The sequence below is a fragment of the Stegostoma tigrinum genome, chromosome 15 (genome assembly GCF_030684315.1).
Source record: "Stegostoma tigrinum isolate sSteTig4 chromosome 15, sSteTig4.hap1, whole genome shotgun sequence".
Classification (NCBI taxonomy): Eukaryota; Metazoa; Chordata; class Chondrichthyes; order Orectolobiformes; family Stegostomatidae; genus Stegostoma; species Stegostoma tigrinum.
In genome coordinates, this window is record NC_081368.1 from 23,175,581 (window position 1) to 23,236,528 (window position 60,948).

The 60,948-nt window shown below is 40.6% G+C and overlaps 1 protein-coding gene and 2 non-coding genes across 3 annotated transcripts; 1 reads left to right on the forward strand and 2 right to left on the reverse strand.

The window, feature by feature from the left end:
• Positions 1–22,047: 22,047 nt before the first annotated feature.
• LOC125458896 (protein Wnt-11b-like) lies at positions 22,048–34,825 on the reverse strand. Its single transcript, XM_048544710.2, has 6 exons — positions 34,542–34,825; positions 34,219–34,361; positions 33,665–33,897; positions 27,247–27,524; positions 24,092–24,384; positions 22,048–23,211 (listed from the first exon to the last, which is right to left on the reverse strand). Exons 2-6 carry the CDS (start codon positions 34,290–34,292, stop codon positions 23,037–23,039), a joined length of 1,053 nt encoding a protein of 350 aa, XP_048400667.1. The 5' UTR covers positions 34,293–34,361; positions 34,542–34,825; the 3' UTR covers positions 22,048–23,036.
• A 12,394-nt stretch (positions 34,826–47,219) lies between these two features.
• Positions 47,220–47,291, reverse strand: trnap-ugg (transfer RNA proline (anticodon UGG)). The gene has a single exon. It is a non-coding gene; the product is annotated as a tRNA-Pro (tRNA).
• Positions 47,292–48,095: 804 nt separating this feature from the next.
• On the forward strand, positions 48,096–48,167 carry trnap-agg (transfer RNA proline (anticodon AGG)). The gene has a single exon. It is a non-coding gene; the product is annotated as a tRNA-Pro (tRNA).
• Positions 48,168–60,948: the final 12,781 nt, after the last annotated feature.

Below are 60,948 nucleotides of genomic sequence, written 5' to 3' on the forward strand. Positions count from 1 at the left end.
AAATCCCCAGTCTGGATGGACTCTGCATCCACTCTTATTAAAATACATGATGAGAGTCAGAGCCCAGGCACCGTAATATGGTGAGAACAATTCAAATGAGCAATAGACCAGTTAGTACAATATTAGAAAAGGGAGAACAGAGGTATCATAATACATAATGTAAAAATAATTAGAAAAAGGGGAACAGCACAAGAGGTTTGGTGGGCAGTTGATGTGATTTCTATATTTAAAAAAGGGAACGAGAACAATTCAAATGAACACTAGACCAGTTAGATGAATATTAAGGACTGAAAAGATAATGGTTTTTTACACACATATGTAGTAGAAAAAAAATGTAGAAATTGAAAATATGAACGATAATCATCATAAATTTCAAAAGAAAAGTTCAGGCTTGTCCAACCTTATTGAGTTTTATGAAGAAATAACAGAAAGGTTAGGCAAGTACGATATAGTGAATGTACTGTGTTTGTCAGACATGGATGTTCAATTTGAAACTTTTGTGGTCACCCTAGTGAAAACATGCATATGAAATTCAGCTCAGTTCAAGGTTGAATATGATGCTGAGACTATGGTCAGTTTGAAGTGAGTGGCTAAGAAATGGAGTAACATCAGTAACAAGCAATAGCGGGGTTACTGGAAAACAATTAAAAGAGGAGTATTGAGCAATTATTTTTTCTTCTTCTCTGGCCGTATATTGTGATACCTGACTCATATCATCACAGATGCTTGAAGTCAACAACCCACTGTCCACATAAAGTTCTAAACTTTGACCTGGTTTTTTCTCTCTCTCTATAGGATTTTCAAAAGTTGCTCAATGGCAATCAATGACTTTGTGCGTCGATCCAAAGATTAATTAAACTCTATCGACTCAGAAGATCCTAAAAATGTTTTTTGCTAAATTATGGCTTCCTCTACAGTTTTCTAAACATATCAGAATCCTGTATATGGTTGTTGGATTGTACAAAAGAAGAGGATTAGGCCTAATGGCAATGTTCTGTGTGACTGAAACGTCTAGTAACACATAGTCATCAATCAGTGCACTTGAGGGAGTCACGTCAAATTTGAGGCAGAACCATCAGTAACAGGAGAGCAAAATTTGATAAAACAGCACAGCTTTGCCATATTTGACTATCAGGTTAGGATTCCTCACACCTTGATCACTGATTGTTTAAAATGTCTTGAGAGTATGTCAATGAGTTATCTACAACACTGACTAGGACTGATACTGAACTCTGTGTACCTGTATGCAGTAACTGAAAAATGTATGCTGCAGTATACAGGCTGCTTACTTGGAACTAACTGCCTGCACAATGTTAGAGAAACCATCTGTCAGAAGGACCACCCATGGACATTCCCAATGGTAATGTTAATAAGCATGTTTTACTCTATATCAGTTAAATTTGGTCTATGCTGATAAATAATCTAAATGCTTTTGACAAGTATTTAATTCCAATTTCTCAACGGTACAATTCTATATGGAATGCAAGTATTACAGGCTATGTGATTTAGTCAAAGCCTGATTTATTCATCATTCATCTGCCTCATTATTCCAACCAATGCTTCTTTTAGGTTTTTTTTGTATGCATAGCAACTTTAGATCTAAACAGTAACTTCAGGAAGAAAAAAAAACACTTTTATTTTCATTATATATGTAGGAAAATGCTAGATTCTGAATAATACTTTCTATAATCCTGGCTATTCAACTTTATGTTTCACAAACACTAAGAATGATTTTTCCTGAAAATGTTGATAGCTTGGATTCAAGCTGGAAATATTATTGACTTTCTACGTGTTTTTCTTAGGAGTTAGGGAAATCCTGGAACAATAACAGAAGGACAAATCCTCAGTGACTTGGCTTACACTGAACCATTGATTTCTGTTCCCACCTTAGGTATGACTTTGAGGAATGAATAACATTGAAAAATGTTAATGTCACAGTCAAAATAAACAAAATGTTATTGTTGTGTAAGTTAACGGTTCTGAAGGGGTTAATATTCATAATGCATTGGCTCCACTCATTCTACTGATGTCACATGGCAAGTGACTGGAAGCCAGGAGTTCTACTTTAGCTTTTGGATAGGGGAGATGTTTCAGTACTAGCCTCCTAAAATCCTAACAATACCTAATAAGATGTAATTATTTATTGCTATTATGCAATAAAATTTCTTGTTAACAAAGAACCGTGACTCTTCTGTCATTTCTCTATGGTGGTGTACCCTCTATTACTAATCATATGATAGGCCCTGGATGAAGCAAAGACAAAAGAGGATTTATTTTTATTCACTCATGGCCCATTGGTACTGTTGGCTGGGCCAGAATTTCTTGCTTGTCTGTGAACCACTGCAGTCAGCATGCTGCAGGTGGACCCACAATGCCCATAGGATGGGAATTCCAGGATTTTAACCTAGAGGTTGTAAAGGAATGGTGATATTTTTCCAGGTTGGGATGGTGAGTGGCTAGATGGAGAACCTGCAGATAGTGGTATTCCCATGAATCTACTGCCTTTGTTTTTCTGAATGGAAGTGGTCAAGGATTTTGAAGGTGCTTTCTAAGGACTTTTGGTGAATTTCTGCCATACAACTTGTTGATAGTACACACTGCTGCTACTGAATATTGAGTGAAGAGGGAATGGATTCTTGTGGAAGTGGTGCCAATCAAGCTATCTGCTTTGTTCTGAATGATGTCAAGCTTCTTAAGTGTTTTTGGAACTTCATTATTCTAGGCAAGTGAGGAATATTCCATCACATTCCTGATTTATGCCTTGGAGATGGTGGGCAGGCTTTTGGGAGTATTCCTAGTCTTTGACTGCTCTGGTAGCCACTGCATTTAAATAGTGATCCCAGTTGGGTTTCCGATATCCCAAAGCTTGTTGATAATGGGGTATTCATTGATGTTAACACCGTGGAGTGTCAAGGGGCAGTGGTTAGATTGTCTCTTGTTAGAGATGGTCATTGCCCAGCATTTGAGTTGAATGAATGTGACTTATTACTTTTCAGCCCTACTTTAGATATCAACCCAGTCTGATTCTTTTGAATATGGACTGCTTCAGTATCCGAGATATCATGATGTACAAATCATCAGTGAGCATCCCCACTTCTGACCTTATAATGGAGGGAAGGTGGTGACAGTGAATGAGCTAAAACTGGCATAAACTGGCAAAGGTGCCAAACATTGCCAGATATCAGGAATGGTCATCTGGGAAGGTACTGGCATTATACTGTGCACTGTGCCCCAAAACCGCTTCTTCTAACCTTCCTACGTGGAGAAAATATCACTTCAATACTATTGCAACATTTTCACCAGCATATTTATATTCCCATCTTTTCACTGTTAGTTTATTTTCAATCGTTTCTAAGATGTTTTTCCACACTGACTGTCGCTCATATTTCCCCAAATCTGGTTTCTTTAAATCACAACCTTTTCTACTGTGGACTGGCCGTGATGGAACAGGGAGATAAATCTGGAATGACTTGTCATCTGAAAGCCTCATCTCACTGTGGGGAAACTCAAGTAAATCTTGCCAAACCTAATGATTTTTAGTCACAGAGTCACACAGCACAGAAACAGGCCCTTAGTTCAACCAGACCATGCTGGAACATCATCCCAAACTAAACTAGTCCCAACTACCTGCTCCTGGCCCATATCCTTCCTTTCCTGTTCATGTAATTATCCAAGTGTCTTTTAAACATTGTAATTGTGTCCACATCCACCACTTCCTCAGAAAGTTCACTCCACATGCGAGCCACCCTCTGTGTAAAATATTTGTCTTTTGTAAATATATCTGTTCTCACATTAGAAATGTGTCCCCTAGTCTTAAAATCCCCTATCCTAAGGAAAAGAGACCTAATAGTAACCCTATATTTATTAAAATAAATGTTTTCCCAAACTTTGTGATCTGGATGCAAAGGAAGGTTCCCTCCATGTTGCGTTAACATCAACTTTCTTCTTCTCAGAAGAACGCATTTCCCATGCTATCATTCTTCTGTTATGGCCATTCCTCTGGTCTCACTATCGCACAGATCACAACGTAAAATAAAAATATTCCTTCCTATTACCAAGGTGACTAACTAACTATCTCATTAGTATCAGATTTTAAACAAGAAGATCAGTTATATTTCTTGATAAGTGCAGTTATCATTTTTTATCAAATTAAAAGTTAGGTCAGAATTTTACCAAATCAACAGAATTGGACAACAAGTGTAATGATGTCCATCTTTTATGCTTTTCTCAAGTAGCATGGTGGGATTCTCACTAGGCAGCAGTTAGCTGCCAATTGATGCTCAATTATGATTGTTAAGCCCCTTCTTAACACCACAACTCACATCATGAATATTTTGACTCCCAACATGCCAAACAAGGTGGACATCAGGAAAATCCAACAAGAAAATTCAAGCATGTACTTAGCAGATTCAGCTTGCTACTTGTTCCAAACTACCTCCAAACTGGCCACTGGTCAACAATATCTCAGGGCACAATCTAGGGACACCAGCCAAATGCACTACTCACCCATGAACATTTGCATTTGCCATCTGCCAACCCATCACAACCATCTTGGCATGTCTATTATGCACTGGCAGTGTGCTGTGCAAGCATAGACTTACCTCACAGAACGCACCAGCAACGAGCATTGAAAAGCCGCAGCAAGGTCATTTTGTGCACAGGGTCAGGCATCGAGCTCACAGATTTAACTAGGCTGTATCTCAGGGTTGTTCATTTACTCTTTAAATACTCACCAGCTTAACCGCTACCTGCTTGCTCACAGCCTCCTTGCCTTGCCTTGCTTTGCTATGCCAATTAGCATTAGTTGCGGAGCTATTGCTGTGAGGTCCTCAACAGACTGTGGGCCCACACTCTCTCTGATGATAAATCTCACCCTGCATGGAAGGAGAGAATGACTGTGAGGTAGCAGAGAGAAGATATTGGCATTTAGCCTCTCTAAGTGAGTAAAGCCATTTGTCTCCTTTCTGTGAGAAGGTGACCAAACAGGTAGAGGTTCTTTGAGAAGGTGGCCAAACAGGTAGATGAGAGTAAACCGGTTGATGTGGTGTATATGGATTTCAGCAAGGCATTTGATAAGGTTCCCCACAGTAGGCTATTGTACAAAATGCGGAGGAATGGAATTGTGGGAGATATAGCAGTTTGGATCGGAAATTGGCTTGCTGAAAGAAGACAGAGGGTGGTAGTTGATGGGAAATGTTCATCCTGGAGACCAGTTACTAGTGGTGTACCGCAAGGGTCGGTCTTGGGTCTGCTGCTGTTTGTCATTTTTATAAATGACCTGGATGAGGGCGTAGAAGGATGGGTTAGTAAATTTGCAGACGACACTAAGGTCGGTGGAGTTGTGGATAGTGATGAAGGATGCTGTAGGTTGCAGAGAGACATAGATAAGCTGCAGAGCTGGGCTGAGAAGTGGCAAATGGAGTTTAATGCAGACAAGTGTGAAGTGATGCACTTTGGCAGGAGTAACCGGAAGGCAAAGTACTGGGCTATTGGTAAGATTCTTAGTAGTGTAGATGAGCAGAGAGATCTTGGTGTCCATGTACACAGATCGTTGAAAGTTGCCACCCAGGTTGACAGGGCTGTTAAGAAGGTATACAGTGTTTTAGCTTTTATTAATAGAGGGATCGAGTTCCGGAACCAAGAGTTTATGGTGAAGCTGTACAAAACTCTGGTGCAGCCGCACTTGGAGTATTGTGTACAGTTCTGGTCACTGCATTATAAGAAGGATGTGGAAGCTTTGGAAAGGATGCAGAGGAGATTTACTAGGATGTTGCCTGGTATGGAGGGAAGGTCTTTTGAGGAAAGGCTGAGGGACTTGAGGCTGTTTTCATTAGAGAGAAGAAGGTTGAGAGGTGACTTATTGAAACATATAAAATAATCAGAGGGTTAGATAGGGTGGATAGGGAGAGCCTTTTTCGTAGGATGGTGACGGCGAGCACAAGGGGGCATAGCTTTAAATTGAGGGGTGAAAGATAGGACAGGCGTCAGAGGTAGTTTCTTTACTCAGAGAGTAGTAAGGGAATGGAACGCTTTGCCTGCAATGGTAGTAGATTCACCAACTTTAGGTACATTTAAGTCGTCATTGGATAAGCATATGGACGTACGTGGAATAGTGTAGGTTAGATGGGCTTGAGATCGGTGTGACAGGTCGGCACAACATCGAGGGCCGAAGGGCCTGTACTGTGCTGTAATGTTCTATGTTCTATGTTCTATGTCCTGTTGGTCATTCATCTGATCTGGGCAGTGACTGAGACCAGGCTGCTAGGTGCAGCCTCGTCTACTGGTGGCCTGGGAAGGGGTCTCCTCTGCTTTGCAGCTCTCCCCGACCAAGATGTCCAGTTTACAATCAGACAATCATATTTTTCTCTCCTTCGTCACATTTCAACTCTGACGGTGACCTACCAGGAGAAGTTCAGATTCCCAGTGTTTGTCTGGCTGTATTTTAAAGATGGTGTGACTGCAAGAAATCCCAATGGTTTGGCAGATATCCATTGAGCGGTGAGCTGGTCTGTGAAAGGTTGTAGCAAGATATCGTGAAAATTGGACATGAGAGATGCTATAGGGGCAGAGTAGGTAATTAATAACTCGCTCATCTTATGGTAAGTATCTTTCCAAAATCCCTTCCAACAAATACAGACTTAGCTAAAAACACATAAGATTCAATATTAATAAAGACGTCATAATTGGTAAACATACACAATCAGTAATGTGGTAGTATAAAAGCTTACCACCATAAATATCCCCAACATACTCACTGTTTTTGTGGAAAGACAAAAAGATTTACCTATGGAGATTAGCTTTCTGAGAATAAACAACACTTTAACCAATGGGTTATTCTTGAAAGCAAAAGGATAAAACATGCAAAGTTCCAGCGTCTGATGCTCTGCTGTTCTAGCACATGATTGAACACCCACTATACAATTGCTGATCGGAAGATTCTCACTTAATGAAAATTTCATGTGGTCAAGTCACTAATCACGCATGGTTGCTTCTACAGTCTTGCAGACACAGCTTGCTCAGAAAATACATTCTTGAGATGTTTTACCGACCACACTTTCGCCCTAAACTGATGTATAATGGTTTTAGAAGTGGGATAGATTAGTTGGGCAGAGATAATGGGAACTGCAGATGCTGGAGAATTCCAAGGTAATAAAATGTGAGGCTGGATGAACACAGCAGGCCAAGCAGCATCTCAGGAGCACAAAAGCTGACGTTTCGGGCCTAGACCCTTCATCAGAGAGGGGGATGGGGAGAGGGAACTGGAATAAATAGGGAGAGAGGGGGAGGCGGACCGAAGATGGAGAGTAAAGAAGATAGGTGGAGAGAGTATAGGTGGGGAGGTAGGGAGGGGATAAGTCAGCCCAGGGAAGACGGACAGGTCAAGGAGGTGGGATGAGGTTAGTAGGTAGATGGGGGTGCGGCTTGGGGTGGGAGGAAGGGATGGGTGAGAGGAAGAACCGGTTAGGGAGGCAGAGACAGGTTGGACTGGTTTTGGGATGCAGTGGGTGGGGGGGAAGAACTGGGCTGGCTGTGTGGTGCAGTGGGGGGAGGGGACGAACTGGGCTGGTTTAGGGATGCAGTAGGGGAAGGGGAGATTTTGAAACTGGTGAAGTCCACATTGATACCATATGGCTGCAGGGTTCCCAGGCGGAATATGAGTTGCTGTTCCTGCAACCTTCGGGTGGCATCATTGTGGCAGTGCAGGAGGCCCATGATGGACATGTCATCAAGAGAATGGGAGGGGGAGTGGAAATGGTTTGCGACTGGGAGGTGCAGTTGTTTGTTGCGAACTGAGCGGAGGTGTTCTGCAAAGCGGTCCGCAAGCCTCCGCTTGGTTTCCCCAATGTAGAGGAAGCCACACCGGGTACAGTGGATGCAGTGTACCACATTGGCAGATGTGCAGGTGAACCTCTGCTTAATGTGGAATGTCATCTTGGGGCCTGGGATAGGGGTGAGGGAGGAGGTGTGGGGGCAAGTGTAGCATTTCCTGCAGTTGCAGGGGAAGGTGCCGGGTGTGGTGGGGTTAGAGGGCAGTGTGTAGCGAACAAGGGAGTCACGGAAAGAGTGGTCTCTCCGGAAAGCAGACAGGGGTGGGGATGGAAAAATGACTTGGGTGGTGGGGTCGGATTGTAAATGGCGGAAGTGTCGGAGGATGATGCGTTGTATCCGGAGGTTGGTAGGGTGGTGTGTGAGAATGAGGGGGATCCTCTTAGGGCGGTTGTGGCGGGGGCGGGGTGTGAGGGATGTGTTGCGGGAAATACGGGAGACGCGGTCAAGGGCGTTCTCGATCACTGTGGGGGAAAGTTGCGGTCCTTAAAGAACTTGGACATCTGGGATGTGCGGGAGTGGAATGTCTTATCGTGGGAGCAGATGCGGCGGAGGCGGAGGAATTGGGAATAGGGGATGGAATTTTTGCAGGAGGGTGGGTGGGAGGAGGTGTATTCTAGGTAGCTGTGGGAGTCGGTGGGCTTGAAATGGACATCAGTTACAAGCTGGTTGCCTGAGATGGAGACTGAGAGGTCCAGGAAGGTGAGGGATGTGCTGGAGATGGCCCAGGTGAACTGAAGGTTGGGGTGGAAGGTGTTGGTGAAGTGGATGAACTGTTTGAGCTACTCTGGGGAGCAAGAGGCGGCGCCGATACAGTCATCAATGTACCGGAGGAAGAGGTGGGGTTTGGGGCCTGTGTAGGTGCGGAAGAGGGACTGTTCCACGTAACCTACAAAGAGGCAGGCATAGCTGGGGCCCATGCGGGTGCCCATGGCCACCCCCTTAGCCTGTAGGAAGTGGGAGGAGTCCAAAGAGAAGTTGTTGAGTGTGAGGACGAGTTCAGCTAGGCGGATGAGAGTGTCGGTGGAGGGGGACTGGTCGGGCCTGCGGGACAGGAAGAAGCGGAGGGCCTTGAGGCCATCTCCATGCGGAATGCAGGTGTACAGGGACTGGACGTCCATGGTGAATATGAGGTGTTGGGGGCCAGGGAATTGGAAGTCCTGGAGGAGGTGGAGGGCGTGGGTGGTGTCACGGACGTAGGTGGGGAGTTCCTGGACCAAAGGGGAGAAAATGGAGTCCAGATAGGTGGAGATGAGTTCGGTGGGGCAGGAGCAGGCGGAGACGATGGGTCGACCAGGGCAGGCAGGTTTGTGGATTTTGGGAAGGAGATAGAAACGGGCCGTGCGGGGTTGGGGAACAATGAGGTTGGAGGCTGTGGGTGGGAGGTCCCCTGAGGTGATGAGGTCGTTAATGGTGTTGGAGATGATGGTTTGGTGCTCGGGTGTGGGGTCATGATCGAGGGGGCGGTAGGAGGTGGTGTCGGAGGTGTCGACACCTCCGCTCAGTTCGCAACAAACAACTGCACCTCCCAGTCGCAAACCATTTCCACTCCCCCTCCCATTCTCTTGATGACATGTCCATCATGGGCCTCCTGCACTGCCACAATGATGCCACCCGAAGGTTGCAGGAACAGCAACTCATATTCCGCCTGGGAACCCTGCAGCCACATGGTATCAATGTGGACTTCACCAGTTTCAAAATCTCCCCTTCCCCTACTGCATCCCTAAACCAGCCCAGTTCGTCCCCTCCCCCCACTGCACCACACAGCCAGCCCAGCTCTTCCCCCCCACCCACTGCATCCCAAAACCAGTCCAACCTGTCTCTGCCTCCCTAACCGGTTCTTCCTCTCACCCATCCCTTCCTCCCACCACAAGCCGCACCCCCATCTACCTACTAACCTCATCCCACCTCCTTGACCTGTCCATCTTCCCTGGACTGACCTATCCCCTCCCTACCTCCCCACCTATACTCTCTCCACCTATCTTCTTTACTCTCCATCTTCGGTCCGCCTCCCCCTCTCTCCCTATTTATTCCAGTTCCCTCTCCCCATCCCCCTCTCTGATGAAGGGTCTAGGCCCGAAACGTCAGCTTTTGTGCTCCTGAGATGCTGCTTGGCCTGCTGTGTTCATCCAGCCTCACATTTTATTATCTTAGATTAGTTGGGCAGCTTGTTCAAAGCAAACTTTCCTTTAACTCCATCTGAACCAGGTAAAACAAGACCCTCTCCTCGTCAGTCACTTTTCAAAATAGGGTCTATAGCAAACCAGACAATGTTTTGTAGCAAGTCTCGTTAAACAAAATCTCCAATGTTTCCTGTAATCATTGAATTACCTCATTTAAGGAAATAACTCCAGTTTTGTCAACAAAACTTAAAATAAATTCTTTTTTCCATCATCCTTCAAATTTCAAGTTGTCAAAGCAAAATTAAATGTAAACCATTTTCATAACACTTCAACCTTACTGGATGAACTGCAAGTAATGCAGTGTAACCAGTGCTGACTCATGAGAAATTCCATTAAGTGAAAATCTTCCTATCAGCAATTGTATTGTGGGTGTTCAATCATTTAACTGAATGCCCTTGCAATTGTAATCTAATCTATGTTCTTGTGGTAATAGTGTTGTTCTGACCCACTGTGTTATCCCTTTGTGTCCCTTGACACTATACATAATACTGTTCTTTACAACTACTTCACTTCAGTTTTAACCAATTTGATTGCTACAAAGTGCAATTTTCTCATCCACAAATGATTGGCCAGATTTGACCTTGGGTTTTTAATGTTTTCTACAGCGTAAGTGCCTATTGAAACTATGACGGGGCATATTTCTAACACCTCTGTGGCTGGTAGATTTCAGTTCCAGCATTAGTCCTCCAACATACCTGCTGTGCATTGACCTTGTTGATTGAGAGCCCCATTTAAGGAATATTAGTATTTTGGCAGCTGGCCAGGGTTAAGGAGGTTAGCATACTTGTGTTTTCCCCAGGGATTCATTTACTATTGCAGTAGTATTGTCAGAAATGTGGAGGCATCAGCAGTCCACATGCTCTGCTGCCAATGCTGCAAGTTCCTTTTGATGGTTTACACTTAATTATTCATTCATACTTAATTATTTTTGTTTTAGGAATATATTGTAAAGGTGTGGGAAAAACAATATTAATTTTAAGGGATTTCAAACCCTGTTTTTGGACCACTAAGTCTGGACAATTTTAGTCATTTTCATTCTGGTCTATTAAATGGGTAATGATATTATCAAATACTTGCGTCAGTTCTATAGGCACTTCATTCTGCTGAAGGAGTTAAAGATTCATCATGCAACTGGTGATACTTCAACTGTAGATATTTTTAATCAATCTATTATAGACACATCTAAAAGTCAGAGGTAGGACATTACCATTTCAGCACAAGAACTATCTAGGCTATTTGATGATGAAGGAACTCAAAGACAAAATCCCAATTCTTTTTGCAGGCAATGTCTACAGGGAATATTTTCCAAAAGGGATCACTAGTTGTTGATCAGTGATAAACACCACAACATGTTTTTATCCCCCTTCCATCGCCAAGAAAGCAGAGGGCAATTGTAAAACTTTCAATACACTCTGTCATCAACAGGCTCAAAATAGACCAGAAATCAAAGCTAGTCAATAAAGCTCAGAAGCACACTGAACAGTGTATTTATGAATTGAGACACCAGGAGAGTTCATTGTTGTCTCTATTGAAAGCCAGTCACACTTCAGCTCAAATGCAAAGAGCATTTCAGGAGTATTAAATATACAAACTGAATATCTAAAATTCTGCAACTTGCTTCAAAAGCCTTTTAAACAGATTGTAAAATTATGAGCTTATGATAGTTCACAAAATATTTCTTGTTAAATTTGGTAAAGAAGATGTCCTTCAGTGAAGCATCGAAAAAGTTGTGCTCTTATGCAGCTTCTTCACATTGCAAATGAAATCCTGAAACAGAGAAAAAACTGACAATGTCCTATTGTGGGAAATATCTTTTAGAAAAAGTAGAAACTAGAGAAGACTGCATGCTTCTCCTGAAATTGTCACAGTATGTCTTTTTAAACTAAAACAGCATTTTTCATACTGTGCAGTCTGCCAAAGACACATGACGTCTACATCACTTAAAGGAATGAAGAATCATATGTCAAAATGTCAAACTATTTGAACAAAGTTGAACAAATCTAAATTGTCTTATTAATATTATTCTAATAATCACATTGAATGGATATTTCAGACTTAATGAATTTCTATACCTACTGTTTATTATGGTTTCAAAGTAATGCTACAATCTTATGATATGAGAGTTAATGCATCTTTTTAATTGACTTGAAGACCTTCTTTGTCTGTCCACAGACTTACTGTCAAAATATCAACTCGTCTAATAAGTAAATTTGTCTTTTGAACAAGTTTTGATTTTCTGTAGAAGCTTGACATGGTTTTTGAAACATTTTTAAATAGTTTCATTAACAATTGAAAATTCTCTGTCTCAATTTAGTAGTACAAGTATGGCAGAGCAGGAACTCCTCTCTTCTGTCCCTGACCTTCAGTAGACAATCCAGAACATCACTGTTCAAAATCATTTGACCATTTTCCACCAATAAGGTTTGAGGGATGGTTGCTTGATAGTGTGGCTTACTTATAGTTGATGAAGACAATACAGTGTCGAGCTGGAGGAACACAACAGGCCAGGCAGCATCAGAGGACCAGGAAAGCTGACGTTTCCAGTCAGGACCCTTCTTCAGAAATGGGGAGGAGGAAGGGACCTGGGAAAAAAATAGAGAGAGGAGAAGTGGGGCTGGGGAAGGTAGGTGGGATGGTGATAGCTGAGTGCAGTAGGATGTTCAGTGAGATTGGTGGGGTGCATAGATGGGAGAGAAGATGGACAGGTTGTGTCAGGTCAAGGAGGCGGGGATGAGAGGGAGGGATGAGGCTGGGGGTGGGGACTTCATTCCAAGTCCAACCCAGCCTCTCAGCCCTGCCTCCTTGACTTGACACAACCCGTCCATCTTCTCTCCCACCTATCCATCCCACCCATTCCCCTGAACAATCCCCACCCCAACCTACCTGCACTCAGCTATCACCATTCCACCCACCTTCCCCAGCACCACACACTCTCTATTTATTTCCCACCTCCCTTCCCCCTCCCCATTTCTGAAGAAATGTCCTGACCCGAAACGTCAACTTTACTGCTCCTTGGATGTTGCGTGGCATGCTGTGTTCTTCCAGCTCCACACTGTGTTGTCTCTGATGTCAGCATTTGCAGTTCTTGCTATCTCTTATACTGGATGAAATAGCTTCTATTCCTTCACAATGACCTGTTCCCTGCAGCCAAAAGAATCATGTCCAGGCACTGCAGTTTTTTTTCAAAATTAAACAAACACGTGGAAGACAATGTTTCCCTACTGCATTCTTCATTGCAACAGACTAGACTCAACTTGTCAACCAATCAGCATTAGTTTTCTAATGCTATATAAACTGATTCTCTTTGAAACTTGCATTCTTGCATCTGTCCTGACGAGTGTAAGATGAAAAGCTTCAGCAGCTTGTTTTTTTTTGCAAAAACTCAAAGTGTGTGAAGTGAATTACTTCAAAAATGTTATAGAGCACAGCTCACTAATGCAAATTTAAAAATATAAGCTTGCTTTGGCATTGTTTCCTCATCACTGTATATAAATAATAATCAATAGGTTGCCTCTGTGCATAACAAACATATCAAACCCTATGAAAGAAACAGAAAGTGCTCGAAACAGCTGACCAGGCAGCATCTGTAGAGAAACAGAATGATTGTTCCAGGTCAACGGCCTTTCATCAGAGCCAAAAAATGCTAGAATTGTAACTGTGTTTTTTATTCATTTATTGGATATGCACATCACTGGCTGAATCAGCATTATTGCCCAGCCCTGTTTGCCTTTGAGAAGGTGGTAGTGAGATGCCTTCTTGAATTGCTGCAGGCTGCTTGGCATAGAAAGACCCATAATGCCATTAGGATAGGAGTTCCAGGATTTTGATGCAGCAATACTGAAAGAAAAGTGATACAGTTTCAAGTCATGATGGTAGCTTGGATCTTGGAGAGGAACTTGTGGGCGGTGGTGTCCTTGATCTTCTACAGTGTACTGGTTGTTCGTTTGGAAGGTGAGCTCTAAGGAGCCGTGGAGAATTTCTGCAATGCATCTTATAGATGGTCCTAACTGCTGCTGCTAAGCAATGGAGGTGAAGGAATGAATGTTTGTGAATGTGGTGCCAATTTAGTGGGTTGGATGGTGATAAGCTTGTCAAGTGTTTTTGGAGCTGCACCTATCTAGTCAAATGGGGAGGTTTCTGTCCTACTCTTAGACTTGTGTCTTGTAGATAATGAACATGTATGTGGGAGTTGGTTACTTGCTGCAGGATTCATAGTTTCTAACCTTGCTTGTAGCCATGGCATTTATATTGCTAGGCCATTTCAACTTCTGGTCAATGGTAACTCCCAGAATGTTGATTCCATGTGATAATGCCATTGAATATCAAGAGGCAATGATCAGATTCTCTTTTGTTGTTGATTGTCATTGCCTAGCACTTGTGTAGCACAAATTAATGTGTCACTTGAGAATCCCAAATTTGAATATTGTACTGGTCTTATTGCATTTGAACATGGGTGAACATTGTGCAATCACTGTTGAACATGCTTTCTTCTGTCCTTGTAACAAAGAGCAGGTCATTGACGAAGCAGCTGATAATAGTTAGATTTAGAAACTGTATTTAAACAAGTATGGAGGCAGGAGACAGTGATGAGGCAGGAGGTCAGGTAGCATACATACTTGCTACAAGGAGCATTCCTTGGCTGCTTTGCTTTCAGCCAGCCAGGGTCCAACATTACAACTTCCTCTTTAAACATCTCTGTCTTTCCTCATCTCTCCCTTTTCAAAACATTGAAAACCTGAACTTTCTGACAACTTAAAATCTTGTCCTTTGGTTTGACATCTTTTGAAGTTAGGCCACTGTGATGTATCTCAGGAGACTTTTGTTTCATCAAAGACAGTGTGTAGGTACAAGCTGTTGTCTTTGTTATATTATTAGGTGCCCTTCTTTCTCTCCATCTACAAATTTGTGTGTGTGTGTTTTGCCATAGTTAAATATCTCTGTTCTGATAATTTTCTTGTGCTGCTGCTAACAGTTACAATATCCTGTGTTTTACTGTTGTAATGAATGTTTTATTTTCACAAACATGACTGAGGAGCAGAATCCATTTCAAATGCCCACGACTGTGATAATAAACAACTTCAGTAGATGTCAACAAACCACAAGGTACAATTCTAAACCAATACCACCATCTGTTACCTCTGATAAAACAAAAGAGAGTGATTCATAGAATAGTGTCTCTTATTAATGGATATGGGATGACAAATTGGTTGTAATCAGAATTTCTGAAAACCTAATGCTTTTAATCATCTCCCTTGGCTTGGTTTTCTTTTACAGTGTTCTTGCTTGTATAAATATAGCTTTTTAAACACAGCCTATAAATATAATTTCATGTGATGATTGTCAGTATGTTATCAAAGAATACATGGATAAAAGTTGACTCTGGCCAGTTTTGAGGGGTTAATGGTTTTTGACAAGAGGTTTGAGACTAATCCAAACTCAAGGCTCAAGCCTGACCATAATAATTTTGGTCAGCTGGTGGCATCTGTTACTGCTGCTTAGGAAACTTCTCAACTAAAGCGATGGTCATCAGGCATACTCTAGAATTGAGGGACTGATTACGGGCTAGTCACAGCCCTGAGATGTGCTGTGGAACAGGTTCCACACGTTTGGAGATGGCCATTGAATAATGCTGCAGCCCACTCTGCCCATCACTGGCCAATTTTGTGCAGGGATCCTTATTATCCTCCTTATGCAGGGAGGCTGAATGTTTGTGCCAGGCTGGCACCATGGGTGCTTGGGCAGCTGTCTATGCCGAAGTGGCAATCACTGTAACTTATCAATTGAAAACAGCACTGATCCCAAAACTGACTTTTGTCGTTCCCTTTCTCTGCTACTAATATTGGCCCAACGGCAGTCAATTTTTACCCCATTCTCTCGGGAATGAATTTCTGGCAGAGCAAAACTTGCACGCGCCACTTTGATCTTATCTCAAACTCAAACCCTTTCTGGGTTAAGGCTTATTATTGATTGTTCACAGGTTCTTGGCTGGACTCTCGCTAAAATAGCAAGGCCAACTTCAGTTCCGAGGGAATTTCTGGCTGTACTGTAGCAGGAAGGTTGGAGTCAGGGCTTGTGAAAGTGGAGACAACGTTAATGAGGAAGAAATGCCTGAGGACCGATGGAGTTGTGGTTTTATATACTCAGGAGAGAACAGGGCCTACACTGATAAGTAATGGGGATGTAATACAAAAAGAGAGGAGTATTACTCAATCCTCTCACATTGGGACATTTCTGGCAATTACTTACTACTTTTCAATGATTGCTACGTATTTATCGATAGCAAACCTCAGAAGTAGCACGAATAGGAAAAAGATAAATCTGTCAGGGACCTGAGCACAGTCCCATTCTGTCAAGTGATCAAGAAGGCAAATGTTACATTGGTCTTCATCACAAAAAGGTTCAAGCACAGGAGCAGAGATATTGTGGTGGAACTGTGCAGGGCCTTGGTGAAACCTCATCTGGAATATTGTGTGCAGTTTTGGCCTCCTTATCTGAGGAAGAATGTTCTTGCTATAGAGGGAGTGAAGGTTGACCAGGCTGATTCCTGAGATTGCAGGAGGAGAGATTGAATTGCTTAGGATTATATTCACAGGAATTCCAAAAATGGCAGAGGATCTCATAGAAACCTAGAACATTCTAATAGGACTAGGTGGATGCAGGATGGATGTTACCAATCATGGGGAGTCCAGAACCAGGGGTCACAGTCTCACAATAGAGGGTAGAGATAATGGGAACTGCAGATGCTGGAGAATCTGAGATAACAAAGTGTGTAGCTGGATGAACACAGCAGGCCAAGCAGCATCTTAGGAGCACAAAAGCTGATGTTTCGGGCCTAGACCCTTCAACAGAGCTTCATCCTCTCTGATGAAGGGTCTAGGCCCGAAATGTCATCTTTTGTGCTCCTAAGATGCTGCTTGGCCTGCTGTGTTCATCCAGTTTCACACTTTGTTATCTCACAATAGAGGGTAAGCCATTTAGAACTGAGATGAGGAGAAATTTCTTCATTCCACAGAAGGCAGACGAGGCTGAAACATTGTATTATTTCAGTAAGAAGTTGGATATGTCACTTGAAAAACTAAAGAGATCACAAAATGGGAGGAAATCAGGAACAGGTCGAACAGCCATGATCATGGCAAACGTTGGTGCAGGCCTGAAGGCTTGAATGTTCTACCCCCATTCCTATTTTGTACATTTCTATGTTTCTAAAAAGCAAATTCCATTCACACTGAAAACGTGCACGCTTTCATTAACTTTACCCTTACTCTGACCGTAACTCCAACAGACTGAGCAATTATCTTGATGATCTCAGTAGGTGAATAATGTGGTATAAAGGAATGTAGACTGTCTTGAACTCAATAGGTAGAATTGTTTACTGGGCAAGTCAGTGGAAAGCAGCCAGCAGCTAGAGGACCGTACCCCATTCACAGGGTAATCAGGAAATGAAAGAGCAAATTGCATTTGAGTTGAGCAAGCAAATGTGTTTACAAATCTAATTCACTTATTTTCTGTGTTATTTCTCTGCCTCAATAAATATATTTCTATAGACGTTAAAAAGTCCAGAATCTCACCTGGATGGCCACATGAACAGTCAACAGCTTAAATTATTGGGATGTCAAAACTCAGGTTGATTTGAGCACACCCTTCCCATTAGGAACTCAACAGTTTGTTATTGGGGTTGGGATACTTCTTCATTTGACAGCCTATCCTATTGGAAATAATCCTTGTCAGTTTACTTGCCTACAGTTGTCCATATCTGGGCAATAGTCAATCCAGCTTTGATCTCACAATCATAATTCAAAATGTAGATCTGGTGCATAAACACTCTCAGGAAGCAAATGATATTGACTGCGATGGCATCAAGACAGTAACCAAGTAATTTCACTCCAGGACACGACTATAGGTGGGTAACATACTACATGACATATTAGTAGACTGTGTCCATGGCGCAGCGTTCTTCAAAATAATACACGATACATTTAGAAACGAATAAATCATATTTTGCCATTTGATGCTGATTGGAGTATTACATTTCATTCACAACTCTTCGGGTAATGAAGTAGCTTGTGACCGCATTAAGTTTGATCAGGTTGATTTCTAGGCTTGGGTTGGAAACTAGGAACATTTGTGCCACAACAGTGCCGAGCAATGATAGTCTACAACAAATTAGTGCCAAACCTTGACACTCAATGGCATTACCACTGTGGAATCCCACGCCATTAATATCTTGAGTGTTATGATAGATGAGACACCAGACTGCTCACATAAATACTTGTAGTTATAACAGCAGGCCGTATTTGCTAAATTTTCAAATTTGACACCATCCGGGACAAATCAACCCTTTTTGACTATTATTTGCAAAGAAAGTTTTTCATTTGTTCATGGGGTGTGGGCATCACTAGTTGAATTAGCTCATTGACTCCTTGGGTGCAGTCCACAACGTTTTATAATCTGATCACAAGCTTGTTGAATTGATCACTTCTGGTTTCATTAGTTTGGCATTTGAAACATTCATTGTAGCGAAAAATATATCTCCAAGCCTCTTTTTCCAAACAAGTGCTAAATGCCTTTATAACGTGCTGTACCCAATATCCAGTGTTATCATGGTTACAAAATTCTTTCTGATAAAAGTCTGTGGTGGTCCCTTTAACAAGCAGTTGGAGAGGTCATTCCACGCCAAGGACCAGTTAGAAGAGCAGGAAGTGTCTACTTCACCTACTGCTACTTCAGACAATTGTGATGGGCTGCTATTGAAGTAGTGGTCCTCGGTTTGCTTGGGCTAATTAGTCTGCAACCTGTCACCAACAACTACCTGAATTGCCCATGTCCAGGTCCCAAAAGGGGATGTTGGTGTTGGCAAGAATGGGGTGCTGAGCTCTGCACTGCTACTTTTGATTGTTCTCCCACCCATTGCACATCCAGTGAAGAGAATGCCTGCACAAGGCTTGAATTGTTGTTAATTTCCCATAGAATCAAAACAAGTCTGACTCAGTGCCTCAGGAGGGAAGGGTAATAGATTGGATGCAAAGGAAGTGTTTAAAGTAAGCACAAAGCAACAAAAATTGGATAATAAGCAGTTTGAATGTTAAGAACTGTGACTCTTCAGTTCTCCACATGGTGGTGCTGCAACAAGAACTAAAATCTCAAACAATTGCCTGCTGTTATGTTTGTCATTAGTGAATGTCTTTTTTTTACTACATTTTTCTTGATTTTTTTCTCCCCATGCTGAGCTTTCACTGACACTCCCCTCTCCAACTCACTGAATTGTAAAATAAATCAACTTTGAGAATTTTTGGGCCTTGGTGTCAAATTTTGTTTTGAATTATGCTCCATTGAAGACTCTAGGTTTGTTTTACTACTTGTGAAGATATTTTGTAAGATTTTAATGTCTCTCAGACATTAAGTATAAAATCTAGGCTGACACTCTAAAGCATTACTGAGGGAATGCTGCACTTTCGGATGTGCTGCATTTCAGGTGAAATGTCAAACTGAATCTACCCCTCAGGGGGATGTTAATGCTGCCCTGGCACGAATCTGAAGAACAGAAGGGGGCTTATTCTCTGTGTCCCGATCAGTATTTACCATCAAAAATCACAAAATCTGATCATCCTTATCACACTGGTGCTCGCGGGACCTTACCGTGTGTAAAGCGAAGTAGTTTAGTTATACTTCCTACAACAGTGGCCACATTACAGAAAAACTTAGTGGCCATGAAGCTGCTTTCACATGTCTGGTAGTCATGAAAGGTCTTTCATTATAAAAGTTGTTATTGTGATGGAGTATTCTGTGAGTGTTGGCATTCACAGTCCTGGTCTAGCTCCCACTGCTTTTTGTTCTCCAGCAGGAGTCACTGCAGTTTCAACAACAGAAACCCTGCCTGATTTCTCCATTTCTGACCTACGTGACACTGAGACTGTAGCACCTAGATAAAAATCAGCTCAAATCAGCTGGGACTTCCATTGTTTATAACGTTGATAAATTGCTTAAATAAAGAGGTGGATGGGTGGTATGGTTGCCAACTTTACTGATGCTTTAAAGGTGGGTTTACAAAAAATATTGATAGGTTTAAGTGAGTGGTCAATGATGTAGCAAATGGAGTATAGTGTAAGAAAGTGTCCATTTGGAAAAAAGAACAACAAAGAAGCATAGTATCAAAATGGTGAGAGATTGCAGATCTCTGAAACGCAGAGGGAGCTGGGTATCCTCTTGTAAGAATCATTGGCTAATATGCAGTTGCAGCAAGCAATTAGGAAAGCTAATAGAATTTTATCATTTAATCATTTATCAGAAGGGGAATTGAATACAAGAGAAGGGAGGTCATGCATGAGTGATTCAGGACACTGGTGAGACTACATTTGGAGTAATGTGCATAGTATCAGTCATTTGTCTCTATTTCTGGAAGGATGCAATTGCATTGGAGGTAGTTCGGAGAAGGTTTACCAGACTAATAGCTGGAATGGGCAGATTTTCTCGTGTGGAAAAGATGGAAAAACTAGGCATGAATGCACTGGAGTTTACGAGAGTAAGAGCTGACTTAATTAAAGTATAAAATCCTGAAGGATCGTGCTAGAGCAGAAATGGAGAGGATGTCTCCTCCTATGGGGGAATCTAAAACTGGGAGGTCAATGTTTAAAAATCTGGGATTGCACATGAGGCAATTTTCTCAGAGTTTTAAGTCTTTGAACCTTTTTCCTGAAAGTGTGTCAAAAGCCATATCTGCAAATATTTTTAAAGGCAAAGGTGGACACATCATCTGAAGAATTGCACCGTTTTACCAGGAGGTTCTGCAGTTGCTTTTATAGATTGTACTGAACAAAGAGGTCAATATATTTCTCCCAACATACTCGTCAAATAATTCTTTGAAGAAAGTGGAGGTTAGGGTTGAGAATACAGCATTCATTAAGAAGGATCTTGCAAATGCTGCTGTACCTGATGTCTATTTCCACCATATTCTTTTCACAGATTTCTTTTCTTTATACTATCTGTTTAAATAACAGTAGCTCAAGTTAACCCACTGTTATAATGTAGGAGACATGAAGCTAATTTGTCACATTCTTTTACACCCACATCACATCAGTGCACCTGACTCAGGCAAGAGCATTGATGTTATCAAAGTCACGGAAGGTGCAGGAAGAACAAATGAGAGTTATGCTGAAAAGATCACTGGCAATGTGTAAACGGCACTGATGCTTTCAATTTAATGGTAGTGACAGTGGTTCTGACAATCGGCTGAAGAACTGAGGAAAATCACTCCAAGGCCATTTTTGGAAGCCTTGATAATTTCTTTGACTTTGCAGCAAGAAATTAACAGCCTCGCAGCATTGTAGCTGCTATTCCTTTCAGGACAAAGGTCTCAAATCCAAGAGCTTTTGGCCAGAGGGCCATGGTTCCACAGTACCAGCAGGGCCAATAGGAGCAGGGACCACTGTCGGTACTGCATCTTGCCAAGGACAATGACCAAAGGTAGCCGTGGAACTCAGGTAAGATGTGGGTTGGGCTTGCTGGGGCCAGCAGGTTTGACAGGAGTGGGATGTAGGGATTGGCTGTGGTCAGCGGACATTATTGAAAGGAGACAGTCTTTCTGAGGAGCCACCTGAGAGACTCAACTGGCTTCTAGAATAGAAGGCCACATTTAAACTTCCCTGGCCTGATTTAATTGGCTGGTGATGGTGCTATTGAGAAGGTGATGGGATTCTATCTGGTACCTTCTATCATGATTCTACGGTTCCCCCACACCACACCTCTAGCTTGCCACCCCAAATTCCTGGCCCACTCCCACACACTGGATTAAATTCTGTCCTTCTGCTTCAGGACAGCTGCAGAATAAAGGAATAAGCCAGAAAAAGCGAAACTGAATGTGAGAAATTTCATTATTGGCAATGGCTTTGACGCAGTTAGCAAAGTTAAACAGGGTCAAGGGGGGAGGCTTTTTAGACATTTAACAATGCATTAATTTCATTCCCATATCCTCCAAAATAACTTGTCACAAAATTTCAGACCAGTATAAGTGTTTTATTTAAGAAAATAAATAAGAAGCAGATATAAAACAAAACACTAAATAACAAAAGCACACAAGTTGAGGTACTAGCTGGTTGCTACAAAATTATGAATGTGAGAGATGCCAGCTTTCCCTGTTCATGTAACTAGAACCTGTGCTCACCAAACTCGATTCTCCAGCCTATGTGAAAAAGTAATAAATTTAGCCAGCTATCTCCTTAGGCCACCTCAACCACTCCCACCCCCAACAAAATTGTCCATAAATAAGAACTGCCACATACTTGGCAACATTGAAACTTCTACTAGGATTCCTAATGAAATTATAACTGTCAGTGGTTGGATGGCACCTTTATTGCACATTGTAATAAGTTCCAGCACATAGAATGTTGTCATCATATTTAGGGTTTAAGGTAACACTCCAAACGAGGTGGGATGTCTTTGCTGTAATGCTTGATGACATGTTCAGCTGCACTGTACTTACAGCACTTCAATGCTAAGGAATCAGAACAGATGATCCTCCGAGGTCATACTCGTTCCCTCAACACTGTAAAGTGTGCGAGGTTCAGTGCTTTCCAGATCGAGCAGCACCTTATTTTCATTTTGCCCTTCACCATCCTTCTCTTCAACAATTGATCACTATTGATCACAGCTCTGTTCTCTAACTGAATGCCATTCTCTTCCTTCAAATTACTGGCATTCATCCTGCTGAACATATCAACTGTCCGTTAGGCCACTAAACATAGCAAAGGAACAAAAGGAATCTTTCTGATAAATGGAAATGTGTCCACTTGCCATTCTTTGAAATATAACTCATCCATTCACTTGGGGGGGGGGTTTCAATTTTGCCTTTTATCTGTTGTTTTTCTCTCAATACCGAGGTCCACTCCACTCATTTTGCCAGTAGTATCCAAGGAATTTTTGGTCATGGTCTCGGCAATCCATTTCCAGCTTTTTAACCCTCCCTATGTTTTACGTTCTCAGATACTGTTTAATTAAGTCTACTACTATTTAATACAGCAAGGTCCTTCGCAGTTACTTACACACATACCGTTCTGCTGTCCTTTCACATTTTTTGCAGGTTACGTAACAACACCAATGATATTTGCAATTACATCTCTCTATAATTGTTTCCGTATATGCGTTGTAACCCCGACCACAGCACATCAGGTTACAGCTGTCACTGCCCACGGAAGTCTTGTTACACTGTCTGCAAATGAAACAAATGAAGGAAGATCAGTTAATAATTTCAAACAACTAAAAAAAGGACCAAGAAACCTATACAAATAAAAAGGCATATCACCTGACAAATGCTAGGTCTGTGCTGTTTTGGACAAAACACTGCAATTATTCTCTGTGGTCCTTACCTATCACGGCAGAGAGTGATTGAGGTTTTGTGCCCAAAGTGACCCAAGTATGTAGACTTACCTTTGACAATTACAGTCTACATTGGACAAATTGCTATTCATGTGTTTTACAGAAACGTTGTCAAAAATCCAGGTTGATTTATTAATATAGTTTATTTCCCTTCCTTCCCTATTGTTTTCTGCGATTTTGTTTCTCTTCATGTTTTTCTTTGCGATTCCCATGATTTTAAGAGTTTTCAGCGTGTTATTAACTCTTTTGTGAAGGAAAAGCAGCAAGAGACAGCTGCCTCCTGTCCTAATATTCAATGTTAATTTTTTAATACCACAGTTACACTATGGTTCTCTATAAATGCTTTACAATCCTCATGCTGGCTGTCAGGATCTCATATCAGCCGAGATTCCAAGTTCTATTCTAACTGCAGAAAAAAGTAACACTCAAGTTACTGATCCAGTGCATTTGGTAGAAGATTACGACCTTGAGATGGGAGACAAGATGTAGTGAAACTTTCCCCCAAAATGGATTAGCTAGTAAAATGCTGATTATCACTGTCCAAATTCATCATGAGAAGTATCATTGGGCAGCACTTTTAGAACGGCATATCGGGAAACTGAATCCCATTTTAGCGAGGAGATAAATAAATCTATCACACCCAGAATAACTGATAGTGAAGAAAGATGGAAAATGAAGATAATGTCAGAACCACAGTCGATTCAGCCCCTTACCTCTCATGAGTGCCGTAGGAGCCTTGTTTCTCACTTGTTGTGCAGTAGTCTGGTGATGCCACCAGGTAAATCAGTTCATTCTCCCGAACTGGTCGTATGTCAAGCTCTTTAGGCACAAGTTGTTTCCTTGTGCCAACGTAACGGTGAATCACTCTAGTGGCTGCCAGGTATTTTGACTTAAGGTTAACAGCAATCTTATTTAGTTCCTGTAACCCCTTCCAGCAGGTCTTTACAGAACAAGAACCAGAAACACCATGACACTTGCATTTAGTTTCCAATGAATCAATTAATGTCTGGTAAGAGAAAATATGTATGAACAAGGATAAGTCAAGGTGCAATTCTTCGCTTGAACATAATACAAAATGGTCCCAATACTCAGAAGTTACTGAAGTATGGAATAAGAAAAGCAGACATGCACATGTCTGCTAGCATCCAGTACTTTGCCTGTTTCATTTTCTGCGACAAATTCCACATAAATTTTCTTGATCATTACAAATCACATCCATCCATTCTTTAAGCCACTATTTAGCTTTCACCTGAGTCTAAACATTCCCTTTCCTTGCTCCTTCATTGTCCTAAAGGACAAAGCAACCGTAGGGCCACAGAGTATTTCATATTTTAGATTAGCTCACAAGAATGAAATTATTAATCAGCCCACTCCAAATCATCCAGTAAATCACGAGCTAAATTTGAATCAATGTTCACATAAAGAAAATATTTCAATCATATTGATTTCATCCTTTCAGAATACGAACCTAATTATTGCTGTATTCAAATATATAAATTGCTGCAATTTAGACTTATGATGGAATGCTTTCAAAACAAAGGCACAAATTCATATTTGTACATTTAAACACTTTAAACATAAGTGAGGTTGTGTTTTTAAATTAGTAATATTTTAAAGGTTAAGGGTGACCATTTCAGGTTTTAGAATTTAAAATATTTTAAAAGATAGTAAACCATTGATGGCAATTCTCTACAGTTCCATCAAACTCAAAATTTGATCTTTGCACAGCATCTTATTCCTCGATATAACAAGAGTTATGTTCAGCAAACTCTGTCAATCATTTCTTTTGGATTAAGGAAAGTTCCATAGATGTCCATATGCTATGATTTCCGACTGTGCTTCCTAAAATCCTGTAAGGTGCTGCCCCCATGAAAGGACTAGTCCTTAGCAATTTAGAATGCGTGGGGAGGTTTTGCTTAAAACTATACGATACACCAATCAAAACACAGCTGGAATACTGTGAAGTTTTGTACCCTTTATCTGAGCAAAGAAATATTGACATTGGAGGCAGTCCAAAGAAGGTTGATTAGGTTGACCCCAGATATGGAGAGACTATGAGAAGAGGTTGAGTAGATTGGGTCTTTAATCAGTTGAATATGGAAGAGTCTAGGACCAGAGAGAATAATTTCAGAGGAGGTTGCACATGTAAGACAGAGATGAGGAGGAATTTCTTCTTTCAGACGGTAATGAGTCTATGGAATTCTTTAGCACAGAGGGCTGTAGAGGCTGGATCATTGAGGGAAATTTTTAATCAGTAAGGGAATCAAGGATTATAGGGAAAAGTCAGCAAAGTGAAATTGAGGATTATCAGAGATAACAAGGTGTAGAGCTGGATGAACACAGCAGGCCAAACAGCACCAGAGGAGCAAGAAGGCTGATGTTTCGGGCATAGACCCTATCCTTAAGGATTATCAGATTGGGAATGGTCTCATTGAATGGCAGAAAAGATTCAATAGGCTGAATGGGCTACTTCTACTCCTATATCTTATGGTCTCATGCATTCGAGTTCTGATTTCAGAAGTCGGGCAGGTACTCTGGTTTCATTGTATATGCTCTGGAAATTGAACTGTTCCATTGTACTCAACAGGCAGTACTGTCCTGCGTGCTCATATATAGTTACAGGTGCAGTCGTTGCATTATACAGTAAACTCTTGTGGATGAGTTGGACATCTTGTCTACACAATTAGTACTTGAGTCTGACCTGTTTCCATCACTATAGTGCTCTCCTTGTTGCTTTTCAACTCATCAAAACCTTTACTGCTCACATCATGTGTTTCCTCAAATCCCACTCCCCTTCTAATCCTGTTCTCATTAAGCTCTATTGGGTCTCATCTCTGGGTATGTTGAACCAGTCTTATTGTATTCTTCCAGTAAGTCCGCAGTTGATATCTTTCTTATCCACTATTACCCCACCCTAAACGCCGTTGCAGTTTCCTAAACTTCTCCCAGTAAGTATCCAATTTTTCTATTCCATCTCCACTTAAATTGTCATTACTGCTCCACAACTAACAGTAATTCCTGGAGTCCATGCATGTGGAGTTAAAAGTGAGAATCCAGAAATAGCTGTCAATGATTATACATCTCTTCAAAGGACATACTGTATTGCAATCTGTTAGAAATTACTCAACTGACAAGAACTTCAACTTACTCTCATGTAAAACAACTTGAAAAAAATTACACCATACTGAAAGAAAGTGGGACTATTTTTGTTGGCATACTAAGTTCGTAAGTACTTCTAAACAGCCTCACTGGTCCTGAAAGCGTGTTTATATTTAGTCAATGTCAAATTTCTTGTTTATAAGAAATTTCTTGAGCTAGGCTTTGCAATCCCTGCCCTGTGAAAGCTGGGGAGCATGCTCACTGATTCCCTGGCTGCTCAATCTGTCTGAATGTTTTAGGGGAGGTATTGGCAGCCTGCCCACCCTTGGGTAATTAATTGATAAATAAAGAGCCTTATCCCACTGCTCCTCAGCTACAAATTGAATGGAATTGTTATGGTCATAAGGGGTAGATAGAAGAAGTCACCTGCAGCTTTGCATGACAATTAAATTGGTCCAATGTCATAATTTGTTGTATCAATAAGCTAGTGAATTTGACTGTGAGGAGCAAATTGACACCAATTTGAAACAAAATGCTGCCGGCTCTAGGCCTGAAACGTCAGCTTTTGTGGTCATAAGATGCTGTTTGGCCTGCTGTGTTCATCCAGCTCTACACTTTGTTATGCTGAAGTATTGCTTGTTTACACTTGCTCTCATTTAGAAATTGATAACTGACCATGGATATTAGCACAATCTTTCTTGAGGTGCAATAAGCTGAACAATCTGATGCAGGAAGTAAAAACGTGGTTTTAGCCTTACTAGCCATTTACCTGCCTGCCAACATCATTGTTGTGCTTATTCATCAGTCTGTTTGCCTGTGTTCCAGCTCTGTTGCCTTTCATTGGTGCATCTGCAAAAACAGAGCCAAGCTGCAGCCCATAGCGAAGATTGTCCCCACAACCGCCCCACCTGAAGTCAGGCCCAGGAACCTCGGCTGGGTTGAGACCACAGGAACAGGTTGGCAACTCGCCAGAGGCACAGAATCGAGCGATGGAATGACTTAGTGCAGCAGAAGAGAGCGCATATACAAAGGATGATTCCCGTGTTCCTGAAACACACGTAAATAAAAGATATATGAAGACCAGTCAAATCTGACAATTACTAACTAACAAATATGTTTTATATGTACACATATCCCTATTCATTGGTTGAGATGGGTTAATTGAAATGTTCAGCTTGTGGGCCCTCTCAGGTGGATGTAAAAATTAACACTGCATGGTTTTGAAGTGAAGACTACTTTTCCCTGGATCCTCGCAAATATTTATCTCTCAACCATCCATGGCACTAACACAGATTAATTGGCCATTATCACATTGTTTTTTGAGAGACATTGCACTTCAAAAGCATCAAAGCACTTAGGGATACCCTGACGCTGTGAAAGGTGCTAAAAAATGCAAGCACTTCTAAAATACCTTCAAACCTAATTTTATTGATGACTACCAAATTCTGCATTTTGTTGCTTTGTTGCATTAGTGAAGGAAATATGTCCACTTGTCAATTTAGCATTCTCTCTCCTCACAATGGATACTTATAAGTGTATGTTGTGTGAGTAATGGTTCCAGTCTATATTGTGCATCTGTTTGCGCAGTTGGTATGAAAATGCTTTTAGTTATACACACCGACCTGATTAAAAAGGAAAGTGAGAAACCAGATTTTCACTGATCTTTATGAAATAGATTTTCAGTAGCTTTTAAGGGGTATCTGATATTGGTGAGTCATTGCCAAGACTTATTTCCACACTGTCTCCAATGATCCACATCAATAAAAAAAGTAATCTTTCGGACAGTCTGAACTTACTCTTCATCAATAATCCTGCCTAACACTGCCCCTCACTAGAACCATCCAGAAATGCAAAGAACTCACTCTAAACTCCATTCAGCATTGATTAATTCAAGATGTGACCACTGAATGACCTTAACAAATCCAGGGCGAATATTTCAAAGGCAAATGAAAAGAATTAAATGATGTTTGTGCACTGACCAAACAATTATTTGTACTGCTTCACAAACATTCTGCAAGAGCATATCCCAACTACAAGGAGTCACTGTTACAGAGGATTTGGCACACTTTGCTTCATCAGGGTATTAAATATATGGGCTGGGATGTCATATTCCAGCTGTTCAAGACATTGTTAAGACCACATTTGGAGTATTGTGTACAATTCTGGTCACCCTGTTATAGGAAAGATATTATTAAACAGAACAACATCCAAAAACATTTACCAAGACTAGAGGGTTTGAGTTATAAGGATTGGCTGGATATGCTGGTACATTTTTTCCCTGGAGCGCAGGAGGCTGAGGGTTGACCTTATAGAGGTTTATAAAATCATGAAGGGTATAGATAAGGTGAATAGCTAAATGTCTTTTTTCCCCAGGGTAGGAGAGTCCAAAAACTAGAGGACATAGATTTAAGGTGAGAAAGGAAGGATTTAAAAGGGATCTGAGAGGCAACATTTTTCACACAAAAGGTGATGTGTATATGGAATGAGCTGCCAGAGGAAGTTGGTAGAGACAAGTGCAATTACAACATTTAAAAGATATTTGGACAGGTACATGGATAGGAAAGGTTTAGAGGGATATGGGCCAAATACTGGCAAATGGGACTAGTTTAGTTTAGGGTAACCTGGTTGGCATGGACAAGTTGGGCTGAATGGTTTGTTTTCATGTTGTACATCTCCAAGATTCTATAAGCAGAGGGTGTTTTTCTTCTTATTGTAATGTATTTCTTGTTATGTGATATAATGCTTTAGTCCTTAGAAACAATGTTATCAAATACAATGAGCAATATGGAGAAAGACTTACTCATATTTATAACAGGTACGCACAAGACAGAATGAACGAAAGCACATTGACATTGCCTTGCTATGAATCAGTTATGAGAACCATGGCCATAGATGATTCTGAATGTTTCTGAATATAACAGAAATTATTACTTTGACTCCCTAAGTCAAAGACTTCAGGATATCCAACAATGGGTATAACAGCTATTAAGGGGGAGTTGTAAACAAATTAGATCATAAAAACTGTACTTAAGAATTCAAGCATAAATCAACAGAAAACTTTCATGTGTGATTTATAACACCACTGGCATCCATTGAGTGAACTCTATAGCTTAAAATTCTTGTGTTTGTGATGCATCAATGCAATCAAAGCAGGCTTGTGCTATTGATCTAAGCAAAGACTTCAGAACATCAGCAGAACCCAGGGATTATATTAGTTTCAATAATCAACTCCTGGACATCTAGTTTTACTTTAAATGTTAAATACATGAAATGATTTTGTTTTCTGCTGCAGTATGGGCATACATGTTTGCTAGCTCAATCTATGACCTCACAGAAAATTGTTTGTCTCGATTAGGACCTCAATGGACATTTAGATGATGAATTTGAGGAATTCTTCATTATCATCATACTGTGATTTTTGAATTCACTTAGTCATATCAATGGCTTATCTCAGTTTAAATACTTTGATGAAAAAAAACTTATTCCTGTATGCAAACCCCAAATTAAAGCTGGGGATTTTTGACAGTTGATTAAAAACAGCCAAAATGGATTTTCAGCTCAATGCTTTGATGCTGGTAAAATGCAAACACCCAACATAAAAGAGATTGGATTTTTAATCAATTAGGAACTTTTTAACAAGTAAGTGCAGGAAGCATAAGACAGGGTAGTATTATATTTTACAAAAATGTACCTACGCTGTGACTTTTCTGTGACGAAATAGCGTGATGTACTTTATTGGGTGTTACAGGGAACAGACAGTTTGGAAAAAAAAATTACTGAATGAGTCTAAGAACATTGTGTAATGTATTAAGTCTTAAGGTGTCTCTAGAGAGGCAAGCAGACAGAGGGATAGAATTCCAAATGATTGAGCTATGATGACAGCGAAGCTTTGTTGCAACTTGTGGTTCAAAGAGAACTGGCATGCTAAATAGAACTGGGGTCTATATTTATTGTTGTAGGGCTGAAGATGACTGCACAGTGGTACAGTGCAACAATGGTATGGAGGCATTTTAAGATTTTAAAATGAATAGAAAGCAGGAACAGTAAGGAAAGCTTCCTGAAATAGGGATATAATATTGTATAAATATTCATCAATTCAGAGAAGAAATGCCTACTTGCAAAACTCTTCACAAGACATCCGCAAGATATTTGACAAATTTTTTTCAGAGTGATCGCTTGAATCTCACAAGCAAATTCTGGCTTAGCTGCACAGTGATTTTGATAAAACCAGACAGCGAGAACAAAAGTCTGTTCTTTGATTGTTGTCCTTTATAAAACCCTGTGCATAGGCACAGTTGAGCACATTTCCCATCTCACTCACGCATGACTAAGATCACTTTGCTCATGTGCCCTTTATTTTAAGAGCCATGTCTTATTCCAGCTTTGCAGGGTGTAAAAGGTTACCACAGTTTCTGTTTTTTTAAAATCTATTCAATGGCACACAGCACAAAGAAAGACATTATTCAGAAAAATATCATAAGGTATCTCAGTGCGATTCTATCTAAGGCACAGATAAGTAGGTGCACAGGTAGTCGTTAGCAATCTAAGTTTAGGTAGAAACATTTTGCTTCAACTTTAAAAAGAGTTCAAGTAAATTCAATTGAGCTCAATGTTCAACTTCAAAGTAGAGGGGGGTACTAGCAGAGAGACTTATATTTACAATTTTTAAAGATGTCAGGATAGGTTAAAACAGTTTTGTAAAAAGGGATCCTAGGTTTAATAGCTCCTACTTATAATACTAAAACCAGGAATTTAAGCTAAACATAAATGTTCAATCCTGCTAGATCATTGTCTCTGGGCACCATTGTTTTGGAAGGAACCAAAGGCTTTTGTAAAGGGCACAGATAGATTTCCTGCAGTAGATTGGTTCCAGGGATGAATCATTATAAGCAGAATTAGAGGACCTGGGATCATTCTCTTTCATGGGCAGGCTAACAGAGATTTAGTAGACGTGTTTAGAAATTTAAAGGTTTAGTTAAAGCACAATAAAAAGCAACAGTTCTTAGTACCTGAAGCGTCAATAACTAGAAGATTCAAGATAAAACAAACAGAATGCTGGGTAAAGTCAACAGGTCTGGCAGCTTCTGTAGAGAGAGACATAGTCTGGTATGAATCTTCTTCAGAACCTAGTTCTGAACAAAAAGAGTCATATCGGACTCTAAATGTTAACTCTGTCTCTCTTAAATGCTGCCAGACCTGCTGAGTTTCCCCAACATTCTCTGTGTTTGTTTCATCTTTAATCTTCTAGTTTTATAACTTCTTCTTGTGTTTCTCCGTGATAACATTGTAGTGCGTTTCCACGTTATATACTGGCCTCACTTCATTCTTCTGTAAAACATATGACCTTGCACACTTGTGCACTAATTTCAGCAGCCTGTCCATGTCTTCTTCTTCACTGTTCACTCTGTTTTACGCTCGGCGAACTCACACAAACAGCAACTTGCAATGACAGGATATTTGGTTTTGTGATGTTGTTTGAGGGATAAACCTTGTCCAGGACATGACACGAAAATCTCCTGATCTTCCAAAATAATGCCTTTGAATCCACTTGAGGGGACAGACAAGGTCTTGGTTTGATGTTTCAACCAAAATATAGCAGTTCTAACCATATAGTACTGCCTTAGTACCATCTTTGACTTTTGCGCTTCAGCATGGGGTGACTATACTGCATTGAATCTCGAAGACAAGACTGTCAACAACCAAGCCATACAATCTGTTGTTCTTAAGGGATAAACAGCGGACACCAGGTTCCATCTGTTCAAGATGACTTTCAAATGTTTGAGACAACAGTATCTGAAGAGCAGCAAACTTTCCCAATGTCCTGCCTAACACTGCATGGAGTTTGCACACCCTCCCTTTGTCTGTGCAGGTTTCCTCCAGGTGCTCCAGTTTCCTCTCACAGTCCAAAAATGTGCAGGGTAGGTGGATTGGCCATGCTAAACTGCCCATAGTGCCCAGGAGTGTTTAGGTTTGGTATGTTAGACAAGGGAAATGCAGGGTTAGGAGAATGGGTCTGGGCGGGATGCTCTTTGGAGGGGTGGTGTGGGCCTGTGGGGCCGAATGGCCTGTTTTCATATATTAGGGATTCTATGATTCTATGATAAGGTATTGATGAAGTTCAGGTTTCTTGCAGATTAAATGTATTAATCTAGTCTGGCGGGCTGGAGCACAATGAAGGACTGCTGCACAGTCAAACATGCCATCTGTTGGAAAGGATTTTAAACTGAAACCTTGCCTGCCTCTTCTGGTGGATCCCATGCCATTAACTCAATGGAGGGGTCACTCCAAGTCATCTGGCCAATATTTGTTCCTCAATCAATTTTACTGAAACAAGATTCCCTCATTGCTGAGGGAGTTTCCTGTGTGATATTGGCTGCTACATTTTGATAGACTACACTTTAGCTGAAAAGTCCATTGAGATGCAAGTGGCACTATATAAATGCATATCTTAAATTTACCAAAATGACATGTTATGGCCAGTAAGAGGATAACATCTCTAACAGTGTAGCACACTGGCTTAATCCTGCAGTTTGGTGTCAACATACATCATGTGCTTTAAAGTCCTGAGATTGGGCTATTCACCCTATCCATGCCTCATGATTTTATAAATCTGTATAATCCCTCTGCCTCTAATGCTCCAGGGAAAATAGCCCCAGCCTATTTAGCCTCTCCCACAGCTCAAACCCTGCAACCTTGGCAACATCCTTGTAAATCTTTTCTTATCCCTTTCAAGTTTAACAACATACTTCCCATGGCAGGGAAACAAGAACTGCAGTATTCCAAAAGTGGCCAAAGCAATGTTCTGTACAGCCTCAACATGATCTCCCAACTCTATATATCAAAGCCTTTTTCGCAGGGTACGGGACTCCAAAACTACAGGACGTAGGTTTAAGGTGAGAGGGGAAAGTTTTAAAAGGGACCTAAGGTGGTGCTTGTATGAAATGAACTGCCAGAGGAAGTGGCGGAGGCTGGTACAGCATTTAAGAGGCGTCTGATTGGGAAGGGTTTAGAGGGATAAGGGCCAAATGCTGGCAAGTGGGACTAGACTATTTTAGAATATCTGGTCGCGTTGGCCAGAAGGGTCTGTTTCCGTGCGGTACATCTCTATGACTCTAGGGGCTTTCAAACGCGAGTGGACAGTGTGCTAAATCGCTGATTGCATGAGACAGAAATGTTGTTTTATTTACCTCTGCTCAAGTCTGGATTGAAACGAGGGGCCAACTGGATGGAGGAGCAGTTCCACCTCATATCTGCCATGGCTTTCTGACAAACCAGGCGCGTCTGCTGGGCCGCGAACACGATGCCGTGCATGAGCTCCGGGTTCCTCCGGCAGAGCTGCTGCTGGTCTGGGACTAGCCCAGGCAATTTGCAGTGCTGAGTCTGGTTCCAACCCAAAGCGGTACCGCTCACTGCGATGGCGCTATCCGAAGCATCAGAGACTTGTTAAATGTCTAATATACACGAGCAACTTCTGCTCCGTTTTCAAAAAAAAATTCATAAAAGATTTACACAACTTGTTAAGATTCCACATGCAAAGCCCAATAAATAACTCTGGGACAAGTGACCCACGAATTTTCGATTTCCATTCTAGTTAAAGTTTCTCATTATAGAGACATATTTTTGTTGGAAAAAAACCATAGTGTTTAAATCCAAAAATAAATTCGGGGATTCGCTTTATTTTAAATCTATTCCATCTGAGACCACATAATTAAAGCTTTCAGGAACAGAAAGTTGTACTCACAGCCATTGTATAGCGCCACACCGCCGCCACTGAACAAACACCAACAGCAGAAGGTGACCAATTCGAATTTCCATTTTCAAGTTGTTCAAACAAACAAGCGAGGGGCTCACGACAGGCAAGAGAGCTCTGTCTCTGAGGCTACACTTGAAAGAAGACAAGAAAAATGTTTGTAAATAAACCGAGCAGCTGCCTGACGCTTTGCATTTATCTCTGAAGAGGCCGACAGACATTGCCAGGAGAAAGCCTTTGAACTTTCCTGGTTAAAATGTTATAATGAAAGTCTCCGAAGCAATGCAGTCGGAGTGAACACCAGAAATACTTACAAGCGATTCTCGCACTGCTGCCTGATTGACTTTACCGCAAGAAAAAAACCTGGCGAATTGGATACGAGGCGCTTGCTTTCAACACCAGATTTGGAAGTTTCTTTTTTATGTCATTTGCGCGAGTATAAACATTTCTCCCCAGTGCACTGTTGGCATGACCTCCGCTCTGGATTGATTGGAGTCGATCGCAGAGGTTGGGGCTCTGGTTTGCTGTGACACAAGGATCGATCTCTCCTGTCTCCGTGAAGTTTGTGAGGAGCCCGGAAAACGCCAGCTTTTTATATGTCTGTATGACGCGAGCCGTCTCCATCCCCAGCCAGCGATGTGGATTTCAGGTGCAGTGAATGGAGCTGACGGCAGCTGCGGGACATCAAAGCGGCTGGACCCACGGATTCATGTTAATCTCGCACTGAGCAAATACACATAGTCCAGCTCTTGCCAACCCCCTCCCCACGGGATTTGCCCCCCCCAGGGCAGGTCGGCAAAGCAAACATCCATTATTGTAGCTGCGAAACCGGAGACGACTTTGACATTCATGCACGGTTTGCAGAAAAGTGTACTCTGTTCCTACCCAAATCTACTTTAAACCCCACAGTCCAATAACACGCTGTCACATTGATGAACAGAACCAGGTCCATTTTTAAAGCCTGTTTAAGGCAACACAGTGTGGAGCTGGAGGAACACAGCAGGTCAGGCAGCATCAGAGGTGCAGGAAAATCGACGTTTCGGGTCGGGACCCTTCTAAAGAATTTCCTGCTTCTCTGATACTACTCGGCCTGCTGTGTTCCTCCAGCTCCACACCGTTGTGTCTGACTCCGCTATTTGCATTTCTTGCCATCTCTCCAGCCGTGTTTAGTAACGTCCAGCCAGCTCTCCGTTGTCCAAATGTGCAATAGGTGTTGACCACCTCTTTCCCCATTCTTCACCCATCAACTACCGTTTACAATAAAAGGAATAATTTAGTTTCCTCGTGCTTCCATTGCTCCCGACAGCATCTGGTTTTGTCGGATGTTGTGTGTTCAATATTCCGGGCTTTACGGTTTCCAAGTAATCTCGTTGGTGACAGACAACAAGGGAAATTAATTCAGTTTCAATATACACGGTTGACCGCACAGGTATCTGGAGCAGTACACACCAAGAACCCTGACTATTTTGTCTTCAAAAACGAGCAGCTCCATCTATTAGCCATTAATCCATCTATTAATAGCTCATGTTATTAAGCTTTAAATTCTTCTTGGGTTGCCCTGTGTCCATTTTGTGAGGTTAGCCGGGGCTATTTTTAGTTCAATTGTCTCATTAATTTGTCAAAGATCCCTAAACTGAGACACTGTATAAGCTAACTAACGGAGATGCGGAACTTTTATATCCACCAATGCTCCGTAGTGCATACAGAGCCAGAATTTTTTTAAGATTTCACTTTGAAGAATCGATGCTTCGCGCTGCTCACATCTGTTGAGGCTTTGAAGTGCCTTTGAAATGAAGGTTTGTCAAACTCAGAATTAGCATTAGAATGGCAGAGAGATGAAGCAAACAGACGCGCGCAATCACAGTTTTAAAAAGGGGGGCAGACAACACATGCCCAGCATCTAATACATACTAACAATACCAGTATTTGTTCCTACTAGATTAACTGTAGACAGACCGCTGAAAATAAAACGTTGCAAAGTAAGATATGTTTGTATGGCAATCCCTATGTGGAAAGTAGCTATTTTAAACTCGCTTTGATTTAGCTGTTAGGGAACATTACTTTGTTGCCTTGTGCCATTATCTATCATTCCTGCGTTTGACTGTTGAGGGATAAAACCTTCACTGAAATGTCAAAACCTTTATTTTAATTTAAAACAAAATTACAGTAACCAATTGCTTGTGAAAATGCTTTGAAAACAAAAACAGCAAGTGCTGGAGAAACTCAGCAGGTCTGGCAGCATCAGTGGAGAGAAAACAGATTCAACTTCCAGTGACAGGAGAAATCAGATTTGCAACATCCACAGTTCTTTGGCATTTTTATGCGAATAATTTTATTGATGGAGAGAATTCTTGCTGACACAATGACGTGCTTATGTAAACTGCATTGTAAATTGTTCCCTCTCCTTTGGTACTCTTTACCACACTTTAAAAATCAACATCTTCACCCAATCCTCAAAACAACACTCTGGACTCCTGTTGTAATGCTCCATCTCTAGTTTCCCAAAATTCAAAAGCGTATTGTTGCCTCTGAGATGCAAGTCCATCGTGCCCCACAGTTACATGTTGAATCTCTCCAAAGAGGTTTAAGAGTTACAATGAACTGGTCCTAATCAACGTCAGAAGTGACAGACTTTGTGACTGTGTCCATACTGTAGTTACGCTGACAGTTATGTAAACTGTCTGAAGCCTTTGGTGCAGTTAGGATAAGGTTACAATAGTCCTATCAGACCAAAGGACTGCTCTCTGATTAGAACAAGATAATGGGTGGTGTGTTTAGGCTGAGGGTCACCATACCTCAAGTGAGGGACAAGGTTGATAAAGAAAGAAGTTCATAGTAAGCTCAGCCAATATGAAAATTGAAACCACACTGATAGCGTCACTCTGCATTGCAAACTATCTGTCAAACTGAGCTAACCAAGTGGTATTCACCTCTAACAGGATTCTGCCATCTTGCCAAAATGATGTTCTATGAATCACACACATGATTGGTGTGTTATTTGAATATCAGCACTAGTTTTGGGGGTCAGCTATCTCAGTCGGCTGGAAGACTGATTTGGGAGGCAGACTGATGCTGACAGCACAGATTCAGTCCCTGAGGTTAAGGTCACCATGAGGACCCCATCTTCTCAACATCAGTCACCTCTGTCTCTCTAATAAGTCAGCAGGACTATGGTGACTTTACTAGTTTGAAGGCAGGTGGGTATACCATTTTTCCTAAAGGCTAGCATTTTGTATCACACAGCATGTCCATTTGGCTGTTTTCAATGTACTGGCTGCGCCCAACTAGTATGTACCTGTGAAACACACAACATTGTGTCCAACATGACATGTGATTCTGTGACGGGACAATTTTGCTAAATAATACTAAATATGTTAAGAATTATGCTGACAGCCAAGTTATGATAGGCAGTCAGGCTCACAGTGCAATGCAATTGTGTGTACTGGTAGCAATATATAGTTAGTACACAAAATATCTGCAGACAGAAGAAAAAACATATACCACATTGCACCTGTTTCAATTGAACAGAATAGTGGCAGCTATTACCTGGTTAATTCCTCAGGCCAGTGCCTTGTCCAAGCAAAGTCAGCTTGTTTGGTTGAAAATTAACAAAACATGCCAGGTAACTGTCAGTCGTCACTTCACTTGATAATTTTGAATTGTAATACCTCTGCGAATTACAGTCCACTGTAAACCAATCAAAACTCTTCTCTCACATAGTATAAGCGTGTTCCCTTTTAAATTGTTATTCTCGTGAATTGTTTTAAAAATTGAAAAATGAAAAGGCTTAATAAAAAGCATTTTTTTTAGTTATGCTGAAGTTCTGTGCTACCAGACAATTGATCCTTACTTCGTTAAAATAGCATTAATTTTTCTGGTGTGTATTAGGGGGAAACTAGTCAGTGAAAATTTCAAATTCATTTACTTAAAGGTGTTCTAATGACTAATCTATTAACAAGGTATTAATTAAAAGAACCTGTAGAGGTGTAGGATGCCTCAAAAATGGATTGGCACATAATGTAGCAGATTTGGGATTAACGATAAAACAGAAGTTACTTGGGCAAAAGAAATGGAAAACATTGAAGAAATCAAATTATTTACGTACAACACGTTAAAAGAATTTGAAAAACACCAAAAAATAAATTTTTTCCATGAATCCTAAACGTTTATCTTTACTAACATCAGAGAAAATTTTGCTCTTTATTACTCCTATTGAGCTTGATTTTACTGTGACATCAACTTGCAGAATTAAAAATTTTGTAGACTCTTCCTGAAGCCTTCATATCATTGAGGGTAAACATTTTAGGCTTCAAATAACTACCCTAGGATTTTAACCAAGCACTCCTGTTCCTTACGCTAAAGAAACCTATTGTGAATAATTCCAAACCATCTTCCACCTTTCTCAGCAGCCACCACTTTACACGTCCAGTGTCAGCTAGGAACACTGCAGAACTGTCCAAACTGAAATTAAAAAAGAACCTTTTTGCCTAAGTTAGGTTTTTCCTTAATCAAAAAAAAATTATTGACCTTCTAAACTGGAACACAGCAGTTTACCTTGTTTGCTTAAAAAATTCTCAATGTAAACAAGAACCCATTACTCTTCAGGAAGTCCTTCTCTCACATGTGTTTTAAAATAAATCATCATGACTGCAGGAATACAAGTTAATCTCCTTCAGACACACAGAAAGCCCATATGCCACAAGTTCAAAATCAAAAGTCCAAACTCAAAAATAAGTTATATTTACATATAAGTCACAGAGTGTACACCACAAGGGGCGGAGATGTTGTTTAGCAGTAATTAGGATTGTTTATCCTGTTGAAAAATTCACAAATTGCTCATGTGTGGAGTGGAAAATATTACAATTACACACAATTCCATGGATTTCCCATCCAATTCCATTGGAAATGGTATGGTGCAGTTTAGCATACAGAAGGGCTAGACAAACCTAACACAACTTCCCAATTTTCAAAATTACCTGCATGTATGCAAATGCCAGAAGTTGCTGTTTGAATTATTCAGCAATAACTATAAGCAATGACCATTTCAGTGCTATTCTTACCACAAAATCTGGGTCTTTATGCTGTGAAGGCAAAACCTCTGTAATTTGCCCATGCATTAGAAGTTCCTATCAATACATTGATGAATTTGTAACAAATAAAAACAATATGTTGAACAATCCCTTAGTTAAAATGCAGTTGGAGTATTATGTTCTATTTTAGACACTTAATTATAAGGAAGACGTAAAACCCTTGAAAACATGCTGTGCAGGTGCACTAGGATCTTAGCATGAGCAAGTGGTTATGATGACAAGTGATGATAAATTAGAGCTATTTTCATGAGAACCCTGAAAGATAAAGGGTAAGTTGAGGAGTCTTCGGGTTTTGTCATTTTATAGTGAATGATTTTTTTCCAATAAAAGTTAACTACATAATCAAAGAAATGTACAGCATTGAAACATGCCGTTCGGTCCAACTCGTCCATGCCGACCAGATATCCTAATTAACCTAGTTCCATTTGCCAGCATTTGACCCATATCCCTCTAACCGCTTCTATTCATTTACCCATCTAGATGCCTTTTAAATGCTGTAATTGTACCTGCCTCTACCACTTCCTCTGACAGCTCATTCCATACACGCACACCACCCTCTGCGTGAAAAAGCTATCCTTTAGGTCCCTTTTAGATTTTTCCCCTCTCACCTTAAACCTATGGTCTCTAGTTTTGGATTCCCCTACCCTGGGAAAAGACCTTTTCTATTCACCCTATCCATGTCCGTCATGATTTTATCAACCTCTATAAGGTCACCCCTCAGCCTCTGATGCTCCATAGTAACAAGAGTCCACAAAGTCAATAAAGACAAAATAAAGGGAAGTTAGAAAAATATTCTTTATATAGACAATGGCTAGCATTTTAAATTTTCTATTCCAAATTACTAGTTAGGGCAAGTCATTACATTCTTTCAAGATAGAATTATAGGATACTGTAAAATAGAGTAATGTCAAAGGTTATGGAGATCAAGTTTGAGAAGCATGACACCAGGTCGTTTAAGTGGAGAGAGGTATTGACACAGACTTGATGGCTTCAAGACCTGTTTATATGTTCATAGATTCAAACACACTGCAGTGCAATATTGAATGGGTGCTATACTGTCAGAACTGTCATCCTTGAGATGAAACATAAACTTCCTTCTGTCCTCTGAGGGGATGTAAAAGTCTTCAGAGCACTATTTAGAATTCTTCCTTGGGTCTTGGCCAATGTTCATCTTTTAATGAGCATCACAGAAACGTTATCTGGTAGTTATTATCCTGATGTGTATGAAAGCACATCATGGCTACCACATATCCTGCATTGCAACAGTGACTGCATTCCAAAAGGACATCACAGTGTTTTGGGACATTTTGTGGCCTTGAAAGGTGCTATATGAATACAAGCTTTTCTTTCTGTAATAGTCAATGATTAATTGAAACAAGAATCTCTATGTAAGTCTGGTAACTGAACCAAATGTTCGCACTTCATATGAATTTCATATTAAAATCATAAGATCGAATGCCATGATTTCATGAAACAGTCACAAGGGGAAGTACATCCTTTATTGCAATGAAGTAACTGTGGAAAGAAAGCTCAAACTAATGTATTGTAATGTACTGTATTAGAATAGATGTGAGGAAACGTAATAGGCCACACTAACAATTAGTTTGAATTGAAAGTCAATCAGGTCCTCCTGAGAGTTGGTAACTTTCTTTTGTATTTTATGGTTCTTTTAAATTTAAATTCTTTTAAATGTGGCAAAATTTTCCTCTACTATGGGACAAACGTGCATGGAAGAATCACTATCACAGTTGCTGATAATAGCAGTTGAATGGCTAGTGTGCTCACATGACTATTCTCTGCTATTTTAGCAGGTTAACATCATTGTTGCAACGTTGCACAGGGGAATATCATAAAACATGTAAAGTATTCCTGTACCATAATGGCTCTCATAAATAGCAAACCCCATGTGCTTTTAGGTTTTAAAGATAGAAAATGCTTGAAATGAAAAGGTTAATCATTTCCTAAAAGAGGAAGAGATGTTAATGTTTTGCTAACATCATCTAATAACACGTTAGGTCCCACATGTACACTAATGTCAGTGAGCTATGCCTCATCAATTCATATCTTTCAATTTCAACAGCATCTTTGTTTTGTCACAAAGTTTGTACCACATCAAGCCTGAGATGAGCCAATATTTTCTTAAATTAAACAGTAGGAAAACTGAAGCTATTGTCTTCACCTGAACCATAAATTCTATTTCCCGAGCTCATCTCTAACTTTGACAGAGTCTCAAGCTGTACCAAATATTTGCAATCTTGGCATCTCTTTGACCTTGAGCTGAGATTTTGATCCCATCCCCTCTCTGTATTAACTCCTGTCTCTGTCCTTGCCTCAGCCCAGCAGCCTCTAAAACATTTATCAATGCTATTCTTACCTCCGTACTCAACTATTCAAATGTTCACTTGGCCATCTATCCCTCTTTCACCCTCCATTAGTATGAAAATAGATCATCCAAAATTGTGTTCTTCCAACTCTAGATTTTAATGCATTCCCATTTTCTTCTTCCTACTGTGATTTAGCTGTTTAGACTGTAAGGTTTGAATTCCCTACCCATTCTTTTCATTCCTTCATCTCACCTCCTTTAAGGTTTTTCTTAGAACCTATTATTTGACTAAACTTTTGAAAATTTGTCCTAATATCTCCTTCTTTGATCAAATGTCAATTTGTCTGATTATAGTCCTGTGAATGCTCTTGGATATTTCACTACATTAAATGTGTTATTTAAATGCAGTTGTTGAATATCCATCAGGAGTTATTTGAGATAATGGGAACTGCAGATGCTGGAGAATTCCAAGATAATAAAATGTGAGGCTGGATGAACACAGCAGGCCAAGCAGCATCTCAGGAGCACAAAAGCTGACGTTTCGGGCCTAGACCCTTCATCAGAGACCTCTCTGATGAAGGGTCTAGGCCCGAAACGTCAGCTTTTGTGCCCCTAGGAGTTATTTGAAATTTGTTTTGATAACATTGAGTTACCTTTATCCAAAATAAGATGATTGAAAACTAAAAATAGTTTATTTAGAATATTTAAATAGTCTACCCTCTATTCATATAACTCACTGTGCACCTCATCTGCCTTCCTCTTGACAAAGAAAGATGATATAATGAATCATTTTGTTCTTGTGAATATAGAATTCATTGTGGATTTGAGATGGGTGTGTCATGGAAAGACCAGCATTTATTGCTTTTTCCTAATTGTCTGAAAGAAAGTGAGGGGGATCCATCTTCTTGAACTGTTGTGGTCCTTCCAATGCAGGTACACCCAGAATGTGGTTGATAAGTGAATGTCAGGATTTTAGTCCAGCAATAGTGAAGGAAAACTGATATAGTTAGGCTGGTGAGGGGCTCAGGTGGGATCTCTGAAGCGATGGAGTTCCCATGTATTTGCTACCTTTGTTGTTCTGGATGGTAGACATCATGGATTTGGAAAGCGCTGACAAAGGAACCTTGATGAATTTCTGCAGTGCATTTTGCAGAAGTTATATACTGCTGCCACTGTGTATCTATAAAAGTGAATGTTCATTTTGATGGATGGGGTGCCAATAAGTGGGGTGCTGGATTGTCCTGAATGATGACGTGTTTTGTTGAATATGTGCCACCCTCATCTGGGCAAGTAGAGAATGCTCTGTCATTTTCCTGACTTGTACTTTGTAGATGATAGACAGGCTTTCTGGACATAGGCATTATGTAGAGTATTGACTTCCTTATTTGAGGAAGGATGTGAATGTTGTGAAGCAGTTCAGAGGTCCACTAAACTAATATCTCAAATGGCTGAGTTGTCTTATGAGGGACAATTTAGACAGGTTAGGTTTGTATCCACAGGAGATTAGAAATGTAAGAGGCAACTTGATTAAAGATCCTGAGGATTTTCACAGGGTGCATGTAGAATGGATGTTTTCTGTGAGAATCTAGAACCAGGGGTCATAGTTTCAAAATAAGGAGACACCTGTTGAAGAAGAGACAAGGATTTTTTTTCCCTTCCAAGAGCATTGTGAGTCTTTGGAACTTTCTTCCTGAAAATGTGAAAACAAAGGGGTGGATAATTCCTGATAAGCAAAAGGTGTTGTGAAAGTTCTTTGAAGGTAGGTGGGAATGTGGAGTAATCATATCAGCCTTGATCTTATTGAATGGCAGAGGGAGGAGCCAAGTGGCCTATTCTTGTTCCTTATTTGTATGTTTATATGACCTGTAGAGGTTATATTCTCAATGAAATCTACTTTAATCTTCATGTTTAGGGCATGCAATTCTATCTGGTCTGAAATAGTCACCTCCAGTAATCCAAAATATCCAACAAAAACAGAAAGTCTCATGAATCCTAGTTTCAGGGAAAGGAGTTAAGATCAATGCAACAAGAATGTGAAGGTGTGGATAATTTTAGGACAAAAATTCTATTTCGATTGTAGGAAATAAAACATGTACAGTCACTCCCACTGCTGTTCAGTAATTTTTAAATCTGCAAGTGCTGCATCCTTGATACTCTCATTTTGCTATAAATCTGATGGAACTTTTGGTCCATCGAAATCCCTAACAAGCCATGTGTGACTGTGATTTCAGTGTAAATCTGGCTTTTACTGCATCTGGATTTTATCTGAGCTATTGGCCTTTAAACACCTATTAGGTTTTGCTAGGTCTCTGAGTGGGCATTTTTAAGACTTAATGTAACATTAATTCATACAGACAAAAGGCCTCGGGTTTTAAAGGTCACTATGTTTCTTAACATCCTGTTCAATCCTAATTCAATCTGTGGTGCAGAAGGGAAAATGGATTGGTCAGAACAGAAATCTCTTCTATAGGGTGCAATTTAATTCTGGAAGCAATTTTCCAGATTTTAGGATAGCCACTTTTGTTTTCTGCACTTATTGTTTAATATAGATATTGAACTGCTGTTTTAAAATTCCCTCCTATTTTCAGGGATTCTAATTAAGCATATCGCATGAGAAATACAGCGCCCTCTAGACGTAGCACACTGTCAAAGTATTAAACATTACTGACTGTATCCGAAAATTACCTTTGAGGTTTGAATGGGAACAAAGGTACATAATAATCATTAAATTCGTAATAATTCGAATGGCTAACAGAGCGCAGAAAGAGAAATTGAGTGACAATGATTTCTGCAAAATAGATGCAGAATATATTTGGGTTGGTAGTTGATGAAATAATTAGGCAAATTTTGAAGAGGTGTCTGTTAAAAATTGGAATAATTTGCCCAGGAATTCTAGAAAATAAAAATAAAGGCCCTGCTTCTCACATTTTTTGTTACCCTTCTGGTTAGTAACCCACTGACCTACTTCAAAACTGCTGCCCATACGCTAACCGTACCAAGTTCCTGTTACCCACCACCCTTGTCGTTTGGAGGGAGAAGAGACACAAAATAACTTGGAGGAGAGGACCGATGTACAGAGGAGTACACCTGGAAAGATTTGCAGCGGTAGGAAGGCATTTTTGCCGGTTTTGACAGAAATAAGCAAATCTATGTGAAAGGCCAAAGACATGGGCCAATATGCCATAACGTGTATTGTTTTGATCAGATTATATCCAGAATAATGTGCGTATTTTTGGTCAATGAAATGCAAGACAAATAGTTAAACTTTTGTATCTTCGAACTGATTGCCAGTGTCAGAAGATTGATTCTGTGATTGAAAAATCTTGGACTTTTAACACTGAAATGACGTGACTGATTAGTGACCTCACTGATATAGAAAAAAAATTCGTTTCTTTAAAGTAATGGAAACTAGGCAGATGGTAAGAAAAAAACAGAATGAAGAAATTAAGTGACTAAAAGCACAACTGAAGAGAGTTTGAAAATGGGAAGCAAATTTGAGGGAAATTAAAAAGAGAAAATAGGATTAAATTCAAAAAATTACTTCAATTTAAACAGTAGGCTCAGAGTTTACAGCTTTAAACTTATCATACTTGACCTTGAGCTGAGCTTCTGACCCTTCACCTTAACACAAACACCACCTGCTTGCACCTCTGTAATAGAATACTTTAAGGTATTACAGAGAACGTTACATTGTAATACAATGTTTGTGCCTTGGCTAAGCATATCTACACTTGAAATCCCTACTCATTTTTTGTTACCCTTCTGGTTGGTAACCCATTGACGTACTTCAAAACTGCTGCCCACACTAACTCACACCAAGTTCCGGTTACCCAGCACCCCTGTATTCGCTCATCTACACTGGTTTCGAGTCCGAATGCTCCCCATATTCTCACCCCTTTCCATAGTCTCACCCTTCCCTGTTTCTGTAACATCCTCTAACTCTCCAAGTTTCACCCTATTTATCTCTTACTTTTGTTGTCACATTGGTGCGATAGCTGCGCTTTCAGCTGTGAAACTCCTTAACTGAGATTTCCTCTCTGCTTCTCCATTTCGCTCGCCCCTTTGACGTATCCTAAAATAACACCCTTTATTCACATTATAGGGAACACTTCAATTTTTTTCTCCTTTGGATTGATGTCCATTTATACCCGTTATCTTCCTGTAATGCACTTTAGATTTAATTTTCTACGTTAAAGACATTATATTAAAACTACTGTTAGATGTTTCAAGGCCGATGTATACATTTGGGGCGACACCTGTGCTGCGTCTGATATAGATGATTGAGTTGTGAGTGATAAATACTGTGACAGAGTTAATGAGAATCAACGAAAGATAACACTTTTATGAAGGACCAGACATTTTTATGATAAACTCAGATTCCCAAAGCTCATTTTTTTTTGTTCAAAGATAAAATCACTTCACATTCCTCCAAAACGTGAAACGTAACTGAGGGGCTCATGCCCGAGCTTCGTCCGAACCCGAAACGTCAGCTTTTCCTACTCTTACTAATGCTGCCGGGCCTGTTGTGTTCCTCCAACTCCACGCTGCATTATCGCTGCTCTTATAGGGAGTTTTCCCACCTTTGCAGTAATTTGCCGGTTCGGCACACTTTATATTGCAGAGTAGGTGAAAACTTTCACATTAACTTTGAGTTGCACACATCCGTAATTCAGGTGCCAGTGGTGTAAACACCCCCAAAGATTTTATTCATTTTGGAAAAATAAACCAATTGTACAGGCGGATATAGATGCAAAGTTAATTTCCTTTTTAAACGTGCTACTTTGTCTAAGTTGTTTCAATAATTAGTCGATTAACTACGAAGTGCAGTAAAGCTGCTGCTACACGTCACAGGGGAAAAATGTCACGATAAAAATGCAACATATGCCATGTCTGATTAAAGATGGCCACCTTGAATAAAAGCAACGATTCCTCAAGGCATATGCTGCCTGGGTTCCTGACTGCACCCAGCATTTTATCCTTTTAAAAGAGCGTACAGCGTCTTAAACGTGCATCTTGAGACATGCAGAAAAAAAACACATTTAAAATGCATTGGACCAAAAAAAAGGCGAGTCGGTTGCATTAAAATCCATGGATTAGCAACATAAACCAGCATTGAATATTAAACAAATTAACAAAGGGTTTGTAAAAAAAAGGGCGTGTGGCAGGCGCTGTCGCAAAAAAGTATAGCGTCGGTCTTTGTTGTGCAAATTCCCTATCGTTTTGCTCAGCAACAATAGAACACCGTTACGTACGGTTTTATCACAATGTGTTAAATTCGGAATTAACAGTAAAGATAATCATAGAATTAGAGAATTATTATAACAACGAAGGAGCCCTATAGCGGCACAGAAGCTAACATTCCGGGCCAGTCATTATAATTTTTAATAAGATAATCAAGCCCGGAGCAAAAGCAATGTAGAGCTGAGAGTAGAATTGCTGGAACGTGTTGTTCAATGGTACGATTCGCTTGGGGCGGCCAGGATTGAAATCGCAAGCGAGATCTGCTTTTTCTTTTTCAGAAGGTTACCAAAATAATGTTCTTTAAATGAAAAATGAACGTTTACCTTGTTAACAAAACGGGGCTCGTCCGGGATTTGAACCCGGGACCTCTCGGACCCAAACCGAGAATCATGCCCCTAGACCAACGAGCCAGCCGTGAAGTTAAGGCACTAGTATTACTAAAGTTAGTGGTACTGAAATAATAGGAGCGGATAATTCATTTTGGGAGGAGCGGATCGATGTGGTCGGTGAGGCGGAAATAGAAGTTTTGCTCATCTTCAAAGCGGGACACTTCTTTCGGGGTTGGGAGGGGAGGTCAGAGTGGCAGGGTTTTTTTTATAAACTGCAGCAAATTTTTAACCGTGAGCTCCCTTCTTGATGGACATTCACAGTGTTATTTGGTAAAAAAACGGACGTATCTTGTACAGCCCTGTCAGTCCCATAGTCTGGTAATGAGGCGCTGTAGTTTCTATACGGAAGAACCAATTAAAACTTGCAGCAGCATCCGTTTTTCTCGGACAAAACATTACTGCTGTACCTGTTCTGCTTATATCAACAAGGCTGTGTTTCAGAGAGTGGAGGGTTATTGCAGTGATGATGAATCCTGCTCACCATCTCCAGCATAATCCACCAATTCAAGGCAATTCGCTAAAGTGGAAAAAAGTCACAATCCTAATGGAGCTTTTTATTTAAAAGGATGGGTTAACTCAGACACATGGGAAAATAACTGTGTTCTTTAATGGGACAGCCTTTCTTGATCACATTTAATGGAGTTAATTCAGAGTTCTTTACAGGAGGAAAGCATTCTGTTTTCCTATTTGGGGATGTTAATTTATCCTTTTGAGAGGATAAGAATTAATTCTTTAAATTTATAAAACCCAGAACCAATCATGGTGACTTCAGGATAGCACAATAATACTAAAATAGATATATTTAGACATTTGTTTTGTCGTGTTGGCTCGTTGGTCTAGGGGTATGATTCTCGCTTAGGGTGCGAGAGGTCCCGGGTTCAAATCCCGGACGAGCCCTGATTTTATTTCAGCCCAAGTCTTTTCAGTCTTTTCATGGGAAAAAAGGAGGAGGAGAGGGGAGCTAATTGAGGTATACAAGATAATGAGAGGTATAGTTAGAGTTGATAGCCAGAGATTATTTCCCAGGGCAGAAATGGCTAGCACGACGGGTCATAGTTTTAAGTTGGTTGGTGGGAAGTATAGAGGGGATGTCAGAGGCGGGTTCTTTACACAGAGAGTTGTGAGAGCATGGAATGCGTTGCCAGCAGCAGTTGTGGAAGCAAGGTCATTGCGGTCATTTAAGAGACTGCTGGACATGCATATGGTCACAGAAATTTGAGGGTGCATACATGAGGATCAATGGTCGGCACAACATTGTGGGCTGAAGGGCCTGTTCTGTGCTGTACTGTTCTATGTTCTATGTTCAAAGAGGTATTTGGAAGTTGCAGAAAGAATTCAGAAGCCTGTTACAAAACTGTGCCAAGTATTACAGCTTTAAATATACTCACTTTTATTCAGTATAAAAGTAAGAATAGCATGCTAGTCTTTTTTAAATTACCAGTTAGGCCACAATTCATACATTACGACCCTTCCTTTCTTCACTCGAGGATGTGGGCAAAATGTGACCATCACACTTTAGGGAGGAAGTGATCACCAAGAAAAAAGGTTGCTGAAGGGATTTGCTGGAATAGTTCCATGGAAGTGGGATCACAGTAACATTGGCTGGATTTTAGTAGCCCACAGAGGACAGGCTGGGAGACTGGCAAAATCGCACTGAAAACTGAGGTAACAAGGTGTGGAGCTGGATGAACACAGCAGGCCAAGCAGCATCTTTGGAGCAGGAATGCTGACGTTTTGGGCCTCGACCATCCATCAGAAAATTTCCAGAGTTCAACTGTGAAAAAGGGTCTAGACCCAAAACATCAGCTTTCCTGCTCCTCTGATGTTGCTTGGACTGCTGTGTTCATCCAGCTCTACACCTTGTCATCTCAGAGTTCAACTGGATCACTTTAGTGGCCAAGTCAATGCTCCATCCCCACTTCCCCTGGCATTTTAAAAGCATCTGAGTGGGAGAAACTATTACCCACCCCAGTGAGTTTCAGTGTGGGGACTGCCTATCATGCACCCTTTGACCCACCAAAAGACCCCCTGACAGGAAAGGCCACACCCACACATTCACTATATGTCAGTGAATCTATCTATCTCAACAAGGGCTCTTGTGATGCAGTCATACACAATGATAGCATCCCTAGCTTTGGGCCAGGTGGGCCAGGTTCAAGCCTCATTTGCTCCAGAGATCTCTGAACACATTCATTAGAAAATGTTTATACTTTTAAAGTGTGGTGCCCAAGGCCCCCTCGTTATGATCTAACCAGGACTTTGTATTGTCGAATTGTACTACTGATCTCTTGAATTGTATTTCTCTAGGAATAAGAGCCAGCATTCTGTCAGCTTTTTTGATCATTTTCTGTACCTGTTTGCAACATTTCAATTAACAATGTGCTTTGATTCACAAGTCATTTTGGATTTTCAGTTCCAGACTTCTTTCCCTGGTCTATTGTCTTGCGTTCCATGAGACAACCTCCCATTTGTCCATTCATTGAATCCGTCAATAGCTCTGTGTAATTTCATGTCTCAAAGAGATGACACATGTACAACAGACCAGACCAAATGATGTCCTTCTGTGCTGTAAGATTCTATAATTCTCTAATCATCCCTTCATCTAAAAAAAAGAAGGTCCACAGAGTTTGAAACACCAGGTCACAAAATCTTGTATGACAGAACAATGTCTGAGCCTCGATAATGTTATGAAACATGGCCATGCTTTTGGGCGTGTTCTATTAAGAAAGAAAAGATAATGATTATACAGCACCTTTCATGAGCTTAGGACATCCCAATTAACTTCACAGACAATTCAACATATGTGATGAATCAATGCAACCAAATTCAAAACAACGAAGTCTACAGCAGGAGTAAGAAATTTTCACTATTTGAAAAAGTCCTACTTAGAACTATTATTTGGTCACTGCTAAGACGTTTCATAAACAAGCATTCATTTTCGATGGTCTCCAGTCTGATTTTCTATTCTATTCCAACTATGTATATCCTATAATCTTTCTAAGTCGATCCAAAATATTGTCGGATTTCAGTGATGAGAATACCCTATGGAGAGATTTATACAGAGCCATGTTCAGTGAGCTAACCAGAAACATGTGCCTTGAATTCTTAGATGGTGCTGCTGAGTTTCAAAACAGTGAGTAGGGCTTAGGCTCATTCTGTAGGTTTGATTTACATTCTCTATCCTATCAGTTTGGCTCACCTAGTCTCTCGATTTGTGACTATTGTGAACATTTTTGCACCATGAGCATATATGCAGATTGTGACTCTTCTATCAGCCTTCATAGTTAAAGAGCTAAAGAGTTGGTTTATTGCCATTCCCAAAGTAGATGCTGAAAAAGCCTTGCCTTGAAATTGCACAGGGATTCCATCATGGTTGTGACCATAACAGCCTACTGGATCCTCACCAAGACCTCACAAAAAGGGGAGCCTTTCTCTGTCCACAGCCAAAATCCTCACTAACATAATTTCCAGCAGGAGGAATGGTGAAGTAATAAAATGGGAATTTGATGTGCCTTTCCCCTCCTTAGCCAAAGAAGGGGGTTTATTATGTGTAGCTAAGATTGGGTCATTAATGTTTGGAAAGAAAGCAAACTGGGATATTTGCATATGTTTAGCTTGTCACTGCAGTGAATGTGCTGTGAGGCACCAGGGAATTATATGAGAATCTGAGTCTTTGTTTTAGAAATCTCTTTCTGATCTGGATTGTATCATGATGACAATAGTTTTTACATACACTAGGATTTGTTTAGTTTGAATCCTGGCAGATTAGTGACCAAGAGAAACTTCAAAATAATGACTGTCAACAAATCAGATTTCTTTATTGTTTTTGTAGCAGCATCCTGGACCCATGAAAGCTTGCAAGAAAATCAGCTGGAAACATTTCACTTTCTAGCTCCTCTCAACTTCCAACCTCCCATCACAAACATCTTTAACTTTTTCTTCAATATTACTTCTGGTCACTATTTCAGTGGATAACTTCCCTGTCCCTTGCAAGTTCAATATGTGGTTCCACACAGTATTTCATCTCCCTGCACTTTTATGTCCTGAAATAAAACACACTTCTTGAAGTCACTCATTCTAGGTATCTCAAAATCATGGCTCGCCTACCTTGCTCAGTTTTCCAATCTGTTTGAAACACAGTCATTCAAAACGAACATAGTAAAGGGATAGACAGTTTTGCCTCACAAGCCAGTTTCATCACCAGTTCAATCATGGCCCATCTACATCCTACCCCATCTTGGTTATTTATCCTTTAATAGCTGTCTGTAACTAAACCCTCAAGATCACTGTCATCTAATCACTTACTTGTGCTTTTATTTTTCTCGCTCCTATTTTTTTAAGCCCAATATTGGTGAAGGTCTGCCCAGAGATGTCACCCATTCCATAAGACCAGAAGACCATAAGACATAGGAGTGGAAGTAAGGCCATTTGGCCCATCGAGTCCACTCTGCCATTTAAATCATGCCTGATGGGCATTTCAACTCCACTTCCCTGCACTCTCCCCGTTGCCCTTGATTCCGTGTGAGATCAAGAATTTGTCAATCTCTGCCTTGAAGGCATCCAACGTCCCGGCCTCCACTGCACTTCATGGCAACGAATTCCACAAGCCCACTGCTCTCTGGCTGAAGAAATGTCGTCTCATTTCAGTTTTAAATTTACCCCCTCTAACTTTAAGGCTGTGCCAAAGGGTCCTAGTCTCCCCGCCTAACGGAAACAACTTCTCAGCATCCATCCCTTCTAAGCCATACCTTATCTTGTAAGTTTCTATTTGATCTCCCCTCAACCTTCTAAGCTCTGATGAATACAAACCCAGGATCCTTAGCCGTTCATCATGTGTTAAACCTACCATTCCAGGGATCATCCATGTGAATCTCCGCTGGACACGGTCCAGGGCTAGTATGTCCTTCCTGACGTGTGGGGCCCAAAGTTGGACACAGTATTCTAAATGGGGACTAACTAGAGCTTTATAAAGTCTCAGAAGCACATCGCTGCTTTTATATTCCAACCCTCTTGAGATAAACGACAACATTACATTCGCTTTCTTAATCACACACTCTACCTGCAAGTTAACTTTTGGAGAATCCTGGACCAACACTCCCAGATCCCTTTGTACTTCTGCTTTACGAATTTTCTCACCATTTAGAAAATAGTCCATGCCTGTATTCTTTTTTCCAAAGTGCAAAACCTCACATTTGCTCACGTTGAATTTCATCAGCCATTTCCTGGACCACACTCCTGAACTGTCTAAATCTTTCTGCAGCTTCCCCACCTCCTCAGTACTACCTGCCTGTCCACCTATCTTCGTATCATCGGCAAACTTTGCCAGAATGCCCCCAGTCCCTTCATCCAGATCGTTAATATATAAGTTGAACAGCTGCAGCCCCAACACTGAACCCTGTGGGACACCACTCGTCACCGGTTGCCAATCTGAAAAAGAGCCTTTCATCCCAACTCTCAGCCTTCTGTCAGACAGCCAATCCTCAATCCAAGCCAGTAGCTCACCTCGAACACCATGGGCCCTCACCTTGCTCAGCAGCCTCCCGTGAGGCACCGTATCAAAGGCCTTTTGGAAGTCTAGATATATAACATCTACTGGATTTCCCTGGTCTAACATACTTGTTACCTCTTCAAAGAATTCTAACAGGTTTGTCAGGCACGACCTCCCCTTACTAAATCCATGCTGACTTGTTCTAAGCTGACCCTGCACTTCCAGGAATTTAGAAATCTCATCCTTGACAATAGATTCTAGAATTTTACCAACAACAGAGTTTAAGCTAATCAGCCTACAATTTTCCATCTTTTGCCTTGATCCTTTCTTAAACAAGGGGGTTACAACAGCAATTTTCCAATAATCTGGGACTTTCCCTGACTCCAGTGACTTTTGAAAGATCACATCCAAAGCATCCGCTATTTCCTCAGCCACCTCCCTCAGAACTCTAGGATGTAGCCCATTAGGACCAGGAGATTTATCAATTTTTAGACCTTTTAGCTTTTCTAGCACTTTCTCTTTTGTAATGCCTACCAGACTCAACTCTTCCCCCGACACTCCCTAATTGTTAGCATACTACTCATGTCTTCCACTCTGAAGACTGACGCAAAGTACTTATTAAGTTCTTCAGCTATTTCCTTATCTCCCATCACTAGCCTTCCAGCATCAATTTGAAGTGGCCCAATATCTACTTTTGCCTTTTGTTTGTTTCTTATGTGTTGAAAGAAGCTTTTACTGTCATTTCTAATATTGCTAGCTAGCCTACCTTCATATTTGATCCTCTCCTTCCTTATTGCGCTCTTTGTTATCCTCTGTTTGTTTTTGTAGCCTTCCGAATCTTCTGATTTCCCAGTGCTCTTGGCCACTTTATAGGCTGTCTCTTTTTCTTTGATACATTTCCTGACTTCCTTTGTAAGCCATGGCTGTCTAATCCCACCCGGATAATCTTTCTTTTCTTTGGGATGAACCTCTGTACTGTGCCCCCAATTACACCTAGAAACTCCTGCCATTGTTGGTCTGCAGTCTTCCCCACTAGGCTCTGCTTCCCGTTGATTTTCATCAATTCCTCGATAATGCCCCTGTAATTACCTTTATTTAACTGTAACACCGTTACATCCGATTTTGCCTTCTCTCTTTCAAACTGCAGACTGAATTCTACCATATTATGATCGCTGCCTCCTAAGTGTTCCCTTACTTTAAGGTCTTTTATAAAGTCAGGCTCATTACATAGCACTAAGTCCAGAATAGCCTGCTCCCTTGTGAGCTCCATCACAAGCTGTTCCAAAAAGCCATCCTGCATACATTCCATGAATTCCCTTTCTTTGGATCGACCGGCAACATTATTCACCCAGTCCACCTGCATATTGAAGTCCCCATTAGTTATTCATTAGTTATGTCAATTTTAAAAAAAAGCAATTTCTGTGGAAACCTACAGAACATCTGAATAATTGAAGAATCTATAGCTAGTCAGCAGTATGGAATGTAGAGCTATGAGTACATTCTTACATCATGCAGTATCACTCCTGCCCATTTCTGTGCACTCAGCATCTTTCTGGACTAGTTTACTTTCATCTAACAACATTGGTAATGAAGAGCTATATTTCAAATGCCAAAGTTGGAACATGGTCACTTTCACAGGAGAAACATTAATAGTCAGTTTGAGTATGATAGATTATAAACTCAGACTGATAATCAAGCACTTTTGGTTGCTTTTTATATGGAGCCCCAGAGGATTTCAGTATGCAACTGAAACCTGTCCCATGTAATATTGTAATCTCATTAAAGATCATTGGTGAGTCCAACTCCTCAGTATTTCGACAGTATCTGAACTCACTGCCAGTGAGGGTTATTAGTTTGATTGAAAATTGTTATTTTTACTTTTCTTCAGAGGATGTTTTATTGGAATGAAATGACATAAAATGGTCAGACTCAAGCCATTTGTAACAAACAAATGGGCTGCAAGATTGCAAGTGGGATCTGTGTTTTCAGCAACATTATAAATCTTTTTTAGAAAAACAGAAGCAAAAATATAACTGAGAAAGTGGAAATGCCAATGCTGGAGAATCTGAGATAACAAGGTGTAGAGCTGGATGAACACAGCAGACCAAGCAGCATCAGAGGAGCAGGAAAGCTGACGTTTTGGGCCTAGACCCTTCTTCAGAAATGGGTGAGGGGAAGGGGATTCTGAAATAAATAGGGAGAGGGGGGAGGCGGATAGAAGATGGATAAAGGAGAAGTTAGGGTGAGAGGAGATGGACAGGTCAAAGACGCGGGGTTAGAGCCAGTGAAGGTGAATGTAGGTGGGGAGTCAGGGAGGGGATAGGTTGGTCCACCTTGGCCTGCTGTGTTCATCCAGCTTCACACTGTGTTATCCCAAAAATATAGCTCATTGTTTTCATTTCCCTTCAACCTTCTCAACTTAAAGATCTGATATTCCTTTAGCTCTCGCATCTCTTTTAAGAATTTTGTTAAAACCTTGCACTTTGAAAAAGGCTTTAACTTATTTCACACAATATCATCTTCTCTGTGTCGATTGTGTATCAAACCCTGGTAAAGACCTTTGGAATGTATTGGTACATCAAAGGTGCTGTATAAATGAAAAATTTGATTTGACTTGATTTGATTTATTATTGTCACGTGTACCAAGACACAGTGAAACATATTGTTTTGTGTGCTATCCAGACAAATTATACTTACATAAGTACATTAACCAGGATAGATTGTTGGTGATATTTACTCCTAGAAACTTAAAGCTCTCGTCTGTCTCCATCTCAGCAGCATTGTGCTGACAGGGGCATGTCCTCCACTTTGATTCCTCAGGTTAATGGCCAAGCTCTTTCATTTTGCTGACATTTAGAGAGGGGAATAGTTGTCTTTACTGCATGCCACTAAGCTCTCTATCTCCTTTCCTGTACTTTGTCTCATCGCTGTTTGAGATCCGACTCCCTACGGTGGTATCATCGGCAAATTTGTAAATAGAGTTGGAGCTGATTTTGGCTACACAGTCGTGAGTATAGTAAGGGCTGAGTATGCAGCATTGCAGGGCACTGGTGATGAGGATTATTGTGGAGGATGGTTGGTATACAGTTGCAGATGCATGGTAGAAAAGCCAAGTGCTTGAACTCCTGGTTACAGAGCAAGCCATGTCAAATATGTCAGGTTAATAAAATATTTTACATGAAAGAGTATAAATTCCTTAACTCAGGTGTCTAGCATATGTCCAAAATGATATCAAAGGCTTAGGCTTAATTCTTATGATGCAATGGTAGTGCATGGGACTGTGCAAGTGCATAGAGGGCTGCTACATGCCTTTCCCAATGTCTCATGCAAAACATTGTCCTTCAAGATATATAATTCCTTATCTTAGTGCTTTGGCTAATTATGTTACCTTGTTTAAAAGAATTTCTACATGTTAAAGAATATTTTTCAGCATCAATCATTGCTGGAAAGATCACATATAAAATTACTCGGTTTTAACTGATTGATATTCTTTCCAACATCTTTCCCTAAATGCAATACTTTCAGGTCTATAGATACACAAGTACCATTGGGCATTAAGCAAGAGTAACTTTTGATCATGAGATTATTCAAAGGCATGAGGGTCAATCATGTCTTTGTTGAATGAGCTCAGACTTTTATTGATCAGCAAAGATCACTAGGTAACATGGAGGACCAGATCCCCTCTCTAAACACCCAAGAAGCTTGAATCAATGCAGCCCATTTGATTGGCAGCACACCCAAAACATTCACTCCCTCCACCTCCAATGCTCATTAGCAAAAGTGTGTACTATTTGCAAGATGCACTGCAGAAATGCACCAAGGTTTCTAAGATAGCACCTTCCAAACCAATTGCCAATTTCACCTTACAGTTTAAGGGCAGCTGATACATGGGAACATGACCACCTGATAGTTCCCCTCCAAGCCACTCAGCATCTAGACTTAGAAATAAGTCACTGTTCCTTTAATGTTGCTGGGTTAAAATATGAAAATCCTGGAATTCCCTTCTTAATAGCATTGAGGGTCTGTCTACACCATTTGAACAATAATGGTTCAAGAAGGCAGTTCGCCATCACCTTCTGAAAAGGAAAAGATATCGCTGATAACAATTGGCCAAGCCAGTGACGTGAACATCCTGTGAATGAATAAAATGAAATTCTCTTAGCATGGAATACTAAAATTCATTGTCATGTTCCCCACAGGTGAGATCACTGAACTAACCATAAAAGCCCTAAAGCTCAAGACTTCTAATTTTCTGTGTTTTAGTTATCTCATATACACTGAATCATACTTTACAATAGTATTGTAAGGCTACAACTGAAAGCCATGCTACCTACATTCACTGCAACTAAACAGCAGCTTAAATAAAAGCAAAATACTATGGCCACTGAAGATCTAAATTAGAAACAGAAAGTGCTGGGGAAACTCAGCAGGCCTGGCAGCATCTACAGAGAGAGAAGCAAAGTTTCATTTTGAGTCTTGTATGACTCTTCTGCGGAACTTATTGTACAATAGTTACAATTGATTGTCAACGAGATTTTAATTTGTACTTTGTTTCTGTCTTTTCAAAGAGGTTTTGAAGTGACTGAGGTTTTAGTTAGCTGTTAACTGGGAACAACTTGCTCTTTTCTTGCCTAGATGAAGCTATGTGAATTTCTGATGTAATTAAACACATGGGTCATTTTGATATCTGTTCCTTACTTAGGCCAAAAACCAATCTTAATAAGTCAGTCAGTCTTTGATGCATTGTGCTTTTAGCTGGCTCATGTATCATATTCCTCTTCATGTTACAGTTGTATAGGATTTTGGTTCAACCACATTTGGAATAGTGCGTACAGTTCTGGCCGCCACATTACCAAAAGGATGTGGACGCTTTGGCGAGGGTGCAGAGGAGGTTCACCAGGATGTTGCCTGGTATGGAGGGTGCTAGCTATGAAGAGAGGTTGAGTAGATTAAGATTATTTTCATTAGAAAGACGGAGGTTGAGGGGGGACCTGATTGAGATCTACAAAATCATAAAAGGTATAGACAGGGTAGATAGCAAGAAGCTTTTTCCCAGAGCGGGGACTCAATTACTAGGGGTCACGATTTCAAGGTGAGACGGGAAAATCTTAAGGGAGATATGTGTGGAAAGTTCTTTACGCAATGGGTGGTGCGTGCCTGTAATGCATTGCCAGCGGAGGTGGTAGAGGTGGGCACAATAGCGTCGTTTAAGATGTATCTAGACAGACACATGAATGGCAGGGAGCAGAGGGATACAGATCCTTGGAAAATAGGCAACAGTTTTAGATAGAGGAACTGGATCGATGCAGGCTCGGTGGGCCAAAGGGCCTGTTCCTGTGCTGTAATTTTCTTTGTTCTTATGTGTAACTTTGTTACATAGATAATTGGAATTCAGAACATAACTGATTTCCTGTCTGTTTTTATTAGAGTGAGGGACTGATACACCAGGTTGGGGAATCATCCTAAGATCAGTGATTAGGTCATACACCTATTTAGCAGAGTTAACCATTCTATTGAAAAGTATATTAAGAAACTATTGTCTTTCAACTCTGCAGTGTCACTGATTTAGTTAGTCTGACCAATGGGAAATAAAACCAAATAGACCAGGAAACCATCCTCAATCCTCATGGCATGCTGTGCAATTCCTTAATCTACAGCGAGCCCCTGACTCACAACAGCAGTTAACGAGGGAAAAAGGAATGAGCGTAGAAGGCATCAGATTTTCTTTGGGGCATAGGTAGTTGATGGATTTGAGACTCAGTCTTGTACAGTTTCTCTGCACTTCAAAATTAAATTTAAATGTCAAATAAAAATAAAATGCTGGAAATACTCAGGAGGTATGGCAAATTCCTCCGAGAGAGAAACAGAGTTAATGCTTCAGGTCGAGTTAATTTTTCGGCTGAACTGGAAAAGGTTAGAAGTGTAAAAAGCTTTAAACCAGTAGAGAGGTAGGAATACAGGAGCTGGAAGGAAAAAATTAAAGGGAAGCATTGTGATAGATTGAAAGGAGTGTGATCAAATGACAAAACTCACATCTGTTCTGATGAAGCCACATTAAAGCCTATCCCTGATAATATTTCATCTCTTTGCATATCTAACCTTAAAAATATACAAATACTCTTTTCCTCAAATACCCAAAGACTTGCAACACACGGGAGGAAAAAAGTCTCCTCACCTCTGTCTTAAATGAGTAATTCAAACAGTGACCACTAGTCCTAGATTCTCCACTAGATTCTCTACCATTAACTTTCTTAATTACTTGCTGTACCTGCATACGTATCTTTCATGATGATGCAGACAAACACTCAGCTCCTCAGAGCTGTGCAGCCTGTCACCATTTCAACAGTGTGGTTCCTTCTTATTCTCCCTGTCAAAAAGGACAATTTTACATTTTCCTGCATTACATTCTAGTTGCCACATTTTTGCGTACTCACTTGATCTGTTTATATCTTTTTGTAGCCTCGTTATGTTCTCTGCACAACTATTTCTACTCACATTGTGTCATTAGCAGCCATTCCATGTCACTTCACCCAAATTATTTTATTGTAAAGGTTTAAGGCATTGATTGCTGCAGCACTTCACTCATTACATATTGGCAAGCAGAAAATAACCAATTTATGGTCAATGTAAGCATCCTATTAGCAAGCCAGACTTCTATACACGCCATTACATTCACCATGTGTTTTACTTTTCACAATAACTTTTGAAGTAGCGCCTACCCAAATACTTTCTGAAAATTCAAATGCAGTACATCCACCAGTTTCTGTTTATTCACAGTGCATGTTACTTCCTCAAAGAAGTTGAATAACTTTATTAAACATGATTTTCCTTTCCACAAAGTCATGTTGACTCTGCCTTGAACTTTTCTAAGTGCCCATATATAATAATAAATTCTAACATTCTGTCTATGAAAGCGATTAAAGTAATTGGCTGGAGTTTCCCTTTCTGCCTATCTCGCTTTTTGAATAAAGGAGTTACATGTGCTATTAACTATTCTAATGGAATGTCCTCCAAATCTAGGGAAGCTTATAAAATTAAACCAATGCATCAACTATCTCAGAGTTAGTATTCCATATAATTTTTGTTCTGAATACGTGTGCCTCAGAGATCTTTTGGAAGTGAAAATCAATATTACAATCGACATGCGTTGAACTTTGGTGCAACTGTGCACACACAGCTTAGAGTAAAAACCAATAGAACTGTGGATGCTGTAAATCAGGAACAAAAACAGAAGTTGCTGGAAAAGCTCAGCAGGGCTGGCAGCATCTGTGAACAGAAACTCAGAGTTAACGTTCCGAGTCTTGTGACCCTTTCTCGTAACTAGACCCGAAATGTTAACTTTGATTTTTCTCTTCCCATGTGCTGCCAGACCTGCTGAGCTCTTCCAGCAACTTCTGTTTTTGTTCCAGCTTAAAGGAAACATTGTTCATAGCTATTTCTTTTGAGACCCATTGATGAAATACATCAGAATGCTGGAACTTGTCAGCCCACAGCTCCAACAATCGTTCAATGTCTCTTTTTGGTAGTTGCACTTCCTATGCTTACTGGGGATGCTGCTCTGGGAAGAAGAAAGGGCATTAGGAGTAATGGAAAAGGGAACCAGGGTATTGTGGATGAAATGTGAAGTGACTGAAAGGCATGTTTGATAATGGCATCATGCTTGAGGTGGTGGAAATGGCTGAGGATGATCCATTCAATATTGAACAAAGAAGCACAGAAGGTAAGGACAAGGGGAACCCTATCTGCTTCTACAAGACAGCTGAATGTATGAATGCAGAATTGTTGCAAATGGGAAAAAACATGATTAAGGATGTTGTTGACAATATTGGAGGAATACATTTGCTTAAGGAGAAAGAAAATCTCATCAGAATCATGGCTATGGAAGATTGAATCATCAAAACAAATGCAATGAAAACATAGAAACTGAGAAAATGGAACACAGTCCAAGTGCATTTCTATCTTTCTCAGAATTCTGAGGGTCCAAGTTTACATGAATGAGGAAAATATGCCTGATGGGGGAATGTAAAGTACAGCCCCTTGTTAAAACATCTCTCATCAGGCTTCTGCTTCTGCCACAGTGTTGAACCAGCTCTTATCAAAGCCTGAAATGGCATCCTGCACCACTGAGACAAAGGGCCTCCTCATTCTTTCTGAGCTGTCTGCTGACTTTGACAGGGTTCACAGCATCAA

Coding starts and splice junctions, on each gene's coding strand:
- LOC125458896 (XM_048544710.2), bottom strand. CDS start 34,292: ATGGAAATTCGAATTGGTCACCTTCTGCTGTTGGTGTTTGTTCAGTGG. Junction 33,898..34,218: donor TGTGGCGCTATACAATGGCT/GTGAGTACAACT, acceptor TGCTTCGGATAG/CGCCATCGCAGTGAGCGGTA. Junction 24,385..27,246: donor ACAATGATGTTGGCAGGCAG/GTAAATGGCTAG, acceptor TTCTCTTACCAG/ACATTAATTGATTCATTGGA.